This window comes from Amaranthus tricolor, chromosome 3 (genome assembly GCF_026212465.1).
Source record: "Amaranthus tricolor cultivar Red isolate AtriRed21 chromosome 3, ASM2621246v1, whole genome shotgun sequence".
Lineage (NCBI taxonomy): Eukaryota > Viridiplantae > Streptophyta > Magnoliopsida > Caryophyllales > Amaranthaceae > Amaranthus > Amaranthus tricolor.
In genome coordinates, this window is record NC_080049.1 from 9,333,373 (window position 1) to 9,405,461 (window position 72,089).

At 34.8% G+C, this 72,089-nt stretch overlaps 6 protein-coding genes across 7 annotated transcripts in view; 4 read left to right on the forward strand and 2 right to left on the reverse strand.

Annotated features, from left to right (window-relative positions):
* Positions 1–2,872, reverse strand: part of LOC130809477 (uncharacterized) — a 9,480-nt gene extending 6,608 nt beyond the window's left edge. For both annotated transcript variants that reach the window (XM_057675270.1, XM_057675269.1), the window contains exon 1: positions 2,495–2,872. The gene's annotated coding sequence lies outside the window, so the exon portion shown is untranslated. The remainder of the gene's footprint in view (positions 1–2,494) is intronic.
* Positions 2,873–20,658: 17,786 nt separating this feature from the next.
* On the forward strand, positions 20,659–29,204 carry LOC130809480 (E3 SUMO-protein ligase MMS21). The gene is made up of 7 exons (XM_057675272.1): positions 20,659–20,877; positions 20,955–21,026; positions 22,124–22,240; positions 22,318–22,428; positions 22,765–22,904; positions 27,380–27,456; positions 27,542–29,204. Exons 1-7 carry the CDS (start codon positions 20,782–20,784, stop codon positions 27,682–27,684), a joined length of 756 nt encoding a protein of 251 aa, XP_057531255.1. The 5' UTR covers positions 20,659–20,781; the 3' UTR covers positions 27,685–29,204.
* Positions 27,684–28,741, forward strand: LOC130808322 (protein MIZU-KUSSEI 1-like). The gene is made up of 2 exons (XM_057673800.1): positions 27,684–27,696; positions 28,416–28,741. Exons 1-2 carry the CDS (start codon positions 27,684–27,686, stop codon positions 28,739–28,741), a joined length of 339 nt encoding a protein of 112 aa, XP_057529783.1.
* A 195-nt stretch (positions 29,205–29,399) lies between the features above and the next one.
* LOC130809479 (serine/threonine-protein phosphatase 7 long form homolog) lies at positions 29,400–31,317 on the forward strand. Its single transcript, XM_057675271.1, has 4 exons — positions 29,400–29,906; positions 29,994–30,081; positions 30,157–30,576; positions 30,655–31,317. The coding sequence occupies exons 1-4, from the start codon at positions 29,407–29,409 to the stop codon at positions 31,174–31,176; spliced, it is 1,530 nt and encodes a 509-aa protein (XP_057531254.1). The 5' UTR covers positions 29,400–29,406; the 3' UTR covers positions 31,177–31,317.
* Positions 31,318–33,630: 2,313 nt separating this feature from the next.
* LOC130809481 (disease resistance protein At4g27190-like) lies at positions 33,631–38,603 on the reverse strand. The gene is made up of 2 exons (XM_057675273.1): positions 38,357–38,603; positions 33,631–36,979 (listed from the first exon to the last, which is right to left on the reverse strand). The coding sequence occupies exon 2, from the start codon at positions 36,965–36,967 to the stop codon at positions 34,148–34,150; it is 2,820 nt and encodes a 939-aa protein (XP_057531256.1). The 5' UTR covers positions 36,968–36,979; positions 38,357–38,603; the 3' UTR covers positions 33,631–34,147.
* Positions 38,604–62,229: 23,626 nt separating this feature from the next.
* Positions 62,230–72,089, forward strand: part of LOC130809482 (uncharacterized) — a 13,932-nt gene continuing 4,072 nt past the window's right edge. Inside the window, exons 1-4 of the mRNA XM_057675275.1 lie at positions 62,230–62,570; positions 62,686–64,070; positions 69,837–69,977; positions 70,512–72,089. The exon at positions 70,512–72,089 is cut by the window's right edge and continues 169 nt beyond it. Coding sequence (XP_057531258.1) covers positions 62,718–64,070; positions 69,837–69,977; positions 70,512–72,089 — 3,072 coding nt within the window. The 5' untranslated portion in view covers positions 62,230–62,570; positions 62,686–62,717. The remainder of the gene's footprint in view (positions 62,571–62,685; positions 64,071–69,836; positions 69,978–70,511) is intronic.

A 72,089-nucleotide genomic window follows, 5' to 3' on the forward strand; every position in this document is an offset into this window, starting at 1 on the left:
TGGATGGAAGGAAATGGAGGGAAAGGAAGGGGATGAATTTGGAGAATCTCTTATTTGAATAGCAAACTGAAAAGAAAGGGATTTGGAGGGAAGGGGAGGGAATTGGAAGGATTTAATGGATACTTGTTGTTAAGGTTTCAATCTCTCCAGAGTTTAAAAGATTTGAAAGGAAAACTCTCATCTTCCTTTTTTCTCTTCCATTCTCCTATACAAACAAGAGCTATTTCCCTTCCATTTCTCTTCCCTTCCATTCCCTTCTATTCCTTCCTCTTCCCTCCCTTTCTTTTCTCTCAAAAACTTTCTTCCCTTCCTTTTCCTTCCCTCCCTTTCTTTTCTCTCCAAAACTGTTATCCAAATACAATGAAAGTCTCCATGAGATCAATTAATACAATTGCACATATCCTAAGTCAATCGTCCACAACCATGGAGCATATATCCTTTTGGAAATTAGTTAAGATGCCAAGTAATCATCATATTTCAAAGACATATAGGACTATACACCCTAGGCTATAACTAAACATCAATTCAAAGCGAACTTTTAAAACACAAAATAATTTCAATTGGTTGACAACTCCCAAAGAAAATTTGAACAAACTTTTTGACTAAGAAAGCAGCGAAACATTGGCTATAACCAAGGTTATTAGGATCGAGATTCTACCTAGGATCGTTGAGGGGGTAGGATTTAAATCGGTAGAATCAGATCGTATGATCGTGTGATCCTACAAATATGCATTAATGAGCTTTGGATTACTGATTATCAATTATATTTGTTATCTATTTAAGTTTTAAGGTGCAAATAAAACGACTTCATCCCTTAAGTTTATTTTAAAAAAATAATTTTAATAATCAATTTTAAACAGCAAATCAAAAAAAACTTGAATTCTATAATGTTATATTTGGGAACGATGATTTCATTTGGAAATTTGAAATTGGCTCAAATCAATTGTTTGGCAAATCAAAAATTGTCAAATTTGGATTTGGATTAAATTCCACCATTGTAAAAGTAGTTAAAGTTGAGAATTTGAGAATGACTGTCCAAACCTTGTCATTCTCAAATTTTTCATTAATGATTTCATAATTGAAATTTATAATTTGAAATGAAATATTTGTTTCCAAACACTACATAAAAGTATTTATATAATTATTTTAAGTTTTTATTTACACATAGTGAAATTTGTATTATATGAAAATATTTTGCGATTGAAACTACCCATGTAGAATCGAATCATTAGATCGTGGAATCGTAGAATCGTGTTATGATCCTACCACCTAAATTCTTAAGCTAAGTAGGATCGCACGATTCTACCACATTAAGATCCTACCTACAATTCGGATGGGTCGCCCATTTTTGGATCGTAAGATCGTAGAATCGTAAATCAGAATCAGAATTCTGATAACTATGGCTATAACAACAACCAACACAAAGCTAACTACTAACCATCAAATGAGTTGAACGTAACGATGAAATTGCCAATGTTGATCCCATGTTCCCAACACTAAACAAGCCACTCCCATTAAGGCAAATGAGTTAAACAATGAAAGAAAATAAGGATATCAATTAAGGATAGTATAAAACTATCATCAAGTACAAATTCACAACTAACAAGCACTGCACAATGACTCACAGTAAGCAACAAAGACAGAAGTATGTTTCCTCTATGTTCTACAACTAATCTAGCATTCTAGCTAGAAATCACCTCAAAAAAGCTCAGGTAAGCAAATGAGGAGGCACAGGAGGCACCAAAAACACAACTAAGCTGTTTATTTCCAAAAGCTTATTTTTTGCTTTGAAGTTTGGACCTCTGATGATGGAGGTACACCACTGCATTTTATAACTAAGCAGACTTGTGGGTAGTGGGTACGAATTAGTACCTAATTAGACCCCATATGAGTCAATTGTAAAGCCTAGATGCAGCTATTCTACATCAAAAAACTACATCCTGGAAAAATGCATCCAGAATTATCTGACAATTTATATAACGTAGACAGAATACCAGAGAAACGAAAACCAAAAGTGTGAATCGTTACGTGATATAAATATTTCAAAGCAACAGATTTCCCATCAGTTTCAATGCGAGAAAGTCCACAATAAATTTAATAGAAATGGGTACTCTACAAGTATCAATGACTGTTCAAAAAAATAATGTCTAGAATTTCAATAACACTAAATATACAATTGCAAACATTTAAAATCATCCAAATATCACAAACATTGTTCAAAAAGAATAACCTCATGAAATTCAATCACAGAAAAAATTTACGATTGGAAACACTTGAAATCATCCCAAATCTCCCCAGATATTGTTCAAAAAGAATATTTTCATCAAATTCAATCACACAAGTAAAAAGAATACACAAATGCAAGCTAAATAGAAAGAAACTAGGTTTTCTACTAATCAAACCAGAAAACAAATTAAAACTCAACACACTTAAAAGAAAAAACAAGGACTAGAAAAAATTAACATATCAAAACCCTAATTGTCAAAAAAAATACCTTGATCATTGCGAGCAGTGAAGATGATAATACCAGTTTCATCACCAACAACGCACTCGGCAATTTGAGTATGACGACGGTTATGAGAAACGGATCTTCCTTTCTTCAAAACAATGTTGGAACTTAAACAGAGTGAGATTATGGCCACTAGAGCCAGGTTTCAGTTGATCGACCTTAACGAAAGTGGGTTTTCCTTAATGGCGGTCTAGATGAAACATTTCCTTGTTGTGAAGAATTGGATTCCTTTGATGATAACATTGTAGAAATACAAATTCTTCCGAGATACTGTCTAGAAATCCTCTTTAATTGGTCTGGTGTATTAAATATTTTTTAAAATATTATAAATAGATGCTAAAAATGATTTAAATTGACACTTAAAATATTGATAGTAGGCATTAAGGATATGGTAAGTTAGCATTAAAAAGACTAGGCATGATAAGTAAACATTAATCTTTAATAAGTTGGACTTAATATATGTTTCTAAAAAAGACGATCTATTAAAAGACTAATTATTATTAGTTGAAAATGGTTACATATGAGGCAAATTCTAAAATCCCTAACCTAAAATTATCAAAAATACCAAAGAATGACCCAAAATCTATCTACTTTTTTCTCTAGAGTACTCTTTGAAAACGAGTCTCGTGGTTTATATACGCGGCGTCATTTTTTCGGACGAAATTCTTTTTTTTTTTTTTTAAGTTAATTTTCTGAAGGAAGTTGTATTGTTTTTTGTTAAATCGTAATCAACGAAATTATAAATGGCGTGACCGCATGAAGGAATTTAAGGAGATTTGACTTAATTTTGTTGCATGGTAGAGCATTCTTACCAATGCTTTTTATTTAAAGTTCATTTTCTTACTAAATAGTGCATGTGCGATACATAATTTTATTAAATTTTCTGACATATTTGTATAAATTAAGAAGCTAAAATCTTAAGAAATAAATTTTACATTATAGTTATAATTCATTTCACTCTGAATAGTTGTATACATTATATATATTGTATGATTTGTATCATATTTTACATTGTGCGCACAAATAATTATGGTTGGGTGAAGGGTGGGCATATAGGAGTTATTCTCGATCGTCGAGGGGAAGGGTGGTTAGGATTATCAGTAGTAAGGCCAAGAAATAGGAGGTAATTGTTTTTTCAGCTTTTAATTTATTTTTATTTTTTTAATAAGAAGATGACTTGATTAACAGGTTATGAGTTATTTAAGTGCATTCCAAGCAACACACCAAATAAAGTTGGAATTAATCAGAATTAATCAAAAGTTGAGATTATTATAGAAAAATGAGTGAAATGTTGGATTATTAGGGTAATTTTTCCTATATATAAAGTATTGCAACTATTAAAACACATTTCAAAATCAAATTTAACATAAAATATATGTAAAATTATTTTATAAAGTTTAAACAAAAAAAATTAATTTTTGTCATAAAAATATAATTGACTTACATAAAGATAGTCACAACTTGAATCATATTAAAATTAAGCATTGCATTTAAGTAACCAATTGTATAAATAAAAAAATACTAATAAAAGTATATTATTATCTCAAAATATCCAATACACTAAATAATACTCACTTAATAAATAAAATTAAAAAGATTTTATAAACAATTGAAAAAAAAGAAATAATATATATAGTTTTCTAATACATTAAATGATGTGATATAAAGTACATAAAATTTACCAATATGGATAATATTATCGTCATAATTAGACAGTAATAAAGTCAAAGATATAAATAATTGTCATAAAAATAAGACATCATCATTGAGTGTTGGATGGAAAATTTTTATGAAGGGTGTAATACATAAGCAATGTTAAATAGTGATTATGTAAGCAATGTTTTGTTTTAGTAATAGTTATAGATTATAGATAGATAGATAGATTATAAATTATAGATAGATTTATTATTTTTCTCTCTTTTAGAAATTTATTTTTCAACTAACTCTTATAATGATTTTTTTAAAATTTCTTCATCTACTCTATTTGTCTTTACTCTATCATACTCTCTCTGTTATTTTTTGTTCTTCTCTTGAATTTTATGTATTATATCAATTCACTTAGAAATTATGGAGTAGAAATAATTATATTTTTATATATGTTAATATTAAAATTTTGTGCATTAATGTGTTTTTATACTAGTATATCATTATAAATATCAAATAGGTTGTTATCAATTGTATGATTAACTTTTTTTTGGGGGGGAAAGGTAAAAAAAAATTTTTAACAAGCAAAGAAAACAAAACAATACAACCAAAGGTTACAAACATCCATGGAAACCTATGAGGTTTCATCAGCATCATTGTCAAAACCTCATCAACCTTCTAAGAAGGGTTCAGGGGCTAGACCAATCATCTGCAGCAAACTCATTACAAAACTGCTCAAAGTCTAAGAAGACCAACAAAACAAAGAAGCAAAACACTAGCACGGCTAAGACCCTAAGGCACAGACGTGTGTCAAGCAAGCAACCATCCAACCCTCCAAACACCTCATCCTTGTTCAGAGAGTACTTCAGAAAACTATTGCCTATTGTTAATACTAGTCTTCACAGGTAAAATATTAGAGATTCTCCCATAGCATTGATCTCTAACCCTTCTAACAATCACCTTAGGAAGGTGAATTTTTCCTTCCCAAACCACTTGATTCCTTTGCCCCCAAATTTGATATAGGAGACAAAAAAGCAACTTCTAATAACTTTTGCCTTAAATCTGTCCTTAATTGGATCCCTGAGCCAGTTATCCAACTCCTCAAAGTACTCACACTTGCATTGAATATGCATTAGATTGCAAAGACCTTCAATACATTTTTGAGTATAAGTACACCTCACAAACACATGATCTACATTTTCTTCAGCTTGTTGACACAGGGGACACTAATCATCTCTTACATTTACATACCTCTTCAGCCTGTCAAAAGTCTGAATTCTTCTCCATGCAATTAGCTAGCTAATAAAGCTAGCCTTAGGAATATTGAGTCTGTTCCATACCCAATTAGACCACCCTACATCATTACACTCCCCCTTAAGCCACATGTACCCTGTGGAAGTAGTATACCCCTGTGACCTGAACACCCATTTATTCTGCTCATAGCCAGTTCTAAACTTGTCTTTGACATTGCACAATGTTTTCCAATACCAGCTAGCCTTTGCATTAGGAGTGTAATTCTTCCACTCCTAATTCTTTAAATACACATGGTCAATTCATCTAACCCATAAGTTATCAACTTTGTTTGCAATGCACCAAACATATTTTCCTATCATAGCTAAATTCCAGGTATGAGTCTCCTTAAATCCTAGACCCCCTTCACTCTTTGGCCTGCATACCAGGTCCTAAGCAATCAATGCATTCTTAGAGTTCAGAGACTTACCGGTCCAGAGATAATTTCTGCATATTGAAATGACTTGATCAATCACTCTCTTAGGGATGACAAAGATAGATGCCCAATAGCTATGAAGATTCAGAAGCACTGCATTCACTAACTGGGCTCTGCCTGCATAAGAAAGAGTTCGTACACCCCATGTTCTGAACTTGGACACAATCTTATCAGCTAGGAACTCACAATCTGAAGCTGAGAGCTTCCTAGCTGAAATTTTCACACCCAAGTAATGAAAAGGGAGGTCTTCTTCCACAAATCCAGTTTGATTCAATACCTTTGTTTTGATATTTTCCTCTATATTACAAGCATAAAGAGCAGATTTACCTGTATTAGCAACAAGGCCTGAGACTCTAGCAAAAGTGGCTAAAGCTTGCATATTAGCATAATGGATTTCTCATCTCCTCTACAAAACTGAATAAGGTCATCTGCAAACACCAAATGATTCAGCTTCAGTGATTTGCATCTATAATGAAACTTGTAATCAGCATTATTGCTCACATGTTGCAGAAGCCTAGACAAATACTCCATACAAATCACAAAAAGCAAGGGAGACATAGGATCATCCTGTCTTAGACCTTATTTTCCTTGAAAGAAACCTTGGGTAGAGCCATTGACACAAATTGAGTAAGAGGGGGTGGTCACACAGCTCATAACCCATTCTATAAACCTTTTGGGGAACTACATACAAGTCAACATCTCCTGAAGAAAGTCCCAGTTCACTGAGTCATAAGCTTTTCTTATGTCTACTTTCAGTAAGCAACTAGGGGGAGTGGATTTCCTGTTATAAAGACCCACCAGATCTTGGATGATACTAACATTCTGCACAATCTGCCTTCCTTCAATAAACCCAGACTGATTAGGAGAGATCAAATTAGGCATGATGACCTTTAACCTCTTACAAGTAAGCTTTGTGATGCATTTATACAAAGTGTTGCAACATGCTATAGGTCTGAACTCTGTGACTTTTGTAGGATGGGAAACCTTAGGAATCAAAGTCAACTTTGTGCAATTCAGCTCCTTAAGCATTTTGCATGTATTAAAGAAATCCCGAATAGCAGCACACACATCTCCTCCAATTTCACTCCATGCAGCCTTGAAAAAAGTTGAATTGTACCCATCTGGACCAGGAGCCTTCGAATTAGGAATGGAAAACATGGCTTTCCTGATCCTTTCATCTGTGAAGTCTTGCAGCATCCACTCTACTTAAGCCTCATCTACCACCGGACCTAGGCTTACAATCTCCTGTTGAACATGATTCCTATCCTTGTTGGAAGAGCCCAATAGTTGTTTATAAAATTGTTCAAAGGCTTGGAAAATAGTATCTGGAGAATCTCTAATACTACCATCAATCCCAGTGATCTGCAAAATCCTCTGTTGATGATTCCTCACTTTAATAGTCTGATGGAAAAACTTAGTGTTTTCATCCCCTGCAGTCAATCACTTTATCTTTTCTTTCTGAGATAAAAAAACTCAAATACGCCTTCTTAGCTGTTCTAAAAGTTGTTGCCATGTAGTTTTCATACTCAAAAATGATGGGATCAGTTGGAAACTGGTAAAGAAGTTGCTGACTCATTTCAAAACCCTCCTTAGCTGCAACATACTGCTCCTCTATGTTATCAAAGTGTCGTTTGTTCAATTCCTTCAACTTGTATTTGCAATTTTTGAGCTTCTTGACAATCTGATACATAGGTACTCCAGTAATTGGAATTTTTCATCCTTCCTTAACAGTGTCCATAAACTCAGGGTGATGGGTCCACATGTCAAGAATTTGAAAGCATGTTTCCTAACCACCTGTGCCCTATTGAAATGAACAATCGCCAGACAATGATCATATAGCCCCTCATGGTGAAACTGAGTGAAGGATTCTGGAAACCCATTGATCCACTCCTCATTAACCAAGCATTTATCGAGCTTACTCATCACTCTCTTAGAACCAGCTTACTTATTATTCCAAGTGTGTACCTGGGGCCAGCACACACTAAATCCACTATATTACAGCAATTTGCAGTGTATTGAAAGTCTCTTAATTCAGCATGAGACACCTGACTCCCAATTCTATCATCATATTAAAGAGGGCAATTAAAATCCCCAGCAATCATCCAAGGGGTGTCAATGTGATCCCCTAATGTATGCAAGTCCTTCCAAAGGGATTGTCTCCGCTCATTATCATTAAAAGCATAGACCACCGTAAGTCAGAAAGACATATTATAAGTCATCTGCTTACATTAAGATGCAAACATTGATCAAATGCATACTTAACTTCAACACAAAAATTCTGACTCAACCATGCTACTAGAATTCTTCCACTTTTATGCTTATTAAAGTTAGTAGAAACACACCAATTTTGAAACATATTTGCATACACACTACTAAAATTATCATTTATTTTAGTTTCAAGAAGATAAGTCATACCAGCTTTCTGATGCAAAAGGAAATTACTCACCTCCTTTTGCTTATGAGGCTTATTCAAGCCTCTCACATTCCAGATGAGAATATTATCCATTGGACATGAGAGAATCATGATCCAATGCATGGTGCTCCGCCCCATCTTCCTCCAATTGGATTGGCTCAAAAATGTTTGCAGTGTGCAACTGCACTTGCTTCACGTTCCTCTTCGATCCTGAACTCTTCTTCTTGACTGGAATAAACTCTTCTTCCTCACTTGAGCCCTGCACTTCTGTAGTGATGATAGCATTGTGTTTATCAGGAGTGGCCCTTTCTACCACTGGTTACTGAGGCTTTGGTCTCCATATCTTCCGCACAGGTTCGTTATTCTTTTGCTTTGGCACCTCTTTTAAAGGGGGATGCCATTCATATTCAACACTGTATGAAACTCTTACTCCCTGTTCATTCTCAAATTGAATGTCACCTGGAAACTGCTTTGTGATATCCATCTCAATCAAGACCCTCGTAAATGTAATCTTCTCCCTCTTTTGAGTGGCATTATCTAACCTCACTGGTTTCACCAATCTTCCAACTAATGTCATGATACATCTCCAATACTAATGTCATTATTTGTTGCGGTTTTGGCCCCAAGCAATAGTGATAGCAGCAAATAGCCTATTTTAAATGTTGCGGTTAAAAACCGCAGCAAAAAAGGGTATTATTTGCTGCGGTCAGTCTCCAAAACCGCAGCAAATAAGTGGTATTATTTGCTGCGGTCAACCCCCATAACCGCAGCAAATAATGGCACTTATTTGCTACGGTTTTGGGGGCTGACCGCAGCAAATAGATATTTTTTTTTTTGTTTTTTCGTTTTATTCTAATAATAATCCAATAATAATGTAAAATAACAATGATTAATCCAATAATAATCCAATGATAATCACCAATAATCTCTTTGCAATAAAAAACTCTCGATAATATAATATGATATGTACGTACATATATATATATAATAAAGTCCTAAAAATAATCTATATTATTTACACTTTATCAAGGACAAAAATTAGCAAGATACACGGCAATCTTGTCTTTTAATTCGCGCATCTCTCCACTTCTCAAAGGGCGTGTTTCCCTCGAAATGTCGTTTTAAACCTATAATATAATATAAAATCAAAAGACGATTAATATAAATTAAACATTAGACGATTACCAATAAGAATTATTTAACAACGTACTAACAAATACTTACGGCATCTATATTTTCGACTCCAAACTCCTTCACGGATTTTATAATATCGTTCATGTACTTCAGCGCGTAGTAGCCGCATTCAACGAAAGAAGAAGGTTGTTGAAACCACTAAGAGAAAATTGATGTTAGTGTCAAAAACGGTTAAAAACGCATAAAATCGCAACTTAACACGTAAATTCTAGAATATGACTATGATTTTCAATTCTAACAACTTCTATACAATAATATATACCAAATAGTGTTGTGTGCCAAGTTTCGTGCAAAACAAACCAAGTTTGAGCTACTTTACGCGCGAAATTGACAAAAACGCTTAAAAACCCTTAAAATCGCAACTTAACACCTAATTTCTAGCATATGAATATTATTTTCAATTCTAACCATTTCAACACAATAATATATGCCAAATAGTGTTGTGTGCCAAGTTTCGTGCATAACAAACCAAGTTTGAGCTACTTTACGCGCGAAATTGACAAAAACGCTTAAAAACTCTTAAAATCGCAACTTAACACGTAATTTCTAGCATATGACTATTATTTTCAATTCTAACCATTTCAACACAATAATATATGCCAAATAGTGTTGTGTGCCAAGTTTCGTGCGTAACAAACCAAGTTTGAGCTACTTTACGCCATCAATAAATTCTAATACGCCATCAATAAATTCCGACGATTCAATGCTTCCATACATCCAAGAATGATCGTTTGTCATCCTAATTAGTGTGATTAATTGATTCAAAACAAAATTAATACACAACTTTTAAACATATATACTTATTTATAACAAACATATTTAACCCTAAAAAAATATACTCTTATTTATACCAAATCTATTTAACCCTAAATATACATACTTCATATACATACCAAGTCCAATAATCTCTTCCTTATTGTCAAACTATTCACTTAAATAAAACAATGATTTTCGTGAGACTCTCCTAATCCATTCAAGAAACAATAATTATTCAATACATTCACCAATATCAACAATTCTCAAAGACATCTACCCTATCTCTTGAATTTGTATCCACCACAATCATCATGATAACTTTACGCATACTAGCTCTATTCAATTCCTCCTTGGCCATCAAATTAACAAGATAAACTATTAAACTAAACAAAAAGATTACTGCCAATTAACTCATAAACTATTAAACTAAAATAAACCAATTTTTTTCCTATTAGCAATATTCAAAAAGACTACTGCCACATCCAAGAATACTAAACTAAACAAAACCAAATCATTAGAATAATCTACTACTAAAATTGTAATCCACACTTAAATCCTCATTATCACATAACTCACTAGTAACACATTTTTCATAAGTTTATCAATTAAGAACTCGTCAAATTAACTCATAAATTTTCATGATTCATCAACATTTAGGATTTAGCACATGATAATAAGAATATGCAAATAGATATATGTCAATGAAATTAATTTTATATAAACAAGAGCATAAAGAGTAAGGAAAAGCAAAAGGCAAAATTAATTTAGCACATGACAGCAGCAAGAAACGAACACAGTACAAGCAAAAGCAAAACAGTACATATCATTTGCAAATAACAATTCAAACAAAAATTCACTACATTACTAAATCACATGTTAAACAATAAAGATATGAACTTGCAAATTAGTAAAATAAATATAATTACCTGATTTTGTGGGTTATGTTATCTACAACGAAAAACAGAGAAACAAAATTAGTATATATACAAATGGTTGCCATAATGTTCGAGTTTTTTCATGAATATCTTGCAAAACATAAATGCTTAACAAATTAAAAGGAGAAAAAATACCTTAATGTCGTGGGTTTTGAAGATGAACAAGACCGAAGTATTAAATTTCGTGGGTTTATGAACCAAGAAGATGAAGAACTGTTTAAGAACTAACAAGATGATGAAGAACTGCTGTACGTAACTTTTGTGAAGCGTTTTTTCAATGGAGAAGATGATGAAGTTTGATGATGAACTATAATAAGAACAGTAAAAGTTTAAAGTTTGAGTATGGAGAAGATAAACTGTTGTGTTCGTCGTGCGTGTGTTCGTTTTTGGTAATGAAACAGAAGCTTAAGGGTTTTATGAAAATATAAACCTTAAAAAGTAGGGCGCCATTTTTATGCTATTTGTTGCGGTCAAAAGGATAAACCGCAGCAATTAATGTTGTTGATACAATTATTAAACTGCTTTAAACGTATTTGCTGCGGGCCCCACATTAACATCAGCAATTCATGTTACAATGGAGCATTTACTGCGGTTAAACCTTAAAACCGCAGCAATTAACGGTTATTTTTTTTTTCTTATTCTTTTTCCTATATATTGCTGCCTATATACACAAACCGCAGCAAATGATAAGCAGCAAATACGTTTTTTTCCACTAGTGTTTGTGGTTGACCCATGTACAATCTCCTCACAAGCCTCCTCCATGGACAGCAATACCTTCGACGTTCTCTTGGTTCCTAGGGCATCAGTCGTCGTTGCACAATTCTCCACCATTGATGGAGATCGAGACACCAATGGAGTGCTCGGAGATTGTGCTTCCTCTTGTTGATCTTTCTGAACACCGTCCTTCACGTTCTCTTGCTTACTCGACAAGGAATTAACCTTGGGCCTTCCTCTCTTTCCCTTCGCCATACGCAGAAGAGGAGAGCGAGAAACCTAATTTCAAATATGCTAATGATAATTTTAAGCACTTTTTGGTCTATATTGTATGATTAACTTAGAATCTTGGAAATCAAAATTCAAATAAAAAAAATATCATACTTATAAAAATCATCCCTTATAAGATTTAAAATATCAATACAAATAATTATGATACCACGAGTTGAGCTTTCAAAAGGTTTGATAGACTATATCAACAAGGTACATCTTCTTTCGATGGACCTATTTGCTAAGAACTTCGCAGTTCAGTGTGCTTGGTAGGAAGAAATTTTAGGATGAGTGAGTTCATCAAAAGTTTTCTCAATTACGCACGAGTGAGACCAAAGTGTGCTGGAAGTAGGGATGTGCAAAATGAGATCGGATCAGCGGTCTGATCGGGAACCAGTTGAGACCGAACCTAAACTGAACCGAACAGATTGCTTTTAATTCCAAAATTTGTGCTTATCATTAGAAAAAATCTCATTGTTCTATTAAAATGTTTTTTAAAAAAATGCATCTATAAGATAATAATGTTAAGGTAAACAATGATAGATAAACAAATTAATAATTTTTCAAAAATTATCTATAAAAATTGATTTTTATCATCAACTATCTTGAATAAAGTTTTGTCAAAAATACTTACAAATATAAGTTTTTGTTAGAAAGTATTTTAACAATTTTTTTTCAAAAACTACTTGAAAACTATTTTCTTTGTGAGCACTACCTACTAATCATGAAAAAGATTCAACTTTTTGTTAGTATGAATATGCCACATGTTTTTGTTTGTTTTCAATACACCAATTAATGTTTTTAACCACATCCAAATAATAAAAATACTTACAATTAATTTTATTAACCACATCCAAATAATCTTTTAACCACATCCAAATAATACACCAATTATTTTTTTAACCACATTCAATTGGTTTCAAAACAAGGGGTGATAGCACAAGTATGCGGGAACTATAGAGGGATCAAACTTCTAATCCACACTGTGAAACTGTGGGAAAGAGTGATCGAGAAAAGAATAAGAGGGAAGACGGTAATTAGAGAGAACCAATTCGGATTCATGCCCAGAAGATCAACCACCGAGGCGATCTATATTTTGAGGAGATTGATGGAAAAGTACAGGGAGCGAAAGAAAGATTGGCATCTGGTGTTCATTGATCTGGAGAAAGCGTACGATAGCATACCACGAAGCATCGTTTGGGATAGCCTTAAAAGTAGAGGTATTTCACGAAGATACATTGAGGTAATATAAGACATGTATGACAGAGTGGCGACTAACATACATACACCGGTGGGTAAGACAAAGTCTTTCCCAATTAAAGTAGGACTACATCAGGGATCAGCACTAAGTTTTTTCATTTTTACGGTCATTATGGAAGAAATCTCTAAATCCATCTGAAAAACCGTAACATGGTGCATGCTTTTCGCTGATGATATGGTTTTGGCCGCCGAAACCAAAGAGGAGGCTAATAGTAAATTGGAAGAGTGGAGGGAAGCCTTGAAAGGAAAGGGGTTACGCATAAGCCGTACGAAGACCGAATACTTGCGATGTAATTTCAGGGGGACAACATCGATAGGGGAGCCAAATGTGACCATAGGGGGAGAAGTGGTTGCACGTACGTCCAAGTTTAACTATTTGGGATCGGTGATTCAGAGTATATAAACTTGATTATGGATGATCTTTGAATGGAGGATTAAATGAGTGACAGTTTGATGAGGGTGAGGCGCCAACAAACCACATTCAAATAATAAACATATAAGAGTATATAAACTAAATAAAAAAACTTTGAAAAGAAATAGAACTTTTTGATGGAGATTATTAATTTTTTTAAATAAAAAAGTATTCCGACATCATTTCTATATATAATTAATTACAATATATTTAATAGTAATTAAGAAATAATTTGTAAAATGTCAAAAATAAAAGAACTAAAGTGGTCTTAGTAGGATTTGTTCCCAACCCTCATAAAATCATATGGCATGCATTACTATTTGCCATTAAGACACAATAATTGATGATGCATTACTATTTTTAACTAAATATTTATTAACATAATATGGAGGCCCCTATTTTCGGCACTTCTCTGCTTGGGGTCCTATGCAAAGGCACAGGTTGCACAGCCTAATAGCTGGCCATGCGTGTATACAAACTGTCATGGGCGGAGCTAGGGGCAATAATGTCAATTGACATCCGTTAAAGTTCGGGAAACCAAAAAAAAGCAATATGGGCTAACTTGGAAGAGTCATAGACTTTCATCTTAAAGGTTGCAACTCTCATTTATTTTATTTTTACAACTTTATTCCATATTGTATTTCCCCATTTTTCCTATTCTTGCTTTCTTGACCTAATAGCTAGCTCCTTTCTCTTCTGCTGCTGCTCTTCAATCTTCACGCAGACGGCAGACGCACGGAAGTCTGTCAATCCCCACTCCCCAGTCGGTGTTTTTCTTGGAAGTTCCACCAAGTCCAAGGGTACTGTAGACATTAATAACTATTATGAGGATAATACTGTATCTAAACTTTTAAAATTGTTTCAGTTCTTAATTTTGGTTTCATTTGATTCAATGGTTATGTAGATTTAGGGTTTAGGGTTCATATTTTGATAGCTTTATTGTTGTATTTTTGTAAAGGTTTTCAGTTAATTTATAGCGATATTTTGGTGAGGCTTCGCATTGTTTCACTATTCTTATGAAAAAAATGCATCTTACAAAATTTTAGGTCATGTTGAAAATTAGATAAGAAGCTTATAGCGAGGGTAATAGTCTTATTTTTTATATGAAGTTTATTTGTTAATTTCAAATTTGGACGAAATTCTTGGGGTCTGTTGCTTTGATAGCTTGAGGATAATGTTATTGTTGATAATGGGATTCCATTGGTGGAACTCTTTTTTTAATCTGGTACGCTGTACGTGATTAAGAGAATAATCGAGTTTTGGGTTTTAAGCTGTATTCTTATTCATCTTCTTTCAATATACATTGCTATCTATATATACAAGAGATGTTCCTAAATAAGAGAATATACAGAAAAATTATGTTCCCTAAATATATCCTAAATATATAGCAAAATATATGAAGAATAATATGTTGCCTTAATTATAATATTCTAACACTCCCCCTCAAGTTGGGTCGTAGGGTCACCAACACCTAACTTGCATAGAACACTTTCAAAAAACTGGGCTGCTACTGCTTTAGTGAGGATATCTGCTAACTGATCTTCTGAGCGAACATAGGGTAATCTAATGGTCTCATCTTCCAACTTTTCCTTTATGAAATGTCTGTCAATCTCGACATGTTTCGTGCGATCATGTTGAACTGGATTCTCTGAGATGTTGATGGCAGCCTGATTATCACAATACAACACACAACTTTTCATTGGCATAAAACCAAGCTCAGTAAGAAGTTTCCTCAACCATAAGACTTCAGTAACTCCTTTGGTAATTCCCCGAAATTCAGCTTCAGCACTTGATAGGGCAACAACCTTTTGTTTCTTACTCCTCCATGTCACAAGATTTCCACCTACTAAAGTGAAATAACCTGATGTTGATTTCCTATCATCTCTATCACCTGCCCAATCTGCATCAGTATAGGCAACTAAATCAAGGTGACCATTTTTCTGGTATAGAACTCCTCTTCCTGGAGTTCCTTTCAAATATCTCAAGATCCTGATAACCGCCTCCATATGCTGTATCTGAGGTCGATGCATAAATCAACTTACAACTCCAACTGCGTAAGCAATGTCAGGCCTTGTATGAGCTAGGTATATCAACTTCCCCACCAGTTTCTGGTACTGCGCACAGTTTGTTGGTTCCCCATCTTCAAGAATTTGTAACCCATGGTTGATCATTATCGGTGTCTCACTCGGCTTACAATCTAACATACCGGCTTCCGATAGTAGATCCAGCACATACTTTCTTTGAGATATAAAGATGCCTCTGTTAGACCTTAGGACTTCAATCCCCAAAAAGTATTCGAGCCTTCCTAGATCTTTCATTTCGAATTCCTGGAACAACTTGTCTTTTAGGGCTTTGATCTCTTCACTGTCGTCCCCTGTAATGATCATGTCATCTACATAGATGATAAGGCAAGTTATCTTACTTCCGTTCTTCTTCAGAAAAAGTGTATGATCGGAATTACTCTATCGATACCCAAACTTCTTCATTTGCTGAAGTAAATCTGCCAAACCACGCTCGGGGGGATTGTTTTAACCCATATAAAGCTTTCCGTAATCTGCACCCTTCATTTCTACCAAACTCTCCTGAGAAACCTGGAGGAGCCTGCATATAAACTTCTTCTTTTAATTCCCCATGAAGGAAAGCATTTTTGACATCAAATTGATGAAGAGGCCAGTCAAGATTTGCTGCTATGGAGAATAGAACTCTTATAGTATCCAACTTAGCAACTGGAGAGAATGTCTCTGAATAATCAACTCCATATGTCTATGTATACCCTTTCGCCACAAGTCTAGCTTTGTATCGTTCGACGGATCCGTCTACTTTATACTTCACTGTATACACCCATTTACATCCCACTATTTTCTTCTCCTTTGGTAAGATGCATTTCTCCCACGTTTCATTTTTCCGTAGAGCGTCAATATCCTCTTCCGTAGCCTTCCTCCATTTAACATCTTGCATAGCTTTATCAACATTTTGTGGAAGTTCGGTTGCATAAAGAGCGGCTTTGAATGCTAGAGCACTCTGTGACATGTTTCCCTCCACGGTCGGCTCAATCGGATATTTCGATCTCTTAGCCTCATAATCTGGATCATACCTTCTAGGAGGTATACCTCGAGTTGAGCGAGGTGGAAGTATGTACCCCTGAGGTTCACCTGTTTGCTCTTTCCCTGTCTCCATAGTTTCACTAGTAATATCAACAATATTAGCATCACATATCTTATCTTGCTCAAGTAAAGGACTAACCTGATGTTCAGACATAACTGGATGTGGTATGGGGTGCACAACTTGGGGAGACAGTTCGGTAGCATTGCCTAATTGCTCTTGTGGGTCTGGGTTTAGCATCCATGAACCGGTTAACCATCTGAGATCGTCACTTTGCATCTCCCCTTGACATCGAGGATGGTTGTAGTAGTACTCGGATTCAGAGAAATCACAATCCATCGTAGTGTACATGTGTCAATCATTGGGATCATAACACTTATACCCTTTCTGGTTTCTTCCATAGCCCAAAAAAAACACACTTAATAGCCCTTGGTTCCAATTTACTTCGTATTCGTTTCAGACAATGAACATAGACAGTGCACCCAAAGATTCGGGGAGGTAAGGAATGTGAGGAAGGTATGGGTAGGTATGTTTGAAGGGTTTCTAAAGGTGTTTTGTAGTTTAGGGCTTTTGTGGGAAGACGGTTGGTGAGGTAGGTAGCGGTGGAAATAGCGTCAGGCCAATGGGTGGCAGGAACCTGAGATTCAAGCATTATGGCACGGGTTATCTCTAGTAAGGTTCTGTTTTTTCGTTCAGCGACACCATTTTGTTGGGGTGTATCTGGACATGAAGTTTGGTGAATGATGCCTTTACTAGCAAGGAATTTGTGCATCTCAGTGTTAACATATTCACGGCCATTATCAGTTCTCAAGATACTGAGTGGGGTTTGGAATTGGGTGCAAATCATGTGATAAAAATCGAAAAACACCTTAAACACCTCAGATTTGTGTTTAAGAAAATAAATCCAGCTCATTCGAGTACAGTCATCGATAAACACAATATAATAAAGAAAATCATGCATTCCGCAAACAGGTGCGGGTCCCCAAACATCAGAATGAACAATCATAAATGGTAAACTGGATTTATTCAAATTACTAGGATATGAATGTTTATGACTTTTTGCTAGAATACATGTCTCACACTTGAAATCCAAATTTAATCTAGCTAAAGTGGGAAAAAGTTTCTCAAGATACCCTAAAGATGGATGTCCAAGTCGACGATGCCAAGTCCACAGTTGTTTCTCCCGTGACCCGTGAGCAAGAACTGCGTTGCCTTGTTGAACCGTCTCTTCCAAGTAGTACAGACCACCTTTTTCAATACCACGCCCAATAATTTTGCCTGTCTGAACATCCTGCACAACACAACAACCAGATTTTATAAGCACAGTGCAATTGAGTTCCCTCGTGAGATGACTGACGGATAGCAATTTATATGAGAGATTAGGAACAAATAGACAATTATTCAAGGTTAAATTTCCTGACACAGTAATAGTTCCAGCACCCACGACTTTAATTTCTTCCCCATTGGCGGTTTTAATGAGATTTTTTTTCGGTCGGACACGGTTTAAAAAATCATTTTGATCATAAGACATCGTATCCGTAGCTCCGCAATCAAGAATCCACCCGTTAGTACAATTAGGCAGGATATTTTTATTTTCACAAAAAAAAGAAAAAGTATGTGAAGGAGAGGAGGCCACGTCGCCCCTCAAAGTCCATTTTAAAACCGTGTACCCTTCATTTGAAGGGTCACTTTCACCTTCACTCTTTCTCTGGCTTTGCTTTCCCTTATTACCTCCATCTTCCTTTGAGTGTTTAACCATGGCTGCCACGGAATTTTGTTCATCCGATTTTCCATCAGTGCTTGAGACTATCGCTGCTCTTCCAGGCCTTGGTTGATCGGAGAGTTGGCCGGTCATTTTTGCCCCTTTTTTCCTCGTGTCTGGCCACCAATCTGGGTATCCCACAAGTTTAAAGCACTCGTTTTTCGTGTGCCTCATCCCACCACAGTGGGTACATTGAAGATGGCTTCTTTTGTCGTTTTTCCGGTAAGATCTTTCCAATCTCCCTCTGATAGCAAACACGCCCCCTGAGCCCGATGAATCTAACTCTGATGAGGGCTCCTTTTTCATGATTCCCCTCCTCATTATCTCCCTCCTTATGAATGCATATGCTTCCTCTGCCGTGGGTAATGGATCTTGAAGAAGAAGGTCCCTTATCTCTTTGTCAAAGGTTTCATTTACCCCTGCAAGGAATTGATACAATCGATTTTTTTGGGTTAATTGATTGTAAATGATTTTATCTTCTGGGTCCTTCATCGGGTTTGGTTGCCTCCTATCGATTTCCTTCCACAAAGTTATTAAGTTGCTGTATTATTTCTCCAAGGTGTCGGTCCTTTGCTCGATTTTGTTAGCCTTGACAGTGAGATCAAAAATTTGGAGACCATCACTGCCACTACTGTAAACTGTTTCGATCCCCTTCCAAAGAGTCTTTGCGGTAGGGAAATCAATGAACTGGTTGACTAGATCCGGATGAATGCTTTCAATTATCCATGAGATAACCACTGAATCTCACCTGGTTCATTGGCTGTACTCTTAGTCCGTTTGTGATGGTGGATCGGCGATGATATGGTTGAGCCGATCACGACCACTTAGGGCTAATTGCATCAACCTGGACCACATGGTGTAGTTTTGGTGAGTTAACTTTTCTGATATTGAGAATGTGGGAATCGAAATTGTGGTGGTGTTTGTGGTTGTTTCAGGTGGTGGCTTATTGGTGTTTAACTGTGAGAACAGTTGCAAAAGCTGCCCCATTGTGACAGGCTGGTCTGGCATGATTATGGTGTCCTTTGATTCCATTTTTTCTGTTCAGGTAAGGTTTAATTTCCCGGTATATGATGAAGCCGCTTAGAAGATTTCTCCTCAGAAACGTCTTGCTCTGATACCATGATTAAGAGAATAATCGAGTTTTGGGTTTTAAGCTGCATTCTTATTCATCTTCTTTCAATATACATTGCTATCTATATATACAAGAGATGTTCCTAAATAAGAGAATATACAGAAAAATTTTGTTCCCTAAATATATCCTAAGTATATAGCAAAATATATAAAGAATAATATGTTGCCTTAATTATAATATTCTAACAGTACGCTCATAAAAGATGTGAATTACAATTTGATCAAATGAGATGGTTGTAACTTGTTCATAATTGATACTCCCTCCTGTTCACCTTAGGAGTTTCATTTGACTTTTCACGGATTTTAAGGAGAGTCAAAAGTGGGACCCTAAGGGTAGGAAAGAGAGTAGTATTATGGGTTTTTAATATAAGGAAGGAAAATTAGTATGAGTAATGAATGATATAATTGAAAATAGGATAAAGTTACTAAGAGCATAAAAGTCAAAAACCCATACCAAAAATAAAAATGGGACAATTAAGGTGACTTGACCATAAAAGAAAATGAAACACATAAGCTGAATAGGAACGAGTATTTAAAAACCTGTGACTTTTAATTTGAATAGAAATGTTCTGTTTGTAGAAATTGATTTCAAAGGATTTGATTTTTTTTAAATTATCAACATTAATTATTTTTTTATGACGTTGTTCCAACAAACTGTTTTAAAATAATCATTTATAACTACTTAATATTTTAAAGTAATCACTTTTTATAATTTAGGTGATCACTTATCTTAAAATAATTTTTTAAATTTTAAAATAATCAATTAAAAAATAAATTAATTATATAAATATTTTTTTTCCCTTTATTTTAATGAGCACCGGGCTTTACCGGACCAACTCAGCAACTCCAATAATACTTCGTACTCGCTCAATAGTCAATAGTCGATCGCAATATTTTCCCTCCAAAACGCAAACGGCAAACCCCAGTGGCAGAGAAAAGTGAGGGAAGAGAAAATGGCGTCCACTTCTGCTCGTGCGCAAATGGATACTGCCGGCCGAATCAGAAATGCTGCTGACACTTTATCCTCTGATAATCAATCGCTTATTGCTGTAATTTTTATTCACTTTAATCTTTTATTTTCTTTCTTTTTTCTTCCTTTGATTCCTTTTTTCTATCCCATCTTCAGGATATTCGAAAAACTATTAATTGTATGAAGGAAATTGCGGTGGAAATGGAGAAAGTTCATCGATCTCAGGAGGTAATGTTCAATTTTAAATTAATATAATTTAACCTAATTAGGTCCATTTTATGGAGTATCTTTATCTTCATTTCTCACCATTAAACTTTTTTTTTTTTCGTTTTGAAGATTATATTTTTTTAGTTAGCTGCCTTACTTTCTAAATTTCCCGTTGGATTTGAATTACTTGTTGGTGGATATCATGATTGATTATGGGATACTTTCTATGGGACTAGGGTATTATCATCCGTATCATACTCGGTATATCTCTCATAGACCATGAGACCAGGGTCTTGGGTAATGCGTAGGTATGTAGATTACGAACTGTACCCTTGTCGAAAAAGGTTGTTGCAAGTGAAATCCTCACATAGAGAAAGAACTAAAAATAAAAAACATAGCAAGACAAGATTTATTCTTGTCTCTGGGTTTCGTAGGTTTATTCAAAACAATTATAATTACAAGGTACTAGCAAAAATATTTTTGGGATATATGTTCTGTGTCTGTAAAGTAAAGGGTCGTCTTACACAATCTATATTTACCACAGTGTAGTGCACTTTATTGTAGACTGAAATGTTTATTTGCTAAAAAAATTTAGCAAATTAAATATTGCTCCGTCTTGGTGAGATTGCTATATTTTGTGTAGTCCGCACAAAAATTTTGTGGTTTGATCTGGGGATGGTAAGATAGAATAGTGAAATGTTTGGATGGTATGAAAAGAGAGATGAAATGTGAGAGGAGGATTGATATTAGAGGTGGGATCGTTTCATTGGAATGGAGCAAAATCATTGGAATGGACCAATTAAGAATGTAACAATTTCAGTGGGATGGAAAAAGTATGTAATAACCACCCTTGGGTGAGTGCAAATGAGCGAAAAGAATCCTGGGGTAGACAATGCACCACTTGCAATATATTTGTATTTATTTTTTTGAGTTCGAGAAATAACCCTTTGAAGTTATAAGGCATCGTTAAGGATTGGTCTAAAAAAGCATGTTGATGAAATTCATATGTATCTGTGAATAGTTGTTCAATTCTTAAAGTTCTGTTTTTAATTGATGCAATGATGTTGTTCATCAACTGTTAAGCTTCATACTATGACATTGATAGCAACTCATTACAGGTGCAAAATCTTGAACAATCAGTTGTAAAATTATTGGAAAATTATGAAGACACTATGAATTTTTCCAATGTGATGCAATCTGTTGGGAGCAATTATAAGTCTCGCCCTGGTCCAGAGGTTTTTCTGACCTTTCTCTTTGTGATTGTTCTCGTTGAATTTTAATGTCTAATTAAGTTTTCTTTCCTCCCTTGTAGTTAACTGATTTTAAAGACGTGCTTGGGCTTGAAGCTTCTAGGCTGAAGAGTTCTTACTCTACAAATCCTCAGACTAGTGCTATTTTGAGGAATTTTAGAGAAGCAGTTTGGGTATTGAATCATTGCATCTTTTAAACATTAGATATTTAGTACCTCTATTAGATGGATGGAAGATATAATTATATTTGCCCTTGATTTGTATCTATAAAAATTTATGATCTTTTGATTATTTTTCGTTGTTCTTTCCTGATTTCATGAACCGAGTTTTAATTACTGCAAGAGTTTGATGACTGAAAATTCATTCTGACTAGTCTACATTATGCTTAAAGATGTCTGATGTGGTAGCATCTTTTAGTTTACATTATACATAGATATTTTCAGGATGCTGCCTCTCGAACTAGATATTTTCTTATCTAAGTCATGAATGCCCTGTTTTTTTTCTTGCAGAATGTCCATCATGCAGGTCAGCTTATGCCTGGTGAAGAGCAGGAAGACATTGTGATGACTAGTACACCATTTGGCCTATCAAATACAGTTTGCCCAATAACTGGAAAGTTTGTCACTGAATTGGCAGAGCCAGTTCGCAGGTTAGATTTGTATTTATTTCAAAATTTTGAATCCTGCTTTACTAACCTTTGACAGTTGTTTTCTATTTGTGAAGTCTGTAATGTTAAAATGTATACTGAAATCGTTAACCAATTATATATTCATAAAGGAGAACAGAAATATAGGAACAATCAAATTTATTCTGTTGTATGTTGAGTACATTAGGACGGCGCTTTGGATATTGTGTTTGTTAATGACATTCTTAAATGGTTTAATTTGCACAAGGAAGGCATTTTGGTGTCAGTTAGAAACTGAAGTTTGACAAGACTAACATTTATGAAGTATTTAGAAAAGGTTTTGAGGCTAGGTGAAGCTGTCCTCAGAACTGCCTTCCTATTCCATTCCATTCCTTGTTTTCTGAATATCGGTTGCTCTAGGAGAGGCTTTTGTTATATGGTGGTTTGAGGTGAGGTTGCTCTTGTCGTCTTTTTTCTGTATACTTTGGTTAAGTTTCTTGGTGTCAGAAGGTAGGAGAATGGCTATTGTAGTTTTTATGTGGTAGGTAGGAGTTTGTGTACTCACTTGTAAGTAGTGTAGTAATTCGAAAATTTTTGACTTTTTTCAGTACTTTTTGGAGTTAGTCGTAGGACATAAAATTAACTTACCTAAGTCTAGTATTAGCATCAATAATTTTCTTGTGGATTACGGTAATCTTGATAAGTTATGATGCTTGTCCAATTGCATTCTATATTGTTTAATTTTGACATATTGCACGTTATGTTGCTACCTTTAGAGCTTAATTTTAAGATGATTCGGATTTTTTTGTTTATGGAGTAACTTAGATGATATAGCGTTAGAAGATGCTTATTTTCTTGAAGAATATTATATATGCTTCATTTTTTTTGTGTCTATAAAATCCTTTGTATCTCGGTATGGTTTTGTCCGTTTAAGCTTTACTTTATCCTTTTTTAAGCTTTCGATTGACATAGATTTTTTAGTTGGTGATTGATGAGGTGTTTGATCTTTAGTGGGAGAGCAGAGTTAGATCATCTACTTAGTCGACATTGGGTTTGTATTTTGTAAGCCCAAAGGAGTCCTAGTTTATAAGTAAGAACACTTCTCTTTAATAGGCAAATGATCACATTGATATGACCGACTTACTCACGTTGCAACCGACAATAGCGTCAAAGCCTTAATCCCAAAAATATAGGCCCCTTTGATGCAATATTTTAAAGAAATATGAAAGTATAATCTTGAAATGAATGGAATAGATGCAATTGTAGGGGTTTATGCTACTCGACTAACGTTTGAAGTTTAGTATAATTACATAGAAATGCAATAAGTTTGATCATGCTCACGAATCTTGAGGATCGAGCTTAGCATCATTAAACTAATTACGTATGAGCTAAATTTGAGTATTTGATCCTAATTAGGACTCTAGTACCCATATTGATATAGCTGAGTTGGTCATGTCCTTTGGATCTTTTTGATCATTTTTGAACCTCACAAAATCACAAATGATTATTCTGCAGGAATAAGGTGTATTTTTCTCTTTTGCTGACATGAAGACACAATCTTCCCAATCACATGTCTTTGAGTAATTTGTTGTGGTAGACTTGTTTACACAGTTTCTCCTACATTCTTGCTTACAGTGCGCTACAAGTTTTATGATAGAATTCACTTTACAAATGGACTAAAGAATGAGCTATTAGGTTATGATGGACATTTTAGGATCATTGTTCTATTATCTTGCTCGACTTAATGATTTAAAAGTTCCAAGGAATGCTTCTTTTGACATATACACAACAAAAAGCTTATTGAATGCTTATTTGAGAAGGAGATTATTAAAAACCCTCCAGTGCCTTTGAAGTTAAATTTTTTTTCTCATTCTTAACTCTCAAGGTAAGATGTTAACTTATAATTTAATGTTTAAGAGTTGATATGGAGTGAAAACTCAAATTACTAGAGCAAAATAGATCCTATGGAAATTTTTGTCAGGTCCTATTGTTAGAAAATGTGTAGTACTTAGGTAATAATAAAATACCCAAATTAGTTTACCATATTATATAATCTTGTAAAAGGAGATAATATCTTTTAAGTTTATTGATGAAAAACACCAGTGTGATGGTTTCTTCACTTTTTCACGGTTACCTTTGGTTTTATTGAAAGCCTTTTAATATCTTCTCTTATTGTAGGACAATATTAGTTAGATTTGTTATTGCGCTCAAGTTATTAGAGGTCATGCTTGTCAACAAACAAATTTGTAATTTAATGGACCTTACATCTGATATAGACATGCTAAGTGCACTTTTTTTAATTATCTGACTTGTGCACTTGACAAATTTTTAAAATTTTTTTGACTAAAGACTATTTGACATCTATTCAATGCCTGTTTTGTATGTCCATTTAATGACTGTTATGTATGTCAGCGAATGGACTACTTGTTTTTTTTTTTTTTTACTTCACTTGCTGATTTGGTTTCTACACATGAATCCCCATTTATTGGTTTAGCATTAACATAAGCATTAAATGACAAGGTCACTCACGTTAACCTGAAAGGCTGTAGGTTTGAGCTTTTGTGGACTTATATTCATGCCTTTCCATCTTTTTTTTCCTACGTTGGAGATATCCTAGCCAAGTCACTAGCCTCTCTGTTTTTTTTTTTTTTTTTTTTTTTTTTTTTTTTTTTTTTTTTTTTTAATATTCATACTGTCAAGGACTGATTTTTTTTTTTTTTTTTGGGGAAATGTTTTGTTGGCGTTCTTGTGTAGGATTAGACACAATTAGGATTAGTGCGTAGCTTGGTTTATACTACGGTTTAAAGACGAGTATAGTTTTAATGTTGGTTGTGGGGTTTGTCTTTCGTCTTTGCTATTAGGCCCGTTTTCGGTTAAGACCACCTTCAAAGACTGAAGAGTAGCAAAAATGGGTTGCTTCTAGGGAACACCTCTGATGATCAAGTAAATAAATATACAAGAAAGAATACCTAATTCACTCAACACCAAGTGCACAATAGTGATCTTGAATGAGTAATTGGAGTTTGTTTATGGCATGAGACCTTTTGTGAGTAAATGTTTGAGTAAATGCAAAATAAAATAAATGCGAAATTATCCCAATGACTGAAAGTAAATAGCAGCAAAGTTGAGACGTAAAATGCAAGGTACCTTATAAATAAGGTGTCAGAATATTTATTTTATAGATGGTTGATCATCTGGGATAACTGAAATTCGTAACACTAGGAAAGTCTATCTTGACTTTGGTAAAACCATTACTTCGAACAGTCCTTCCTCACTTTGTTTCCTTGGCTCAGAGCCTCAGACACTAAAGCCAGCCTTTGTTGACATGCCTTTCCAATGGAGGTGTACTAGGGCATCAAATGTTTAAAATGTATTATTCCCTAAAACAAGGAAACTAGTTACTTTATCAATTAAAGTAGCTCTACACTAGATCGTGCATGACACTCTAGTTCCACTACTTATTCATGCTCATGCATTAAATGCAACATACTTTATGAGATTTTGGAAAATCTCCTTCATCGCTAGACTGGACACTCAGCTTAGGGTATCCCAGCTCTAGACACATACACTAGGAATGTTGTATCTTTTTTTTCCATTGTTTGGTTGGGATTATTAAAAATGAAAATGTGAGGAAAAAAGAGTTTTTCATCCGTGTAAATCATATTCCGCCCAAACCAAAAGAAACCAATTTTCTTTTGCTCTCATGCTCTCAGCATCTATCTGTCTCTAGTGTGCTTTTCCTCTCCCTCTCCTGTGATTTGTGAATGGCTATCACTTTCCACTCTAGGATTTCTAAGAGCAATTTCAACGTTCTCCGTTTCTTACATTAAACAAAGGAAAAATTATTTTCGATTGTGTTTTCCACTTAAGATGTTATCTTATATTTTTGATAAGTGATGACTATCACGTGTAAGTGTGATGTACTTCCATGGCTAAGCTAATTAATTGAAGTATGAAGACAAGTGATGTAGAAGAAGATTGATATTAATAGTTTGATTGGATTTACATAATATTCAAGCTCTTCAAGTGGCTTTGGACATAGAAATGTAACTTGAAATAATAAACATTTCACAATAACCAGCTGCTTTTGTTCCTTACCCTCTTTCTCCTGTAGGCTGTAGCTAACTTAAGATCTTCCGCCTCCTATTCAAACACATTAAAATCATATTTCCCTGAATTTTTTGTGGAGCACCACTATAATTTATTTGCTACAGTGTGCTGCAAAGTCGTACTAAAGCTTGCCCAGCTAAAGTGAATAATAAGATAAAGCCTCGAGAGATTTAAAACAATGGTCTCTTACCACAATCTCTGTTTGTTTGATGACTCTTCACTTCTGTATCATGTAATCTATTCTTGTTTCAACTATCATTGTCATTGACGTAAATGTTATGCAAATATGTCAGGTAAGGAAAAGGAATTAAACAGTTGATTATTTTCAATGTACTTTTGTTCCCTGTAGCTATCTGACCTGATATCCTGGACCCTTCTATCTATGACAGCATGGACTGCAAGCATATCTTTGACAAGCAATCAATTATGCACTATATAAAGAAAACAAAGAAGTGCCCAGTAGCAGGTTTTTTAATCATTAAATTTATGATTTAGCTTTCTAATTATCTTGAACAGTAACTCATACTCCCAACTAATTAATCCTTTTTCAGGTTGTCCAAAACCTTTGCTGGCTAATAGAGTGGTGTGTGATCCTCTTTTACCTGTGGAAATTGAGGAACTGCGTTTACAGAATAAACACACAGCTGAGCCTGAGCACATAGAAGACTTCACTGAACTTGATGAAGAAGATTAATGAGCATTGAAGGTTGTATAATATTTTCACCAGTGGTTCTCAGCATTCCTTAGCATGTTTGAAGTACAGTAGAGGTACTTTTTACAATGTATTGTCTTTAGATAAATGTGCTAAATGTTTTTTGTTAAAATGTGTCTGATATGCTCTGCACTCGTCACTCTAGAATTATTTCTAATAGATCTTGTTGTATTATGTGTTCATTAAACATAAAGATTGCTTAGAGAGAATCTTAGGTCAACCTAGTAGTTGTAGGATTTACCTTACACTCTTGTGACACGGGTTCAAAGATAGGTGATAATCGAATCTAGGATCTTAGTAAAAAGTACTTGCTCCAATTAAGACAACACAGATTCTTCCCGAAAGATTGAAAAAAATGAGATTATTTATCTACTTAATTCCAAATATAAGATTGGGGAAAACTTATGTCCCAAAATAAGCTTCCGTACATCCAATCCTAGCTTCGGGTAGAGTTGCTGTTAGTAACAGCGAAAGTGAAAAAAAAAAAAAAATTAAAAGCCCAAAGTCGCTGTTAGTAACAGCGACCTAAAAAAAAATAAAAAATTAAAAGCCCAAAGTCGCTGTTACTAACAGCGACTAAAAAAAAAAAATTTTTTTTTTTTTAATTTAAGTCGCTGTTAGTAGTAATAAAAAAAAGTATGGGTCTAAAACAAAAACTAAAAAGAAACTCTCAGTTTCAAAATTCTCATCATTTTTTACAAAATCCAAATCAGGAGATCTTGGGTCTAAACTTGTGGGTACTCTATTTGGGTATAGACGTGGGCATGTTCATATTGCATTTCAACAAAACCCTAAAACTACACCTGCTTTTTTGATTGAGCTTTCTACTCCTACTAGTGTTCTTGTTAGAGAAATGGCTTCTGGGTTAGTAAGGGTTGCATTGGAATGTGATAAAAAGTGGGATAAAAAGGGGATGAAATTGTTGGAAGAGCCTCTTTGGAGGGCTTATTGTAATGGGAAAAAGTGTGGGTATGCTTTGCGCCGGGATTGTGGGCGCCATGAGTGGCGGGTGTTACAATCTTTGGGGCCCATTACGTAGAGGAGGATGGTAATGGTGTTCAGTTTGAGGAGGATGGGAGTCTATTCCATTATATTGCGTTAAAAAAAAAAATTCCCACTTTACATAATTTGGGAAAGTATTTCCCACAATACCGTCCATGTGGAAAAATGTTTTTTTTTTTATTTTTTCAGACAAAACTGCCACTTGAGATGGCGGTTTCCCTTAAGCAGAAAAACGCCACATGAAGTGGCGGTTTGGTCAAGGCAAACCGCCATCTCATGTGGCGGTTTGGTCCCTGGTAAACCGCCACTTCATGTGGCGGTTTGCTTATGGCATTTTATTTTTTTATTTTTTTTTCTTTCATTTTAAAATAGTGAACGCAACATGCATTAAAGTAGTTCAATACCATCTATTCCATAATAATCAATTACGAACCAGCTTGTTTTGGAAAAAATAATTATGAAAATAATACAAAGATATATTACAATTATGGAAACTCATACAAGAAGTTCAAGTCATATAAGAATATACAAAGTTTGTTAAACTACAACCCCCGGCCCCTTTTGTTTTGCGCACCGGTGGATGATGATGGTGTGAACTCGTCAACCTCCACAATGACATTAAGAGCAGGAGCTCGTCGTTGACTAGCACACTGATATGTGATAATCCTTTGCGGAGGCGATGGATGTGGCGGATGAGTGTTGATGGAAGACGGGGGAACGAACGGCGACATAGTAGCGGATGTCGATGGCGTTGGATCGTCATTGAAGCTGACTTGGCTTCGACAGCATTTTAGCGCGCTTGAGGATGATGCAGATGATGTGACGGTTGACAGACATGCCCGAGCTTACATCTTGTACCTGTTTGGATGCATCTTGTTTCCGGACAAGAGCGGCGACTCGGTACAGTTGATCTATCTCCCTCTACTGGGAGACTTGGAGCGCGTAGATGAGTACAGTTGGGGAAGTGCTACCCTAGCGTATCTGTATCGTAACTTATGTCGAGCATCTCGTAAGGGTGCCAAGGACATGGGTGGATGCTTGATGTTGTTACAGATATGGTTATGGGAGCACATTCATATAGGGAGGCCCATTATTCGGACGGTTCGACCGGATGGGCAACATGATCAGGAAGATGACGCGGATGATTTTGAACCGATATTAGGGTCACAGCATCGGCGCGGGATGGATCCTTTGGCAGTAAGGTAGCAACACTCAATTCACTATTCAAATTCATAATTTCACTATTTTATGATAGATGAAAATGTTAATCAATGTTTATTTGTTTGCAGCTGGCTTCGCGTATATCTTTCGAGATCCCACTCCCCACATACTCTCGTCTACTACAGGGACGCACTAGATCGACAACGGGACGAGCAGGTTAGTAACATTTACTATTTGTATTAGTTATGAATAAATTGTATACATTACTAAGCATATAGATTTCTATTACAGATGACATGGCAGCCTTACACAGCGGCTAAGATGGAAGCTCTACCGCACATATGTACATCGGGCCACGAGATTTGGAGATCGCGTTGTCCTCTTATTTGCTTTGACATTGTCGAGCTACATCTCCCGGATCGTGTCATGCGTCAATGCGGTTTGGAGCAGGTAATTCCGCAAGCCTGTGACACCCAACCTCAACTACATGCGATCGATCGGAGGACTGGGGACAAGAACTACCTCGTACGACATAGATCGCATGTAGATGCGTGGAACGACCGAGCATCTACATTGGTTGGAGGAGATAACTTCACAGGTCATAGCTCTGCTATGTACATGAGTTGGTACAGGCGCATCTCCATATTACGCCTAACGAACACCGCATTTGCGCAGCCAGGATCACATTATCATCCGACATCTACGTTACTGGTACGTTTTCTTTCAACACTCATAACAAATAGTAATAGTTTTAAGTAACTCTTTTAACAATATAATAATAACAAACAGGCTGAGCGCATCCGATCGGTACTCATACAATGTAATGACACGATTCAAGGGGCCGCTACATCGCCAGTTGACGTGGGGTATCGGCTATGTTCTCAGACCTTAGGCTCCATTAACGCGTCGTTGACCGATGCATTGAGTCAGGCGGGTTATGAGTACCTCATACCGACTCCACCCGTCATTGGCGAAGTAGATGACACATTCCACACTCCTTCTCCAAGGAGTTCAGCCCATAGAGGTAGCTCTTCCGGAGGATCCAGTTCTCGGTCCACAAGAGGCCGCCAGCGTTCATCTACTCGAGGTCGGTCTTCCAGATCGCCATCGACATCCGCTACTATGTTGCCGTTCGTTCCCCCGTCTTCCATCAACACTCATCCGCCACATCCATCGCCTCCGCAAAGGATTATCACATATCAGCGTGCTAGTCAACGACGAGCTCCTGCTCTTAATGTCATTGCGGAGGTTGACGAGTTCACACCATCACCATCCACCGGTGCGCAAAACAAAAGGGGTCGGGGGTTGTAGTTTAACAAACTTTGTATATTCTTATATGACTTGAACTTCTTGTATGAGTTTCCATAATTGTAATATATCTTTGTATTATTTTCATAATTATTTTTTCCAAAACAAGCTGGTTCGTAATTGATTATTATGGAATAGATGGTATTGAACTACTTTAATGCATGTTGCGTTCACTATTTTAAAATGAAAGAAAAAAAAATAAAAAAATAAAATGCCATAAGCAAACCGCCACATGAAGTGGCGGTTTACTAGGGACCAAACCGCCACATGAGATGGCGGTTTGCCTTGACCAAACCGCCACTTCATGTGGCATTTTTCTGCTTAAGGCAAACCGCCATCTCAAGTGGCGGTTTTGTCTGAAAAAATTAAAAAAAAAAAAAAACACTTTTCTACGTGGACGGTATTGTGGGAAATACTTTCCCAAATTATGTAAAGTGGGAATTTTTTTTTTTACGCAATATAATGGGAATAGATTCTCAGTTTGAGGGGTGTTCAGTTTGAGGGGAATTAAAAAAAATTTTTTTTTTTAGTCGCTGTTAGTAACAGCGACTTTGGGCTTTTAATTTTTTATTTTTTTTTAGGTCGCTGTTACTAACAGCGACTTTGGGCTTTTAATTTTTTTTTTCACTTTCGCTGTTACTAACAGCGACTCTACCCGAAGCTAGGATTGGATGTACGGAAGCTTATTTTGGGACATAAGTTTTCCCGAATCTTATATTTGAAATTAAGTAGATAAATAATCTCATTTTTTTTCAAATTTTCATTCTTCCCTCACCCCTTGTCTGTAGGGATTCTAAAACGTCTCCCCTAATAAAAAAATTATTCCCTCCGCTCCTTAAAGATGTTCCCATTTTCCATTTTGGATGTTTTACTTGTTGTTCCCACAAAGAATCTTTCTATTTTTGTCATAAAGTTTGGACAAAAAATAACCTTATTCATCCTTATTTTAATATCTTAATGATGCTTTTGGTCTCCACATATCTTCCACAAACTTTATTTTTAACATTTTTATATTCCTTATGATCCCTACATGTTTACCACTAACTTTATAAAAAAAAAATTTTTATTAGTTGTGGTCTTCATATTTTTTCTTCTAACCTTCTTTTAGTATTTTTATATTGTTTATGATTTCCACTTTTCTTCCATTAAATTTATTATTCAATAAAATAATACATTCATTATTTAAAAGATTTTATTTTTCTTAATTCTTGTGAATAATCCCTGTGGGAACTTCGTTAAGGAACTTAACTGAGGCAGTACTGTGTAGAAATTTGTCAGTTGATGTATTGTTACATAACAAGAGTAAATTTATCTTTGCATTTCTGTGATATTGCGCAATTATGAAAAAATGAACGGAAACAAAGCTGCAAACTCATCTCTGCTAGGGGTTAGAATTTAGGTAATGGGTCGGTGCAACCCAAACAAGGAGGAGAAGAGGTATTCCACATACAAATTTAAAGGATGTTCACTACTAAAATTAATTGGTAGTTGTTAATAAGTTTATAAAGTAACATATCCTCTTTTCTTTCTTCGATGTGGGACAACTCACACGTGGTAATATTGGGCTCTTTAACACTTGCCCTCGCATGTGAGTGTCATCAGAATTTTAGCCCACTACAAACCTATTAGGAATGAAAATCTAATTTAAGGCCTTTTAACCAGGGGTAAGATTAGATTTCTAGTCATAAAAGCCCAATAATAAACCGGACTTTGATATCATGTTAGAATTTAGAAAGTGGGTTTGGCAACCCAAATAAAGGAAGAGAGAGGTAACCCATATACAAGCCCAATGGAGGTTCACTACTAAGATCAATTAGTAATAGTAAGAGTTACTTTTTAAATTTATAAAGTGATATATCCTCTTTTTTTCTCCATTGTGAGACAACTTACATATGGGTAATAATGGAAACTTTAACACTAGGTTATACACTTATACTATATATTTGTAAATCCACTACTAAAGCTACTAAGCACCACCAAGTGACAGTATCCCTTCTGCAACGATGAAGGTAAGAGGTTTAACTTTTTCCTTTAATATCTAGTGAGGCCTTGACTAATAAAGTAAATAGGTCCATGATAGCTATTATGTAAATGGATCCATGGGTCTGAATCTAGGTCTAAAACTTTTTTTGTCTGAAAATTTTTAAAAATATATTATATAATTTTCGACCATTCGTATAAAAGTATTTAAACATTTTTGACTAATAAGGATATTCTAATACTTTATATTAATTAAGCGAATAAATATATGAAACTTTCCAACATTTAAGTTATAATGAAATATTTATCAAATCTTTTAATTTTTAAAGTATATATGCAATGACCACATTTCAAATTACATGCACCGAAAAAGTTGAAAATCACGTAATGTTCAGAAATATAAAAAAATTCCAAATTGAACAATTACATACACATGATAGCTAATATATATGAAGTACTCCCTCCGAACCAATTTAGTTGTCCCATTTCCTTATTTGGCAAAGTCTTTTTAGTTGTCTCATTTCTATTTTTGTCAATCTTGTTTTACCTAAATATCCTTAGTTCACACAAGTAATTACGAATATACCCCCATATACCTTACTTACCCAACTACCCTTCACTATTTACCCTTCACTATTTACCCTTTACTACTTATCCTTTTTAATGGACCCCACACCATCCTTAATAACCGAGTCCAAGCAAATGGGACATCTAAATTGGTTCGGAGGGAGTATTAAATAATAAAGTATGTGAATCGGTTCTTGTCTCAAATAGAGCAAGCATCCTTCTTCAGCCAAAGTCTTGAAATCGATTTTCACCTAGCCTTATCCTACCCATAGCCTACCTATAATCCAAAAAAAAAATAATATAGTACAATCAGAAGACTAGTCCTAGTAAGCAACAGTATTAATCAATTGATTAAAGCTCAGCAAGCTAGCTTTTATACGCCACAAGGCCTAACAAGCTTTTAAAAAAGATGGTCATACAAATGAACTTACAGAAGCTTGCGCTTATTCAAAAGACGTCTAATTTCAGTTACTACTTTAGGATAGTCTTTATCTAGTGAAGCCCACCATTGCATACTTAATCCAGCAACTTGTCGGAGAGTTCCCTCGGAAGAATCACAAATCACGGGCAAAGATATTGGGATCATGTTCAACATAGGACAATTCTCCTTATTTACCTTGACCAGAGAATTACACTGTAGTAATCCTCTGCAAATGCTTTCTAAATTCGGCATGTTAATTAACGTTATAGATTTCAAATGTGGGAGTGTAAGGAGGGCATCTTCATAATCCCTTGTACTTCCTTGGCCTTCATTGAGTGCTATAATTTCCGTCATGTGAGGACAGTTTACAAGTTCAATCTCGAGCAGGTTTGGGAGTAGTTTTTGTTGTATTAATGCTAGCGGAAAAAGTTTCTTGATATTTGAACAACTACGGATGTGAATCTTCTTGAAATGAGAAAAAGTAAATGGTGGCGTTATTACCGAGGATGCTGGTGGCGGTGACCATATGTACTCTATCCCTTCACATTTGTTGATCTCACATACCTTCAATTCTGTAGCATTATGAAAGTAGGGAAAAGCATCAATCAGGCCTTTTACTTGGAAATCACATTGATTGATTCCCAGGAATTGGATGTTTTTTGGGAACTTTAGATCATTTCTTCCATCAAAGATACTCTTAGACACCAACAAAACTCTTTTTGAGCCGTTGCAGAAGTTGTTCAGAAGTTGGTCGTACCTGTCGTTACATCCCCATCTCGTTCCCCTTAGAAAGAATTTATAGCAGTTTATTTTCCAGTGATGCCGAATTTCAATGAATTTTTTCCATTCATTCATATTGAATACTAACCAGCACTCTAATCTCTCTAAATACCTTAGATTAGTGATATCCTTCCCCATTATAGCTAGGCTAAGTCTGAGTTTCTGAAGGCGGGAAAATTTTGGAAGTATTTTACATAAGGGCATACGAAGATCTTTGATTTCAGACAAGTCAAGGCATCGAAGGTTAGAGAGGACATCGAATCCTTCTGGTGCTTCTTTGATTCTAGTGTGACGCATATCTAATTCTCTCAATTTGTGGAGTCGGGTCAGAGAGGGTACACAGCTTAAATTCCAACAACCTTGGAGTATAAGTGCAGAAAGATTCTCCAAGTCTGAGACACTGTCTGGTAGCTTCTTGATGTTTGTATGAGATACATTTAGAATCTTGAGCGCCTTCATCTGTTTAAAAAAAGGATCCGAAATCCTCTCTAAGGGATTGTATTGAAGAAACAAAGTCGAAAGATTGGGGCATCGAGGTGACATTTCTTGTGGAATCTCTATAATTCGATTATGAAAAAATGAAACCTTTTCAAGATCTTCCGGCCACAGTTTCTCATGAGGTAATTCAATCAGTTCTGCTCCGGGATTTACCATAAACCGAGGTGAAACTTTTGTTATATTTATTGCCATGTCCCTTATCAGATCATGCATCTTTACACCTGTTTTTTCATTATAATTCTTTGCTTCTAGTAAACATGAGTTTTCGAGTTTGTTTAGGATAGTGTGACCCTCGTGAAATTGCTCTTCTCGGCTTTCGGTCTCTTCCAATAATCCCTCTACAATCCATAGATTAATTAATTCATCTCGGTGTATCTTTGTATCTTCAGGATACAAAAGACAATTCAAGAAACACTTCTGTAACTTGAAATCATTCAAGCGAGAGTAACTGAACTGTAGAATAGGAAACACCTCATTTTTCATATCATCTTGCCCTCTAATAGGTCTTTTGAGCTCTTGCAGTGCATTTTTCCATTCGCTCACATAAAGCACACCATTCATGCTTCGAGCCATGGTCCTTATCGCAAGGGGTAAGCCACCGCATTCTTTTACAATAGACTTTGCAACTTCTATCAATCTATCAGGAAGATCCTGGTAATTCCCGAGATTTCCTGAAAACAATTTCCAGGCATCTCGTTCAGAAAGTGGTTCTATTTTGAGGATTTTCTGGCACTCCATTCTACGACAGACATCCAAACTGCGAGTTGTGATAACAATTTTGCAACCACTGCCTGCAACAGGAACACCAACTTCATCCAACGGAAAATGGTTCCACATGTCATCTAAGATGAGTAGCGTTTTTCTGATCCTGGATAGCATGTTAGACAGTGCAGCTGCCCGTCTCCTCCAATTTTCGTCATTTGGGAGATCTAGACCCACAGCTTTCGCAATCTTGTTTTGCAACTCGTTGGTACTACTTTGAGTTATAGTTACCCAACACACATCACGAAAAAAAATTTTCCCTTCTAATAGCCGATTGTGAATATGCATTATTAGGGTAGTTTTCCCTACCCCTCCCATACCATAAATTCCGATCCTACACACCTTGTCATCCTGTAGCCACTTCATAACGGTTTTAATGTTCCCTTCAAGCATATGATCCATCAGCTTTGGTGTCAGTAAGGGCAGTCTTGTGTTTCTGACGTCGTTCAACACTAGCCCTTTAGGAAATCTGCCCTGTTGCTCTAGTTCTTCAATTTCATCAAATATTCTTCCGATTCGATTCCTTAGTTGCATATTTGGTAAAAGAAGTCTTGTCGTTTTGACCTCTTCACCCAAGCTCACGATCTCAAATTTTTTCACTTTAACATATCTCAACCACTGATCAACTTCTCTTCTTCGTTTCTTTCCTAACTGCTGCTCTTCGATTTCTAACTCTGTACTGATATCAGATGCACGGGCAATCAGAATATCAAACTTTCTTTCGATTATTTGCATTTTATCTTCAAGGTTGAAGCTCTTGGTTATCAAGTTGCTTAAGACAGCCATGTGGTTCAGTTCCTGATATAATTATCACATTAGATTATTGTGTGATCAATATTCAATAGTATAAACGACTGTTATATAAGCACAAATTCCATACAAGGCAAGGGGATGCTTAAAATTAGGAATAAATCAATCCTAATTGCATTCTTTATTGGAAACAATTACCAGCATTGACTTCCATAAGTTGATCTGGTGGTTAAAGACTTTCCCTTCATTGTTATGACTGGTGTTTGACTTTCACCATCTACAAAAAGATTTATTCCCTTCTTGTTTTGGTTGTAGGGGATCAATCCCGAAAATATAGCAACTAAAGCTACATAAATTCTTTGAAGAAAAAAAAAAGGAAGAGTAGATCCATAAAAAGAATCCATTATCGAAATTAAACTAGTTATCTGGTCTGTCATCTAGGAATGAATTCGTATGTTGTATTAGTCATCTTTCTAACAAAGTTAGTTCTAAAAGTTTATTTTAAACATACTAATTCCCCCCTTGATTACCTGATCAGTGATTGATCCTATGATAAAACATGGTAATTTTTGTTGAGAATCTGGTCAGAAAGGGTTTGATCAGCTCATTTTACAAATTACACTAAGAGCATGAACAATGAAGAGGACAAATATATCCTCTTCACAATTCTATCTTTTTTTTTCTCTATTTGACACATTATTTTCTCTTTCCTTCACGTCATTTTTCACTATTTACATCATCTTCTTCGTTCTATTCCTTTAATTTGTCCAACATTCAAGAGGATATTCTTTCATCCTCTTTTCACTTTCTCTCTGTTACTCACATATAACCCACTACATATTCTTTTTCCTATCACCAAAAACAATAATTGTAATTTGTTTAATTATTGAAATAAATATTGTTTAGCCAATTAATTTGCATAATTAATTAATTAACGGATTACTAGTCGTAAAAATTCAGCTCACATAAAAAATTAAAGTGTGTGAAATATACGCAAAGTTAGGTTCATTTTATAGAAAAAAAGAGCCGTTGGTGAAATTATTTTAAAATTTTAATTTACCATTTTTTTAATAACCATTTTAAATAATACTGTTGTACAAAAATCAAAATTAAATACAACCAATGAGATTGTGACATGTCTACTACTCAATCCTCTTCCTCCCATCTTCATCCTCTTCACCGAGAGGATCAAGACCAATCCTCTTGGCCAAGAGGATTGTTATTTCTTCTACACGTTCAAGAGAATAGCAGGAGGAAAGAGAGTATTAAATCCTCTACAATGTTCGTGGTCTAATAGAGTTCATAGAATACTTGCAATGTAAGAGTACTTCATGGAAAATTAATGAACAGAGAAAACCAGGGTGAGAAGCTAAATGAGCCTTGACTGAGGAAAGTATGGGTAAAAAGTAAAAAGTAAAAACTGACCTCATGAAAGATGCTCCCTGCTCCCTGCTCTCTGCTCCCTGATACGATGTTACTTCTTTTACTCGACTTCCTTTATGATTCGATAGTGAAAGCTAAGAGGCGTAATGAAGCCACGAAAGATGAGGCGAAAAGCCAATGAGACGAGGCAAATAGTCGCCGCATAAGACGATGCAAATTGCTACCGCATAAGTGGGTCCTCCATTTATGCCTTCTCATGATCTCATCTTTTCTTTGTTCAATGTTCATGCCTTCTTTACCTTTTTTACGCTCTTTAAAAATTGACATATGCTTTGAAATAAAAATGTCGACTTTAAATGAATGGAGGCTTCATACCCATCTAAAATTAGTTAGGATTTAGTTGAGGTCTAACAAAAATATTAGTACACATATTTTGATATATTTATATTTCTTCAGATTTTTAAAATTTTTTAGTACTTTAAGTAAAAATAATATACACAAATTCTTATGAGAGACCATCTCTGATTGGGTCGACTCATAAAAGAAAATGTAGAGTAAGACTAGATTATAAGCTTTAATGAATAGGGCTTGAGAGACGATCTCTCAGAAGAACGACTGCAATACAATATGAAATTTCCAAAATAAAAATAACGTTATGGGTCAGCTAGTTATGCTATGTTATGGGCTAGATTTTGTGGAGGCTAGGCTAGGCAAAATGCGATATGATACAAGCGATCTCAAGCACAATTTGAATCGGCCCGACCAAACGGCATGTATGAGCTAACATGACCAGAGACTAAGCATAAGTCAATATGTGCCCAAATCTATATATTGTAAATTCAACCAAAAATTTATATTGATGTTTGCTTGCTTAAATTAGTTTTGTATTTATCATATCCTTTCACATGATAATCCACTATGCTTAAAATGTGGATATAATATACTTAAGATTGTAAATCACACTTAAGAGTCAGTAGTTAAAGCGGTATCTAATGTCGGTTGGAATTACTCTATCTTTCCTTTTGAGACTGCAACATATTCCCTTCTATTCACCATAAGTGTCTCATTTACTTTATACATTATATCTAATACACTTATTCAATTCTTAATATCTTTAATTGTGCATAATTAAAAATTATGAAAAATAGATATTAAAAAATCCTTGCATTGAGACGAATCAAATAAGATCTCACTTAACTATGTATTAACTTATAGATCAATAATAAAACACAAATTAAAAGTAAGAGATGAATAGTATTCAAAAAGTAAATGCGATACTGGTGGTGAATAGGAGGGAGTATAACTCAAAAAACGCATATATTAGTCATATGTAGCAAGCCTAAAGGGACAGACAGAGCAATCGCTACATCAGCATAGTAACCACAATTCATCAATAGCTATAGATTTTTTTCTTCATGTATAAGAAAATATATAATCTAATGAATATTGTTTGATTCATGTATAAGACAGAGCAATCGCTACATTAACAGAATTGAGGTGTTTTATAATAAAAAAAATTAATTTTTGGTAACAAATTAAGAGAGATAATGAATTGTGTGTTAATGCAAATAAGCAAGTGAGACGAATCAAAATAGCAAATGCAAATGACTGAGACAGATATAGTATGTATTTTTTTCGCCATATAAGTAATTTTTTCATGCTCATGTAGTCACATGGAAAAAGTCTTGTATGAATTTGGTTTATACTATTTTAGTGTGCACTAATCTTAAACGATAATGTAATAATAAATATTTTTTTACTTGACAAATACAATAATTGAAAAATGCTTAATATTATTAAGTTGGTCCATGCTAATTAAATTAAAGTGAGTTAATTCTACACAAGACTTTTATGACGTTTGGAAAGATGACTTTTTGTTTTTTCTTATTTACATCAACTTGCATGATAGAAATTAGATACTAAAAAAAAATGAATTTTGCTCATCTTGCCTACATCAACAGGCGTAAAATGACTTTTCTTCTCTTGTTTACATCAGCTTGCGTATTTAAAATTATATATATTATTACCATCAACCAAACGGTCGTTAATGTCAATTTTGATATATTTGATTTACAAATATAATTCCGACACTTATTTAAAGCAGAGCTTGGGATGCCTGAATTGGCCACATATTCTATAATTATTGAAATTTTCTTTTTATAATGACTATAATAAGAAAATTTTTATAAATTTTGATCTTTTGAACAACTATAATTCAATCGTTTGGCCCATATTCACCTCAAGTTATGATTTTGCCGAAAATATTTAAGATAAATATAACACCCAACTATTTCTAATAAATTTTGTATAGTTTATTTATTTAATTAAAAAAGATTTTATGCGGTCAAACCTTAATTTTGTTAAATATTCAATTCAATGGTTGAATTAGATAATAATTTATCGTGAATATTTTTTAAAAAATATTTTAAAGACTTTTATGGCCGGCCGGTTATTTCAATTGGAGAAAGAGGAAATGATTTACTTGGCTTTTCAATCCAATTTTTAGATACTAACTAAGCTTTTGACTGGTTACAAATAGTAACCTATTTTTAAAGAAACAAATTTTTCAAAATAAATAAATTTTTTTAACAAACTAAATTTACTTTCTCATTTCCGTCTTTTCCCATGACCAGTTTTCTTGATTTTCCTGTCAACTTCTATCTAAAATTGTGTAATTTTTGCAATCTTTTATTTTAATTTAGAACAATTTAATAAAAGATCTCAACTATGATTGGTTCACTTAAAATAATCCCTATCATAATTAATTTAAAATATTTCATACTATTAGAAAAATTTGTCATAATGATCTAATTTAATCTTCTCACTTTACACCTAATTATAAGTAAAAATCATTCTTTGGATTATAATTAGAAAAATACTAATTGGGTATATTTTAAATTATTCATTATTAAGGTTTATTTTGAACTAACAGACAATAGTTGAGATTATTTTTGTTAATTTTTCTTTTAATTTATGTTTTTAATCATTAGAAAACATGTTTAGGATCTTCATAATTCATAAAAAATACATATTTATAATATAAAAGTTATTATATTATAATTTATTAGAGATTATACATAATTTATGGAGTTTCAATGTTAGTATAATATTCTCTACATATAAATTGTTTTGCTTTAAGCATTAACATTAAGCATATGATTTAGGATCTTAGAAATTAATGAAATTTGGTATGATCATCCAAAATATTGAAGATGAAGAATATCAGAGTATAATAATTTGGTGTTAATTTTGAGGTTGGTCGAAACGTTGGCAGATTATATTTTAAAGTTGCAATCTTTTCATTAGTTGTTTGTTGAGCGTAAAAATGATTAAAAATACATAGGAATATGATGTAGTGCTAAAATTAAGTATTTCAGGGTTTTGAATATTAAGTTGCTGAAACATAAGAATTCATTTTGCCCCATCATTAATTTTGAGGAAATTAAAGGTTTAAAAATATATTAAATGCTTAAAATTAGGGAAATTTCATGTGGTGGTTTTGAGTTTTTGATTTTTCTACATTATAGACAATTTTTTTTTTAATCCACGTGGTAATCTGAATTTTACACTATCAAATCTATGTAAATGTCCTTGCAATTTTTCCATTTTACTTCGTTAATATCTAAATCTCCCACCAAAATTAACTCTGACTCTCATCCCATAATAACCCAACATGACATAACTTTTTCACCCAATTGAAAAACCGTGCCAAAATAAGTATGAATTAACAACATATCAATAAATTAAAAAAACACCAAAAGACAAAGCAACTGCAACCTCTTTCAAAATTCAATTTGTAAGAACATAATTAATTTGTTTCATTCTTCAGCATTATTTGGAAAACTTATGAACACTAATTTTTAATTTGCAAATTAAGAAAAAATTAAACTTTTCTTCCCTAGTAAATAGAAGAGTTGAAGATATAACACAAAATAAAGGAAAAGCCCTAAAGTTTTAATTAGAAATAGTGAAAAGCCAAAAATAAACTAATAACCTTAAAAATTTAAATAAAATAAGCAAAAACTAAAGAAATTCTTCAAAAGAATTACATATACCTAAGAAATTTGAAGACACTCAAAGTACTAATTTTGTTTTTAAAGCTTAAAATTCGGAGAAAAGGAAAGCAATATATGAAGGATGATTGAAATGGAAAGCTTAAAATTAAATTGGGAGAAAAGAAAAGCAATATATGAAGGATGATTGAAATGGAGGGAGAAGGTACACTAAGGTGTTATGAAGAGGATGATTGTAGTGTTGAGGATTTTTTGCAAGTTTTAGAGGAAGGATGATAATGTAAATTTATCATTTAACAGATGATCTAATGTTTGTCTACCTATAGGGTCACGAAGGATTGAACGTGTCAAACTCAGGGTTAGGTAGGATTGAACGTGTAAAACTCAGGATTAGGTATGATTAGGGTTGGGTCAGGGTCAGGTCCAATTGAACTCAGATACTAGCCCATTAATTTTTAGTGAACCCATACTCGAACATAGACCAGTTGGTCTGATGGGTATAGGGTCCTAAATGTATCTTAATTTAATTATTCATACTTAAATTTTTTACAATTAAAGTGAATCCATAGAATCAGGCTTAGAACGAACTTAAAATTGATTATGAATTGTATAATATGTCAATTATAGAGTTAACTAGCGGTTTTGGGTCTTAATTGGTTTAGAGAGAGGTTTTAGGTCGGGTTTGAATCTGAAGACCCTAAACCCAGACCTAAACCCATTTATTTTTTTTTGGACTCTACTGGGTCTCAAAAAATTTGACCCATACCTTAAAAATGGGGGCTTGTCTAGGGCGAGTTTTAGATCATTCTGCTGAAGACACAAAGATACGTGTTGTGAGACAGCGGAAGCAACGATCGCGAAACAATAATGAAAAAATAAAGAAATTCAATACAAACAGTAAGAATAACACCAGTGATTTAACACGGTTCACTATCAATACGATAACTACGTTCACCGGCACCGAGATCAAATAATTTCACTATGATCGCAATGAATTACAAGAAGAATCAAGAATTTCTCTCACAAATTATAAGGGCTCAATTTGCGTTCTCTCTATTTTGTGACATAAAACCCTAACCCTAAATTATGGGTTTATATATACTAAATCCCTATAAGAAGAGGCTTGGGCTCCAAGTAACAAATAAAACCGTCAAAAGTAGTAAAAACTACCAAACCGCAAAATCAGCGAAGCAAGTCGCGGCTCGCGACTTACCTGTTTTCAAACACTAGCTTTTCCTTCAGAAACTCGTGACCCGCGAACAAATGTACGGCTCCCCACCTGGGCGTCTTCCAATCTAGTAGCTTTTGCTCAACTTCTCATGAGACTACCAAATTTGCGACCCGAGAATTTAACCAAACTCTTGATTTAACGATTTCCATGACCAAACTCAATTCGAGTCATTGATCATCAACAATCTCCACCTTGATGAGAACTCGTAGTCAGCAAACGGTCTCATCAATACATAGTTAACACATCTCAAGCCAAACCCCGATGCAAAACTCATGCATAAGCCGTACATCCCGATAAGTCTTCAACCAAGACCCATCCCGACAAGTCTTTAACCAAGACCCATCACATACTCGTCACCAAATATAACAACTCATAATGCTCTACCTGCATCACAAGCCCCGGGCAACTTCCACCTTATGGCCAATCATGCCTACAACAAGAGCTCCCCAACATCGCCCCTAAGGGCCTATTACATCACATAGTAATCAATATTTAGCAAGTCTAAACAATGTTAAAACTTACTAAATGGAACAAACTTAGTAAGAAATCAGTTGGGTTGTCAGCGGTCCCGATCTTCTCTACCTTTACCCTCTTATTAGTACACAAGAAATGATGCCTAACATCAATGTGCCTGGTCTGATCATGGTGCATTTGATCTCTAGCTAAGCAAATGGCACTTAGACTATCACAATACACCGTAGCAAAGTCCTGTGCATACCTAGTTCACTTATAAGGCCTTTGAGCCAAATAGACTCCTTAGCTGCAGAAGTTAAAGCCACGTACTCAGCTTTAGTAGTAGACAACGTAACCGAAGATTATAATGAAGACTTCCAACTAACCACAGAACCACCCAAAGTGAACACATACCCGGTCACCGACCTCCTGCAATGTAGACTTCCAAAAGAACTCCTGAAAGTGAGTATGCAGACACTAATATGTATAGGATCAGGGTTTCTCCTTAAACAGGGGAAACTAAATTGGGCAAGGAAGCCAAGTATTATTTCAGCTTATTGAAGGATTCTTCTGCGTCCTCTGTCCACTCAAACTTTGCTTGTTTGAGGGTTCTAAAGAATGGGGAGCATTTGTCTGCGGATTTGGACATGAATCTTCCCAAGGCTGCTACACACCCCGTCAACTTTTACACTTCTTTCACTGATTTAGGGGATTTCATAGCGAGTATGGCTTTTATTTTATTAGAATTTGCTTCAATCCCCCTTTCATCCACTAGGAAACCTAGACACTTTACTCCCGTTACCCCAAATACGCACTTATCAGGATTTAGGCATATTCGGTGGTTACGAAGAATCATAAATGTCTCTCGTAAATCTACGGCATGATGAATGGCTTGTTTACTTTTTGTTATCATGTCATCCACATATACCTCCAAGTTTATGCCTATCTGAGAGTTAAAGACTTTGTTTACCATGCGCTGATACGTGGCTTCTGCATTCTTTAACCCAAATGGCATGACCTTATAACAATATACTCCGACACTTGTGATGAAAGTCGTGTGAGGCTGATCTTCGAGAGCTAAAGTAATTTGCTAATAACTCGCGTTAGCATCCATGAAGCTTAATAAAGCATGTTCCACCGTTGAATCTACAGGACAATCAATCTTTGGAAGAGGATAATCATCTTTTAGGTAGGCTTTGTTCAGATCTGAGAAATCAAGACACATTCACCATTTTTTATTGGGTTTCTTAACAACACGACGTTGGAGAGCCATTCGAAATATTAGCATTCCCGGATGAAACCAGCTTTAAGAAACTTGTTAACTTCTTCTTTAGCTGCCTCTATTATTTCTCTCCTTTGGTGTCGTAATTTTTGCTTGACGAGTTTGTATCCGGGTTTGATGTCCAGCTTGTGGCACATGATGTTAGGTGAAATTTTGAACATTTCCTCGATAGAGAAAGCAAAGATATCATGGAATTCAACTATGATAGCCAAAATACCGTGTCTCACTGCTTCTGTGAGGTTCTTACCCACTTTGATCTTCTTTCCTTCAAAAACTTCCACTTCTTCATGTTGTTCCGTGGGTTGTGGTCTTTCTCGCACATTCAAGGTGTCACACTCATAATGGATTGATTCTTCTCTTCTTCTTCCCTCTTCCTCTTGGAAGATTCTCCAGGAGTACCGTCATGCTTCAAAGTATTGATGAGGCATTGACGGGCTGCCTTATGATCTCCTTTGAGGATTCCGACCTTACCATCATCTTACTCGAACTGCAGTAAAATTGACGTGGTGAAATGACAACTTTAAGCTTGTTGATGAGAGGAAGTCCCATGATGGCATTGTTTTGCAATTGTTCCTCTCCCCAACACGTACTGGAAGTAAGATAGTCCTAAGGGGTAAGACTTGATTACCTCCAAAGCCAATGAGGGGTTTATCTACAGGTTGCAAGTGCTTTTCTTCGAACTTCCTCTGTTTGAGGCAGTCCCTCGTGATCAAATCCGTTGTACTTCCAGTATCTATTAGTACTCGCTTCACCTTCATTTGGCCAATCGTGATTGTGACTACCAAAGGATCTGTGTGGGGTTGCTGTAGCGGTTGTGAGATAGTTGCATCAAATTTCATCACAGAGCCTCCCGTGACTGCTTTAGGAGGTTTTTTCAGTAGAGTGTGAACACTATCTTTTGTAGCTCTAAGGGTTGGGTAGTATTCAGAGAAACCACCTACAATCATGTTGATGACTCCCTAATTTCCCTTCTTCGACCATTTGATGCAAAATACGTTTAAGCTCTCTGCATTCCCAATGATAATCACACCATAAGTTATAGTTACGACGATCTGATGGCGTAGTTTAGGTGGAGGTGCTGGGAGTTCCTCTTGGATGGCATAGAAGATGTCTCTTATATATCTATTAAAACGGGGATTCTCTCCCCCGTCCCTCAGGTTCTTCGCTCGGGGTTCTTCTTCCATGACATAGATGTGTCTAGATCTAGGGGGCCCCACCTCAAAAGGAGAACCTTGGTGACGAGGGGGGTAACCTTTATCTCTTCTTGATTGGGGTTTATCTTTGTGAACCCTTTGTGGATGGCTTTGTTCTTGCTCCCTTTTAAAGTGCTTCTGCTTCTTGGAATCATGTGCATGACATATTTCGAAAGCAATGACATAACTTTGATATTGTCTCATGGCTTCCGCATATGTCTTCACTTGATTCTATATGAGTAGGAATTTTAGTTACGGAGTCCACATTTCATTTATTAGGGCGTTAAGGGCGATAGAATCTTCTAAACCTGCGACTTCCAAAACGGCCTCTTGCAACTTCTTCAGGTAGGTAGCTACAGATTCTCCCTCTTGTTGTATGATGCTTAGAAATGGAAGTTAGACTTTTCTTGTCTTTTGGAAGCCACAAAATGAGTTACAAACTTGGCTTCTAGTTCGGCAAAGGTATAGATGCTTCTAACTGGTAGCAATGTGTACCAAATTAAAGCGACACAACTCAGAGTGGTATGGCAAAATTTGCAATATAGGGCCTGGTTTGTGGTGTATAGCAGCATTAAATTCTTGTACGCCACGATATGTTCTTCGGGACATTTCGTTCTGTCAAATGGATTCATGTTAGGGATTTTGATCTTGGCAGGGTTAGGAGTCGCTAGAATTTCGGCGGAAAATGGGGAATTTCTGACTAGGGATAGGGGCAGTTGGCGGCGCCTTATCCACGTCTTAGATTACTAAGCCCGTCCCTTTTACCCATCGTTTGCTATTGTTTATGGCCTTGAATTATCGCTCTTCACATCTTTCGTTACTTTTATCTTTATTTTTAGTTATTTGTACGTATTTTATTTATTCTATTTGTAAGTTGCAGGTTTCTCTTTCTTTGAAGACCTTTCTCAAGCCGAGGGACTCTTTGACTGCACTCTCCTCTATGGGTATGAGTTGTCGTCTTTCTTCCCTCCTCAGACCTTGACCATTGTTTTCTATGAGCGGGATAAACTGGGTAAGATGATGATATGATGATGAAGATGATGAGGGGAGTTCAGCAACATAGGGGCCTCTTGCGGCCCTCCTTGGCTGAAATCATCTTGTAGAGGCCTAATAGGGCTGATTGGGCAGCTAGACCTAGAAAGTCACAACATCTTCCTCTCTTTCCGCTTCTTATCCACGAATCATTGGATACTATACGACTGTCGAGCCCTCTTTTCGTTTGGATAGCTTCTAGTATTTTGAGTTTCAGACTTAGATTCCCCTTCTTCCTTTCCCTTGCTAAAACTGTTTTGGAGTTTGGATCTTTCGCTTTTTTTACTGCTCCTTTTGCTTGACAACGATATCTGTGTGTCCCTATCATCTGAATTTTGGGAACTTGAGTTGCTGGGTTCAATCCTCTTCTTAAGGTTCTTGATCTGATCCGACATGTCAGCCAACACCTGCTGATGGGGATAGCGGCATTGGTGCTGACAATAGCGTGAAGTTGCTCAGTGAAAGCAGTAATGAGATTCTGCGCCAGCATGTCCAGATCACGGCGAGTCACAACTTGATTGTTAGCCTAACCCACTGAAGTATCTGTATCTGTGCTGTGCACGGTAGCAGTTTGCGTAGATTCTTCTTGGGAGCCATGGATTTTTGTTCCAAGTGTTTATAACACGATCCCCACAGACGGCGCCAAACTGTTTCCGTGATGAAACGAGGAAGTGCAAGAGACACTTGAAATACCTGGAGTAGAAGCGTTATCAAAATAAACGGGCAACGAACTGGAAGTGAGATATTATTCTTCCACGGAAGTGACCTGAAGTTCTGCAACACAACACGTTAGCGTTGCCCGGGGGGTGATCTCCCAGAAAACTCCTCTGACGCTCAAGTCAGATAGGAGATGAGAGATCAATGAATGAACGATAATAGATTGAATGCAAGACTGTACATATCAGGATGTTGGTTGATTATGCTTTGGTATATTGATAAACATAATAATGAGTAGAGATTTGGGCAAAGTTTCGGTATCTATGAGCTTATGAGACCAATAGTGCTGGGAGCCTCTATTTATAATGGTAGAGAAGGAGTTATCTCAGAAAAAAGTAAGACATCATGAGTATCATGGAAGGTGATGGGAAAACATGGTTAGTTAATATGATGAGTGGGTAATTATTTTAGGGTTGAGGGAGTCGGTTACTTGGTGATCAAGCAAGGCAGGTAAAAGATTGTAGAAGTCAAGGTCAACTAGGAAGTTAACGGGGTATTTTAGGTAGTTTTACAATGATAATTATTAAATAGATAAACAATTAAATGTTACCATAACAATCTCCATCATCATAATTCTTATAAATCAAAACTTGTTCTCATATCAACTTTAATACTCCCTCATATTCGCTTTACTTGTCCCATTTGGTTTTTCAACACTATTCATCAATCACTCTTATTATGTGATTTGTTCTTAATCTATAATTTACAATATAGTCATGTAAAATCTTGTTTAATTTATCTTATTGTAAATCTTATTAATATCAACTTTTATAATTTTCACTCAAGCACCTAAATATTTAAGACTGAAAAAGAGTATTGGCAAATGTGCCAAAACCAAATGGGACAAGTAAAGAGAATAGGAGGGAGTATATAACTTTCATATTAAGAAGAATCCTTCACTCACTGTTTTGACTTCAATACAAACCTTCGATCAATAAGATGCTCCCTAAATAATAAATATAATCTAAGATTATAAACAACAACTCTTCATATAGCAATCTCATATTATAAAACCTTGAAACATATATATAACACAAAAATTGACGTTAAATTAATTCTTAGGTAATCATGTGATCACTCCCATTCTTGGAACAACATAACAGTCATAATTATAACTACCATTGTTCTATAAACTTAAAAATCCCATTAAACAGATGACCCCATTTTAGCAATTCTCTCTGAATAGCCTTTGTTTTCAAACTCTTCCTCAATGTAGAACAGTTAGAGATAACAAGAGGCAATTCGTTACAATTACATAAAACAAACAAAACTAGGCCAACAATTCTCTTTCACTTCCTCTTTTTCTTTCTCTTTCTCTTTCTCTCGCTTCCTACGAAGCTCTCTTTTTCCCCGAGACTTCCCCAAGTCTAGTTACAACAAATCTCTAAAAAAACCTTTTACAAAGGCCAAAAACCTAAGGATAAAATTAATGAGTTGCACAAGAAATATTTCTAAGTAAATTGGCAATTTATGAGCAAATAATGTTTCTCGTTATTTTTCTACACGCCCAAAAATGACCGGTAAAAACAACTCTCTTTTATATAGGAGATTCACGTAGCTTAGTAAGGAAAATTACTACCCACTTCACTCCTTAATCCTTTAGGATTAAGGAGGAATAAGTAAAAATTGGTTTCCAAGTAATAAAAGCTACGATTTTTATTTTCTAAATAAGGCAAGTTAATTTTTCTTAAATAAAACCTAATAATTCAAGCCTACAAACGCAGAGAAAAGTTAGGAGAAGTTTTCTCTACCACTTTAGAAAATGTGACGATTATTTTAAAAATAGTTATAATTAAAAATCCTTCGCCAACTTACTCAATAATATAATTGTGCGACAAATTAATCTTACCCATACATCAACTAAGAAAAACCAGAAAATACTTTCTTTAGAACATTGCCATTGACGCTGATTCTTCCAGACTTGAATCTTGAGAACAAGGCACTGTCTCCACTTATCAACAAGTATCGTCAGATTATCAACTTAGGAACAGTAGACCACCTATCTACATTTAACATCCTACAACGATTTTCCTATCTAACTTCTTTGGATATTTTAGACACATACAAAGTCTTTAGACCAAGTCTTAGGTACTATCAGCGATCCTTATCAAGATCATATATCGCCTTGCACACAATCTTTAAGTTTAGTCATCATCAAAACCTAAAAGGGCCAACAAATTCCCTCTTTTTGATGATGACAAACTTATCAACAAACTTAAGCAAAATAGAGTAAAACTAAGGTCATAGAGCAAACCAGAGATTAAAGCTACTCTATATATAACTTAGCAAATTATATCATTACAATATAGAAATTACTAAGCACTTATAATAAAACAGATTACTCTAATAAACATAAATACACAAACATGAAAAAAATAAATAATACTTAATATTTTTGAATAAATATAATCATAAATAAACATAAGTTACTAGGTTATACATTAAAGTGTTCATAAATGCAAAGTGTGCACAAGTGCTACTAGCAGGAACAATAACGTTAACCAATAGCATTAACCAGAGCATATAATTAACTAAAATAACCTATAATCTTATCAGAGCAATTAGAGCAACCATAGCAGAGTGATTATTTAGCTAACTACTTTACCTAGTAAAAACAATCAAGAAGAATATAGAATAAAGAAATAAACCAAGCCTACCTCTTAAGTTTGTGTCAATTATTCCCCCTTTTGACATCATTTAAAAAGGATGGGAGCAGTTAAACCACAACACTATCAATATATGAATAGCAAAAGAAGGTAAGCAAGGAATAGAAGCTATTAAAACGTAATACCAAAACAGATGCAGTCATAAAATGCAATGATTAAATATTACAGACCAAATGTTTAATAAGAGCGGCATTGTTCAAAAACCAACATACAGTACCTAGCATGGTACATAAAAACCAAAATAAATTTGTTTTTTTGGTAGACAAGCACAAGAAAAAGATTATAAGTAAGCGAATCAGGCAGTAGGATTGTCTTCTTTGTCCACATATTCGATCTGGACCTCAACTGTATCCAGCTTTGCACCCAAACGTGCTTTCATTTTTGTGAGATGGTTAGTAATGGAGGCCAAAGTGACCCGAACTTCATCTTGGATTGAGTAAAACTGGGACTGAATATGCTTGAGTTTGGTGAGGATAGGATCCAAAGCAGCTGTAAGAACTGAGGAAGGATTAGAGAAAGCTGGAAAACCAAGGCCTAGTGAGGTGTGTGGGTGTGGTGAAGCTGGTGTTGCAGTTGTTGGTGGAGGTGTGAAAGGAATAGGTGAAGGTTCCCCTTCACTCATAGCTTCCTGCTGTTCCCCCATTCCCTGAACCTCTTCCTGTTCACTTTTTGAACCATCTTCTGCCTTCTCATGAACGGCAGCGGGAACAGCCTCCTTGTCCTGCTCATCTTCTCTCTGACCCTCTTTTTCTTTTTCTTCTTCTTTCTCTTGGTCTCCTCCTACAGAACCCTCTTCTTCTACATCCTTAGTGGAAGTTGACTCTAATATCCCTTTGTTAGTTAATTTAAGGTGCAAGTTTGTGAGACACTTAACACCTATCTTATTGTTGGAGCTCATTGAGAAATGCAAGCATTCCAAAGGTACGCCAAACTTCTTAAAAATCCATGTTAATAGACCACCATATCCAACCATATACTTCTTTTCAATGCAATCAGATAAATGTGAAATCATAACTGAAGGGAAATTGATTTTAATGTGATTAGTCAAATAGTAAATCAAGTGGCATCCCTCAAATTCACTTCACTATGCTTGGAATTACGTGGTAAAATGAATCTTTGGGGAATGAGTGTTTCCCAATTTTGATTTTTCAAAATAGCATGAAGTTGTGGAAAAGGGTTAGAGTCATACCAATATCTTTCAAGCCCAAAACCAACAGACATCTCCTTCACAATTTCATCCGGACTGTCAGGATCAACGTGCTTGCTCTTCTTTGAAGGCCTGAATGTTGAACCTCCTCCCTTAGGGGTAGTGTTTGGTCTTTTGGAACCGGCTTGCATGGTGAAAAAGAAGATGATGGTGGTGTAGTGATTAAAGGAGATGGATGAATGATTTTAAGAGGTTTGGGTTCGCTAGGTTTAGGGTTCTTTTTTGTAGATTTCTTGGTTGATTTTAATATGGTTGAAGCTTTTGGAGTTTTCATGGTTGGGTTAAGGAGGGAGATGAAGGAGTGTTTATGGAGGGTAAATGTGAGTGACGATTTGTAGAGTGGAAGTAATGAGTAGTTTAGGGACTAGTAAAGTGATGGGAAGTGTTGGTGTGTGATTCAGTGACGGTGACGTGAGGTAGTGGGAGTGAGAGGTCATTTTATAAGGGTGTATGGATGGTTTGAGGATAGTTACTAAATGTGATTAATTTGGTCACTTATTTATTAGGGAGTTTGAACAAAAATGGAAAATGAAAAGTTAGTATGTAGGTTCATGGAATAAGAAATGTTTAACGGTTTACTTAATACGGAATGTGACGATGATCCGACTGCTACCATTAATTATTTTACGTTTACTGACTTAAGTACATAAATATTTGTGCTTGCAATTTTTCGACATATAGTGATGCTGGGATTTTTGAAAATAAAAATCAAAATAAGAATAAAAATGTGTCCTCTTTTTTTTTTTTTTTAATATGAGGACTATAACAAATGAAACAAACAAATGCTGCTTTGGTCTGATAAATTTAAACATGCATCCAAGAAAGCATCCATAGCATATACTTTAAATAATTGCATACTTGAATCTTTCAATGATTAATTTCTCAATCAGGATTTTTGTGGATGAATCAACCCTTCTAATTCTTATTTTGCTTTAAGGGGAATGCCCGTCATAAACTTTAGTGGAGCTTGATCATTCCAAGTTCCAGCCTCATCTTTTCATGTTGTTCCCTTGGAAAGGGTTTAGTCATGCTATCAACTATTTGCTCATTAGTGTTAACATGTTTAACTGATATATTTTTATTTTTCACATTATCCTTAAGAATACGATGTCTTATGTGAATATGTTCTACTCTAGAATGATGCACGGGATCTTTAGATATGCATATGGCACTAGTATTATCACAATAATAGGAACATAATCAAATTAATACCAAAGTCTCTTAGCTGTTGTTTGATCTAAAGCATTTGGGAACAACAAGCTACTGCTGCCACATATTTTGCTTCAGCAGTGGATAATGCAACGGTGTTTTGCTTCTTGGAACACTAAGACACTAAGAAAGAACCAAGGAATTGTACCACACCTGAGGTGCTTTTTCTGTTTACAAGATCTCCTACATAGTCTGCATTACTATAACAATTCAAACCATAGACATCGCTTTTTGGATAAAATAGGGACAAGTCATCTGTTCACTTCAAATATCTCAGAATTCTTTTTACTACTGTATGATGTGATTCTTTGGGATTTGATTGAAATCTGGCACATTTACCAACACTAAATGCAATATCGGGTCTACTAGGAGTTAATTATAATAAAGATCCAATCATCTTCTATACATGGTTTGATCAACATTAATACCATTTGTATCTTCATCTAATCTAACATTCGTAGCCATCGGAGGGTGATTTGTTTTAGAATTATCTAAATCACATTTCTTAAGAAGTTCTTTTACATATTTTTGTTGATGTATAAAAATTCCATCAGCCGTTTGTTTAATTCGCAAACCAAGGAAGAAGTTCAATTCTCCCATCATACTCATTTCAAACTCAGTACTCATAAGATTAGCATATTCTTTACACAACAGTTCATTGGTGGCACAAAAAATAATGGCATCAACATAAATTTGCACAACCAAAATATCAGAACCTCTATTTTTGAATAATAAGGTGTTATCGATTTTTCCTCTAACAAAATCATTTTCAATCAAGAACTTTGATAATCTTTCATACCATTGCCTAGGAGCTTGTTTTAGCCAATAAAGAGATTTATCAAGCTTATAGACATGATCAGAAAAAGAAGGATTTTCAAAGTCAAAGGGTTGTTCCACAAAGACTTCTTCATCAAGAAAACCATTTAAGAAAGTACATTTAACATCCATTTGATATAACTTGAAATTCATAAAAGCAACAAAAGAAATTAGAATTTTGATAGCCTCTAACCTGGCTACCGGAGCAAATGTTTCTGTATGATCGATCCCTTCTTGTTGATTGTACTCTTTAACCATGAGCCTAGCTTTGTTTCTTACTATGATTCCATGTTCATCCAATCTGTTTCTAAATACCCATTTTATCCCAATTACCTTTTTGTGTTTTGGTTTCGATTCTAGATGTCATACTTGATTCCTTTCAAATTCATTTAACTCATCTTGCATGGCAACAACCCATTCGGAATCTTTTAAGGCTTCTTCGTGATTTTTGGATTCCAATGTTAAGAGAAAAGCGAAGTGTGCACAGAAATTTCTCATTTGGGATCTGGTTTGTATGCCCTTATTTAAATCAATGATGATCAAGTCATGTGGATGTGATTTTTGATGTTTCCAAGGTTTGTGCACAAATTCTCTTGTAGGAACAGGTGTGGAAACAGGGTGATGTAAAATCCATCATGACCATTTTTTCATTTAATATGGAAAGACTTTTCAAGAACTTGGTTTTGAGGGGAATGACTAAAAATGGTCCAACTAGACTCATTTACGTTTAGATTATTCGAAGTCAATGTCAAGAAGGTCAAAATTGTGGTCAAAGTCTTGGTCTTCTCAAAGTCATATTATTGAAGACACTTTTGAAGATACTTACATGGTCCATTCGAATTGCATGGAAATGGGATTACTCAAATATTTGTAAGGAATGGTAGCATAATAATTTATCCTTGGTGATGTATAAAAAGCCACGGTTTGCTTAAGGACGCCATAAGTTTGAGGTGTTATTCTAGCCACAAAAGTTACCTAAATTAGCATGCATGTAAAAGACAATTAGATGATTAATTTGCTAATTAAGTTGATGATTTATGGGTGAATAAATCTGAATTGAATGGGGTAATTTTCAGGCTTGAATATAGAAAGTTTACAAAAGAGAATAATTCCATTTAAAGTTGTCCATCAAAGGGTTGAATAGAGTAATTACTGCTGGTTTGACTATTCTGTCAAAGGTTTAAAGCGCTAAATAAGGCAACTGTGAGTTTTGTCTTAAATCACACGGTTATTGCTCTCATTATTCATTTCAATGACTGTAGTAATATTTTCCATTCATTTCATTGTGATAATCATTGAGAAAAGCATCCAAAATGGCAACGTTATATTCTTTTATGGGATTAATTGCTCACGGTTTTAATGAGGGTTTATTGTTGATTTCCGCTTAAATTTCCACCATTCATTTAGTTATTCAATATGGTCGGTTCAAGAGTGATTATATTTCATCAAAGTTATTTTATGGGTAAGAGCATCTAAGGTAAGCATTCAAAATCGTTCTATTGCTTATTCATATGGCTGCTGGAAAGGTCATTGAAGGCTTTTAAACTGAGTCAGAGAAGAATCCAAAAGTCACAGCTTTTGAGCTACGTTTTCCATCATCAACAAGGGACAAATGAAGCCATTCAATGGTAGATGATAAAGGTCTTTTGTTTTTGATTTTATTAGCAATAATAAAGAGCCGTTTTTGGCCATGTAAGGGTCGTTTGATTTAGCATGCTAAATGTTTCATATTCTTGTAAGTTTACAAAGGAATTTAGTGTCTTTTCGTAATTACATGAACAGTTTGTATTCAAGTAAATGTTTAGATTAATTTTTGATTTTTCGTATGTTTTGTAAACCTATATAAAGGCATAGCTGATGAATGGAAATACATAGAATACGATGACATGAACAAAAATCGAAATTCCAATAAAAGTTGTAAAACTTTTCTTATTCATATACTTGTGTTTAAGTATTGATTGTTTATCCATATTTTGAGTTTTTCTTACATTTGATGAGATTAAAGTGTTTGTGAGAGTTCCATACATTTTAATTCGTAATATTCTAATTTGAGTTGAGTATTCCTTAAAATGGTATTACAACCTAGTAAGTTTAAGTGAGTGTTCCTTAATTACATATCTTTTAGTTTGATTTAAGTGAGTGTTCCTTATCAAACACAATTGTTCGTTTATTTGTTTTTCCATATATTTAAATATCCGAATTTGAACTAGAAAATCTTGGAATCATTTTCAAACTCTTGAAAGCTATTTCAAACACAAAAAAAATTGTTGTTTTTCGTAACTTCATAAAATGGCCATGCACATATACCACTCTCTTACCATCTTTCTTTCTAAACCAAACATATTTCTTTTCTTTCTAAGTATTCCATTTGGGTTCCCCCCATTTTTGTTAAACTAGTCCCACTAGTTTACACATCACAGGATCACTGACTTAATTGTCATTCTGCTCAGTTTCAACCTGTTCATTTTGTTCATTTCCGGGAACAACTGGATTGTGAACAGCTTGCTGATCCTCGTTTATCGGTTGTTCGACTCACTGGTCAGGCACTTTAGTTTTTTCTTAAATCTGTTGTTCTCCAATTGTTATTTGATCCTACTCTTTAAGTGCATCTTCATCATCTTCCAAATTCGCAAAACCTATTTTAAAATTACTTGTTTCCTGTTCACTTATCACAAAATTAGTTTCATCACAAATAATGTGAACAGACTCTTCTACACACATAGTTCTTTTATTGTAAACTCTATAAGCTTTACTATGAGATGAATAGCCTAGAAATAATGCTTCATCACTTCTTTCATCAAACTTTCCTATGTTTCTTTTTCCATTAACATGAACAAAGCATCTACATCCAAACACACGAAAATAGGTAATATTCGGTTTCACCTTTTAACAATGCATAAGGTGTCTTAGAAATGATAGGTCTAATTAATACACAATTTAAAATGTAACATGTAGTATTAATAGCCTCGGCCCAAAAATTTCTCGAAAGACCACTAGCAATTAACATGGTTATAGCCATTTCCTCTAATGTTTTATTTTTTCTTTTTACCACACCGTTTTGTTGTGGTGTTCTTGGTCAGAAAAATGACTTATGCCATGCTCATTGCAATAATCCATAAAGCTTGAATTTTCAAATTCTTACCATGATCTGACCTAATATGGATTAGTTGATTATTACGAGATTTTTATATTTTACTAGCAAAAGAACCAAATTCATTAAAAGCCTCATCTTTGGTTACTAAAAATATAGTCCAAGTAAATTTACTATAATCATGAACAATAAGAAATACATATCTCTTACTACTGCGGCTTTGAATTCTCATAGACATAGGTCCACAAAGATCCATTTGAATTAATTCAAGCGGTTTTGAGGTTGTCACTAAATTCTTAGGTTTAAAGGACAAAATCACATGTTTTCCTTTGGCACAAGAATCACAAATTTCATCCTTTTGATATTTAAGGGACGACAAACCTCTCATTAAGTCTTTTGATCTTAAAGTATTAATTAATGAAAAGCTTGCATGATCAAGATGTTTATACCAAAGAAGAGGGTCTTCTTCTATGACATCGAGGCAAGTCAGATTAGATTTGAGAACAGTGTTGATATCCACTATGTAAGTATTCCCCTTACGAATTCCTTTCAGAACAGTTTCTCCTGTGTCACTCCTAAAAATAATATATTTTTCAGAAGTGAAGTTTACAGATTTACCTTTGTCACAGAACTGTCAAATATTTAATAAATTATGCTTTAAATTCTCGACCAAAAATACATTATCAATTGCATGGGAACTTGACCTTCCTACTTTTCCTTTGGCTATGATTTCGCCTTTCATGTTGTCACCGAAAGTCACAGTTCTTCCATCATAGGTCTCTACTGAGAGAAATTTTGATTTATCACCCGTCATGTGCTTGGAACACCCACTGTCGAGATACCATGAGTTGTTCCCCCTCATTAGATACTGCAAAACAGATTAGTTGTTAGAATCAGGAACCCAGTCTTCCTTGGGTTCCTTGTCGATTAGACATGAATCAAATTTTTTTACCCAGATGCGTTCAACATAAATTTTGTTAGAATTATCATGTTGTTCCCTTTTGACACATTGATATTTTAGGTGCCCAGTTTTTCCACAAAAAGTACAGACTTTAGCACTGGGTAAATCGACCTAGACCTTTTTCTTTTTATAATTCTTATTGTAACCTAGGTATTCAGTACTTTTTGTTCAAGCATTTAGAATCCATTTAGGTACATCTTTGATTTTCCCTTTTCCTCTTGAATTTAATTCAAGTTCCAATTTTTCATTTTGGGCTTTACTGTTTCTAAATCAACTTTTAATTTATAAAAACCAATATTGAAATCATAAATGGATATATCATTTAAGTCCTTGTTTAAGCCTAGTAATTTATATTAAATTAACTCAACATTAAGAATAATATTCTCTTGGTTTACTTTTTCCAATGTTTCCTTTAACGTAATGTTTTGATTTAGCAAATTAAAGAATTTATTTTTCCAATATGTGTAGAATTTACCATCGAACATCGGCGACCTTTGAGTAGAGTACCCCTCTTCCACTCGTTCATTCATATTCATCATCTCTAAAATACCAAGATTTCTCTCTAGGGTTTTCTGATCGAATGAGGAACATGACTTTGATACCAATTGTAGAAACGATTAGAGATAACAAGAGGGAGGGTGAATTATTGTTTGATAAGTTTAAGCGTTTTTGCCCTATTTTTACAGAATTAAAAACTTGAACTTGATGCGCAAACTTAGAAAGAGACAACACAATTTTTACGTAGAAACCTTCTAGGTCTAAGTAGAAAGCCACGACCACCAGGAATTTGAAATTCTCTACTATGTTTTAGGCAATTCGTTACAATTACATAAAACAAACAAAACTAGGCCAACAATTCTCTTTCTCTCGCTTCCCACGAAGCTCTCTTTCTCCCCTAGATTTTCCCAAGTCTAGTTACAACAATTCTCTTAAAAACCTTTTTACAAAGGCTAAAAAACCAAAGGATAAAATTAATGAGTTGCACACGAAATATTTCTAAGCTAATTGGCAATTTATGAGCAAAGAATATTTCTCGTTATTTCTCTATGCGCCCAAAAATAACCGGTAAAACAACTCCCTTTTATATAGGAGATTCACGTAGCTTAGTAAGGAAAATAACTACCCACTTCACTCTTTAATCCTAAAATTAAGGAGGAATAAGTAAAACTTGTTTTCCAAGTAATAAAAGCTACGTTTTTTTTCTAAATAAGGCAAGTTAATTTTTCTTAAATAAAACCTAATAATTCAAGCATATAAACGTGGAGAAAAATTAGAAGTTTTCTCCACCAATTTAGAAAATGTGACGGTTATTTTAAAAATAGTTATAATTAAAAGTCCTTTGCCAACTAACTCAATAATATAGTTGTGCTACAAATTAATCTTACCCATACATTAACTAAGAGAAATTAGAAAATACTTTTTTTAGAACTTTTTCTTTGACGTTGATTCTTTTAAACTTGAATTTTGGGAACAGGGCACTGTCTCCACTCATCAACAAGTATTGTCAGATTATCAACTTAAGAACAGTAGATCTCCTGTCTACATTTGACATTCTACAACGATCTTTCTATCTAACTTCCTTGGATACTTTAGACAAGTACAAAGTCCATAGACCAAGTCTTAGATACTATCAACGATCCTTATTAAAATTGGATATCGACTTGAACACAATCTCTAAAAAAAAATTGTTTATATTTAAGTTTAGTCATCATCAAAACCTAAAAGGGCGAACACGAAAGATTCAACATTGGCAAAAATAGTAGAATTATTAGTCTATCACAGTGGACAGAAAAAGTCACACATCAAGGGAGATTCGAAAATTGAAGAACTTTCACAAAAATAACAATGAAGAAAAGCAAATTTTATATCCCTTCCACGATAATCTCTTCTGCACATTTTCAACAGCAATTGGTTTATTACATTAAAAAATGCAAGAAACTTAATTAGTTCTAACCCATATAAATATATACTTCAAACAAAGAAATCTAATAAACTAAACTAATCACTTTATACCCAACAAAATCGTAGAGTTTTCTGATCTCACCACTAATTGATGGTGGAGGTGTTACATTTTGAGTTTACATAGTCATAACATACCTGTAACTGTAAGTAGTGATAATGAATGATACAATTTTCACTTAATTAATAATCACTATATTAATCTAATAAACTAAATCCATTCTTAGAATGAACAAAAGATGACACCGTTTGTTGTTCCTTCTTCGACGCCATTTAGGGAAAAGGTTTAACAAATCAAAATATCAGATAAACTAAACCCTAACAAAACGAAGAAAATCGAAATCTAAACTTGGTTTAAGAAATCCATATGCCATATACCATTACCAACCTTAAACCGTTGAAGACGTCCGTCCAAACTGAATGGTTGATGAAATCTCTGGATCCGCGACCGTCAAATTTGTCTTTATGAAAACTATCTTCGCATTTGCTTCCTTCAAATCGGTGAAGTAATCATACAAAATGAAACCCAAAAAAACAGCTACAAATACATACAAACCCAAAAAAAAAATACAAAACCATTCATGAACAATAGGTTTTGAGGTAGAAGATAAGGTTGGAGAACAGCTATTTTCGATTGTACAACAACAGAAGATCAAAATGAGGAGGTTTAAGGAAAATGAGGGTAAGAAATGGGGGTAGAAATAGATATAGATTGAAAATGAGATGATAAATTAATTAGTTGAAAGCAGCATCGTGGAACAATTTGAGAGCTTGACATACCGTGAACCTCTATTCGACATACCCTATACACCTATTTTATATACCTTAAACCTTACTTGACATGCACTAAATGTCTACTTGATATACTATAAACCCTAGTTGATATACGATAAACTTCTACTTGACATACCATAAGGCTTTGCTTGGCATACCCTAAACTCTTTTTTGACGTATCTTAAACACCTACTTCACATACTATAAAGCCTTACTTAATACACATAAACATCTACTTGACATACTCTAAACTCCTACTTAACATACCATAAACCTCATCTTGACATTTTAAAAGAAATATTATACATGTGATTTCATTTATATTGTTTTTTTTATTGATTTTAAGATGTAAAATTATCAAATTCAAACATTAGATCTTCCATTTCTATTGTAAATGTCGAAAATAGTTTGAGAGCAGTTTTAGAGAGTATTTTTGTGTAAGAGAAGAAAGAAATTATTTTAATAAACCTGACAAATTATAGAAGGAAACTATTTATTGCCATTTTCTTTTTTCAAAAACATTTTAATAATTGGCTGAGCCTCCTTGGAGGCGTCTCATAGAGAGTCGCCTCTCAAAAGAGTGCTTGTTTAATCAATTCAACAGCATCAAGTGATAAATTTTTGTTTTTGCTAGGAAATATTCAACAATTTCCCAGCAGAAACAGTTTTGACCTTAAATTGATCGATTTTAACTTAAAGTATATAATCTTAAATAGACCGATCATGACCTTTTTATAATGATCAATTATGATATTAAAATAATCAATTTAAAGTTTATAGTGCTAAATTATAAGTCACCACTGTATAGTGATCAATTCTAAATAATGATCTTAAATGAATTTATTATAATTTTAAAGGGATTAGTTATAATCTTAAAGTGGTTAATACTGAACTTCAAATAATAAAATATAAATAATTAGTTATAACTTTTTAAAGGCATAAATTTAACCGTAAATATATCATTTATAACTTTAAACTAATTAATTTAATAATGGCGAATTGAAAAAATTGAAATTGAGCTGATGTCTCAGAAATTTTATTATTAATAAGAAAACAATTATATTCAACTTGCAATTTGGAAGCAAGGCTCCAATGTGTAAATAAAAGCAGAATCCCAATAATTGGCGGTAAAGAATTTGGTGGGAAAACAACATATTTTCAATAAAATATAAAACCACATCTCACATTATTATTGTTTCCCAAAATCCTTGAAATATAAAAAAATATGCCCACTCTCATATATCACGTGTTTTTTTAAGACTTTCCTTGAAAAGTATAAATAATAATGAGCCTACCAAATTACCCGAATTCCGAACATGAAATTTGGAACCCTTAAAACCACGTAAATAAACGCGACTACAAAGCGCGTGATTCTTTTAAATAAAACAATATGAACACTCGCCGTTCCTGCTATGCCCTAATTTGTTCTTCACTACGCCAATGAATTTCTCAAAGACAGCGAACAAAAACAGAGGAAAATGAAAGCCTGTAGATTTTAAAATCTTTTGAAAAATCATTGTATTTTGCAAGATTTTGTATGGATTATTTAAACTTATCATCGTTAGCTGAAGATTTAAACCCTAAGGATTTTTAGGGTTTTAGTTTAGTTGCATTGTTATTGGGACGATCAATTGGGATTTATCAGCAATGAGGTGAGTTTCATCTGAGTTTGTGTTTTTTAAAGGTTTATTTCATGGTTAATTTTACTGTGAATGTTATAATCGGGAGATATTTATTTGTAGTTTATCATAAAATTTGCGAAAATAGGTGGGTTTGCTCTGTTTTGTAAGTTTATTGTGATGCGAAAGTCTCAATCAGCATCTGTTTCCTCTTCTAAACGAAAGAATGTAAACCTATTGGGAGTAAGAACTCGAAAAAAGCATAAAAGGCTTGATGCTATTTGTGAGGATGATTACAAGCGGAATCATCGGGTTAAATTGGAGGCTAATAAGGGTAGTAGTAGAGGAGGTCATCTTGAGAACGATTCTGAGGTTCGTAGAAGTTCTAGAGTTAGGCGGGCTCCAGTAATTCTTGATTCTTCGCCGGTACCTACTAGGAAGAGGAGGAAAATTGATGAGACAAGGAAGAAATTTGGGGATTCAGGGAAGAAGTTGAAGGGAAAGGATAAAGTTGAGACTGAAGGTTGTCCGTCCTCTTCTGGAAATTCGGATGAGGAACTGGGTGCGTGGAGATTGAGACTGAGGTCTAGGGGTAAGAGTGGGAGTCTTAAATTGATTGGAAGTCAGAATCAGACATCTGGGAAACGAAAGCTTGTGTGGGATGATGAGGGAGAAATGGATTTAGCCAAGGATGAGCCTGAAAATGAATTGCAGTGCTTTGATAGTGATAAATCAAGGGTATTGAAGTATGTTGATGATAAGAGTGGTAGGGCTTTAGCTGATAGTGAGGATGAGTTGCATGATGGTTGTTTAGTAGATGGTGAGTTGGAAAATGGGGTTCATAATTCAGGAAATGAAGGTGAAAATGAATGTCGTGAAAATGAAGATCAAGGTGGAGTTGAAGGTGATGGTGATTCTACCTCCTCAACAAGTGAAAGAAATGGAAATGAGGAGACTGTGGATGGTGATTCTGATAGTTCTGCAGAACACAAGAGTAAAGGACCTAATTATATTGGACCAGATGAAAACTGTGAAAATGTGGAAGATAGTGAGCAGAACTATGAACCATTGAATTGTTCAAAAACTGCTGAGGATGCAGAAAATCAAAGACAAGCAGAAGAGGGTACTACTGTTCCTACTGGTTTCGCTGAAAATTTCGAACATGATGACATGAAAGAGGATGTTGCAGAAGCTGAGGAAAAACAAGCAGCGGTTGAGAGTGATCTTAATCTGGGGAACTGTAATGTCATTGAGGCTGGGACTCCTAGATCACGTGTAAAGAAGGGTAGACGATGCGGTTTATGTGGAGGAGGGATTGATGGAAAACCTCCAAAGATAATGGCTAATGATTCAGCTGGGAGTGACAATGAGGCATACAGTGGTTCATCTGCTTCTGAAGAAGGCAGTTATGATCCCTGGGATGGTTTTGGTGACGAACCTGGCTGGCTTGGAAGACTCTTGGGTCCTGTAAATGATCGATATGGAATTGCTGGAATTTGGGTGCATCAGCATTGTGCTGTATGGAGTCCAGAGGTGTGTTCATACTTCATTTGTTTTTACTTAACAAGCTCTTGGTGCCATATTATAATGCTGTAATGTGTGATAAAGTACATAGCCAGGCAATGATATTTCTAATTATGTTGTTTTAGAGTATTGCAATTGATAGTGATTGACTGTCTCAGCTTTTTTGGTATTTTTTGGTGCTGTTTTCTGTATTCAGGCAATCTTTTGACTATTTTGATTTGCGATATATCTATATATTTGCTTTCTTTCATGTTTAATTTTAAGCAATCAAGCATTTGACATTGTTTAATGTGAAAATTCTTATGCTTGCATGCATGATCCAAAAGTTTTCTGTGTATCCTTGGAACTATCAAACTGTTGGATTGTGTGTGAGGTCTCTATTATAACTTATGAAAACTAGAAAATCTGTATGATAAAGATTCTGATTCGTTTTTATGATGGTGGTTGTTTTCGATGTAAAGTGAGGGAAGAATAAAGGTGTTTATCCCTGTCATGATTTTAATGTTTTAAGAGCTTTTAGTTGTTTGATTCTTTGAGTAAGATGAGTTGGTGACGCTTCTTAGAGATGAGAGTAAAAAGAATGATCTCGTTGGAAGAGTAGCTTAAGCAAAAATTTTTAACTAAAAAGTGCAATGTACTAAGCTAGCAATGGAGATGTGGCTAGACCACATGACTGTTTGAGTGAAGGTATTGGGTTTCTATTATTTAAGATATATCCTCAGTCCCCTTGAGATTGTTGCTTAGGTAGATGGCACAAAGATCAAGAAAAATGGAAAATCAAGTAATTTAGTGGTGTGTTGTAGCTGGAGCCATGTCCTTTAGGGGGTAAATATAGGTTTTAATGTAGTAAAGAAAATAATTGTAGATTTAATATGATATTATAGGTGGGGTTATATCCAACTTAGTGAGATGAACTAAAAAAAAATATATGGGTTGGGGACCTAGGGAGTATAATAAATGAAAAAGAGGGAGAGAAAGAGGGAGGGAGGGAGTGAGGTAGGGAAGGCGAGAGGTGAAAAAGTGGAGTTTAGAGGGTATGAGGGTTAGAGACAAGGGAAAGTAAATTTTGTGTGGGAGGGAGAGAAGCGATGGTTGTTGAAGAGAGAGAAAAAATAAGTTGGTGGAATGGTTGTTGAAGAGGGAGGAAGAAGACCAGAGGAGGTTCTATGGTTTTAGTGAATGGTTATACTTTTTCTATGTATTGACAATGGTAAGTTTATTTTGGATAGGCTTGTGCTACTATAGGTATTCCATCAAAATTTCCGAAATATTAGTAATAATAATAATGCCTAAACCTTCTTCTCAACTATTTAAACAAAAACAGATTAACATGAGAGATTGTTAGTGACAAATATTTTACTTATTTCATGCTATTTTATATTATTCTAGAACTAAGAAAATCAATTCCAATTATTATCCAGATGTATTCTTCACTCGTTCATAACTATTGTCATATATATATATATATATATATATATATATATATATATATATATATATATATATAAAATCTTGCATATTTAAATTTCATGTCATTTTAACCTTTCTCTTCCTCTTTTAAGCTCCCTTAAATTTCCAACCAGACTACCGTAGTAAATGATTTTCTCTCTTAATATCTTCAATATCTATGATTCCAAGACTGTTTCCTTCATTTTGAAATTTGAATTCTATTCGTTAAGGTTTGTCTACTTATCCACTTTAATATATGCATTTTAGCTATAAAGTGTTGGTCTAATTTGATCTAATGGAACTGTGTGAAGTGTTTTTATTTGACCTTAGTGGCACACCTCAATTGTATTGTGGTATGGACTCATATCTCCATTTGAGCCACTCGTAATGAATCTCATGGTTTACATCTAGATCAATATCTTAGTTGTGAAAAATTGATTCAATGAATTTGTAAGTTATTTTGAGGGATATTCTTCTTACTCAACTATACAACTCCGTTAATATTATTATACACGCCAAAAGAATTGTTTAGTTGATAAAACTTTTGATTGGGACATCTACCTCTACATTTCAAATTCCACATTGACCCATCTTTAGTTTTGTTCACTAGTACAATGTCATTAATGAACAACACACACTTCGATGTACACAACTACACCGTACATGATTGGAAATTTCCCACGAAATGTCCTAACTTTAGTTTTTACTTCTTTATACTTATGTTGGATAGTGATATATTTACATGGTATACCTTACTTTGGCATACCTCGCCTAAGAACTGTCCTTCAACAAATCAATAAATGCATCTACAATTCTTTGGCTCCGTAGTTTCATAGTGTGATTCATAAGCTTAGTCCTTGTTAGATTTGTCCTATTCCCCGATCTTGGACACCCTTTTGTTTTTATAAATAGGTGCACTAATTCTTATCCTCCAATCTTTTGCATCTACTTTACTCTCTAATCTACATATCTTGGTAAAGAGACTAGTTAACCAATTTTATTTCAATTCTAAAATATTAGTTAACGGTTAGCTTTTTGATTATACCCACTGTTTTTTTTTTTCAAAGTTTATGTAATTACCTATTCCACTATTTACATTACTCGATACTCCCTTCATCCGTTGAAGTTTACCCATTTTCACTTAAGGACTCTTAACAAGGAAGGTAAATGGGGAATTCCAAGGGATGGGGGGAGTATCTTTGTAAGATACTATGTAGGTGGTCATAGATTGATAGAGAAATATGTGCATCACTAATTACATTTTGTATAAGCTTTGAGCTAGCTTCAAAATATGGTTCACGTGCTTTTCATTTGTCAAAAGTTTCAGTAAAAACATATCTAAAACAATTTTACTTGGCAATCTTTTGAGTATTTTGATTTGCGATATATCTATATATCTGCTTTCTTTCATGTTAAATTTTAAGCAATCAAGCATGTGACATTGATAAATGTGAAAATTCTTATGCTTGCATGCATGATTCAAAAGTTTTCTGTATATCTGAAAAAAGCTTGGAACTATTAAACTGTTGGGTTGTGTGAGGTTTTTATTATAACTTGTAAAACTAGAAAATCTTCTGATTCGTTTTTATGATGGTGGTTGTTTTCGATGTAAAGTGAGGGAAGAATAAAGGTGTTTATTCCTGTCATGATTTTAATGATTTAAGAGCTTTTAGTTGTTTGATCACCTTCTTTGAGTTAGATGAGTTGGTGACGCTTCTTAGAGATGAGAGTAAAATGAATGATCTTGTTGGAAGAGTAGCTTAAGAAAAATTTTTTTTTGCTCAAAATTGCAATGTACTAAGCTAGCTATGGGGATGTGGCTAGACCACATGACTGTTTGAGTGAAGTATTGGGTTTCTATCATGTAAGATATACCCCTCGGTCCCCTTGAGATTGTTGCTTAGGTAGATGGCACAAAGATCAAGAAAAATGGAGAATCAGGTAATTTAGTGGTGTATTGTATGTCCTTTAGGGGGTAAATATAGGCTTTAATGTAGGAAAGAAAATAATTGTAGATTTAATGCGATATTATAGGTAGGGTTATATCCATAAATAATAATAGAGCAAACTTAGTGGGATGAACTAAAAATAAATATATGGGGCAAAATCAAGAGGACCTAGGGAGTATGATATATGAAAAAGAGGGAGAGAAAGAGGGAGGGAGGTAAAGAGACTAGTTAACCAATTTTATTTGAATTCTAAAATATTAGTTAACGATTTAATTTTTGATTATCCCCACTTATTTTTTTTTCAAAATTTATGTAATTACCTATTCCACTATTTGCATTACTCATTACTCCCTTCATCCGTTGAAGATTACCCATTTTCACTTAAAGACTCCTAACAAGGAAGGTAAATGGGGAATTTCGAGGGATGGTGTGAGTATCTTTGTAAGATACTATGAAGGTGGTCATAATTGATAGAGAAATATGTGCATCACTAAATACATTTGGTATAAGCTTTGGGCTAGCTTCAAAATATGGTTCTTGTGCTTTTCATTTGTCAAAAGTTTCATTAAAAAAAATATCTAAAACAATTTTAATTGGCTAGGCTAGACAATGCATGTTTTGAAATATTAATATTTTTTTAGAGGAGATGTGGTTTGATTTCTCAATAACGAGTTTCCCCTCATTTTTGTAGTAATTTCTTAAAACCCCTTGTGTTCCTTTCTAAAAGTTTTGATTTTATTCTTATTATATATTTATGGTGTAGCTGCACATAAAATTTGAGTTTGTTATGCACATATCGAATATTTGTTTTCTATGGTTTGGTCGTATCCAAATATAGTTTCTTCGGTGATATTTATTCTCGTGATCTGACTTTTCACATCGAAGCACTACACATTTCTAGTGAAGTTTGCACTTCCTTGAATATGTCGTGCATCTTTCCCTCTTCGTATTAGGTCTGAAACAAAAAAAATAAAGGCATTTTACATGCTCTACTGTGTTATTCCCTACATTTGATCTCAAATTGAAACTATGTGATAGGACTTTGTCGTAGTTGGTCTTCCTAACTTTTTACTGGTGGTGTATTGCTTGCTTACTAGAGTTTTTCTTAATTAGATCGAGTTGAACGCTGGAGTGGGGTGAAATGTAAAATTTTATCGGTTAAGACCTTAAAGTGATTGCTCGATGCTCTAGGCATGCAATGTTTTTGTGTTTTTATTGTTACTTGATGTATACAAATTCTGTGTTTTTTTCAAGACTTTCGATGCATTATTATAAAATCATAAGTGATGGGATTACTAATTTAGCATTCCTATTACGTAGCATGGGAACAAACTGACATGGGTGATTGATGATTCCAATTAAGTCGAAGATACAACATTAACTACGTTGCTATAGTCTTAATTCCAAAAGTTTGGGGTCGTCCACCAATCTTGATTTTTAAGTCCAGATCCTTATATCCTTTTCACTCCTATCCTCTAAGTCATCTTCGTTCTTTCTCACCCTCTATTTTTGTCTTCCGTGCTTCTACTTTATATTTTCCTTATCGCTTTGCTAATACCCCATTTTTGGACATTTACAAATCATCTTAAACGATTCTATTTTATCGTTTCCTCAATATTTGCAACTCCTTCTATCTTCATTTTGAATTCTATCTCTTAATGTATGCTCACTTATCCATTGAAACAATGAAGTAGAACATCAGACTTACACATTTCATTACCCCAACATCATTAAGTGGCTTTCATTCGCACAAACTAAGGGGTCTGCAACTCAAACCTTGCCACCTTTTTCTTTTCAACCAGCGTGCCACTTTGATCTTTTGTTACTTTTAATGCCCTTCTATCCCCCGTTTATGTCTGAAATCTGCTTGATGTCTCTTTCTCTTTCTCTTTATCTTTAGCCAAAGTGGCACTGAAATTTCTGGACAGATAGGGAGAAATTACCTGTTTACATGACATATTCTTTGGATTAGTTGAAGGATGCCTTGAGCAAATGCATTTTTCTTCAGTTCTTTCTAGTATATGCTTTAAAGGTTTTCTTAAATTTTTTTGTTGAAGAGATTCATGCTTGAAATTTGTTTTCATTTTAACTCTATGTATTCAATTCATAATTATGCATGTTACTGCATTTTTTGGTTCAGAAACCTTTTAAAAAATTTCTGGGGCATGTTAGGTTTTATCCTGGTGGTCTAACTATGAATATGTTGACAATGACCACATTGCAGTGTAGTTTACGCTTCATAGCTGTTACTATTAGTCAATATACGCTCTTGACAGCCTGTTACATGTTTTGGAGTATCTGATATAGTTTTTGAAGTAATGGCTGTTTACGTAGCTTTTTGTTATTTAAACTCGTCTTTGTTGATTAATGATGATAGGTTTATTTTGCTGGGCTAGGGTGCTTAAAGAATATCAAAGCAGCACTTTGCAGAGGAAGGTCCTTGAAGTGCACCCGCTGTGGGAGGCCTGGGGCAACTCTAGGGTGTCGTGTGGACCGGTGTCCTAGAACTTATCATTTGGTAAGTATCCTATGTATGTTTTTGCTCAGACATTGGTGGACAGATGATTCATGTAACCATAGTCTTTTCACTTGCTTACCTCTTTGATATTGATGCGAGTTTTCCGCTTTACTCATTGATTAGGACTTCAACTGAATGCCTACTGCTTGACTCCACCCATCTCTCTATTATCTTTACATGTTCTATGTGTGCTCTAATGTTCATTCTCAATCGAGCCGAAGAATTGTAATTCTTTGGTTACGGATTATAATGGACTATAGTAAAATTGTTCATAGAATTATGTGCACTTCTTATCTAAATGAAGTTGCGGATTGTGTTGGATATCAAGGGTCAATCGAATATAACCTGTTTCTTATTACTAGGGTAAGGGTGCCTAGGTAGCAGCTTTATAACGTTGGGGTTAATAAAATGTTGTATTCCATGCTTGCTTTACATGTCCCTTGTTTCAATAGTCAAATACTTTTGTATTCAGAAGGTTTAGACCCTATGTACTCTGTTTGTGTTGATTTCTTTATCTTGATTTTCTTTCTACAGCCCTGTGCACGAGCTAGTGGATGCATTTTTGATCATCGTAAATTTCTTATAGCCTGTTCCGATCATCGGTATCTTTTCCAACCTCATGGATATCAATATGCGCAGCATATAAAGAAACAGAAGGCCAAGAAGATGAAGATGGAAATAAGAAAGCTGGCAAATGAGGCTTCACGTAAAGATTTTGAGGCAGAGGAAAAGTGGTTGGAGAAATGTGGTGAGGATGAAGAATTTTTGAGACGTGAAACAAAAAGGCTTCAGCGGGATTTGTTAAGAATCGCTCCTGTCTATATTGGAGGTCCGAATTCTGGAGAGAACCCTTATGAAGGTTGGGAATCTGTTGCAGGACTTCAGGATGTCATCCAATGCATGAAAGAGGTTGTCATCATGCCTCTTCTCTACCCAGAGTTTTTTGAAAACATGGGTATTACACCACCCAGAGGTGTCCTATTGCATGGTTATCCTGGAACGGGCAAGACTCTAGTTGTGCGGTCATTGATTGGTTCTTGTGCTCGTGGGGAGAAGCGCATAGCTTATTTTGCCCGCAAAGGTGCAGATTGTTTGGGAAAATATGTTGGAGATGCTGAACGTCAGCTGAGGCTTCTCTTTCAGGTTGCAGAAAAATCTCAGCCTTCAATAATTTTTTTTGATGAAATCGATGGGTTGGCCCCTGTTCGTACAAGGCAGCAAGACCAGACTCATAGTTCTGTGGTATCCACCTTGTTGGCTTTAATGGATGGTTTAAAGTCTCGAGGCTCTGTGATAGTTATAGGTGCCACAAATCGTCCTGATTCTGTCGATCCAGCTCTGAGACGGCCTGGCAGGTTTGACAGAGAGATTTATTTTCCACTACCTTCAATGAAGGACAGAGCTGCTATTTTGGCTCTTCACACGAGAAAGTGGCCTAAGCCAGTATCTGGTACTTTATTAGAGTGGGTTGCTGCTAGAACTGTGGGCTTTGCTGGTGCAGATCTACAGGCTCTTTGTGCTCAGGCAGCTGTTATTGCCTTGAAAAGGAATTGCTGTTGGCACCAGATACTATCATATGCTGGAGACAGCTCTGAGCCTGGAAGACTTCCGAAGCTTCCTTCTTTTCTAGTGGAAGAGAGGGATTGGTTGGAGGCTCTTTCTGCTGCTCCTCCTCCATGTTCACGTAGAGAGGCAGGGGTGGCTGCAAATGAAGTTCTTGGCTTTCCTCTTCACATTCATCTATTTCCTTTCTTGATGCAGCCACTTTCAAGCTTGATATTATCTCTTATTCATGATGATCGTCTCTGGTTGCCTCATCGTCTCTTTAACGCCGGAGCAGCAATGAAAAAGGTTCTTGTTTCTTTTATGGAGAGAAAGGGCCTGCAGAGTGATCAATGGTGGTTCCATGTACAGGATATGATGCGAGATTCAGATTCTAGAAATGAAATTGTGAAAAAGCTTTTTGTTGCTGGAGTCCTAAGTGTCGATACTTCCACTGGATGCGATCTGTCGAATGATACCTCCTCTGGACATGGTGGATTTCGTCCTTTTGGCCTCAATTTCAAATCTTCTAGTTCGCTCAGAAATTCATGTTATGCACCATCAAAGAAA

What these genes read in the sequence shown, in the direction of transcription:
- LOC130809480 (XM_057675272.1), top strand. Translation starts at nt 20,782, where the DNA reads ATGGCGTCCACTTCTGCTCGTGCGCAAATGGATACTGCCGGCCGAATC. An exon ending in ATAATCAATCGCTTATTGCT is followed by an intron (nt 20,878 to 20,954) that starts GTAATTTTTATT and finishes TCCCATCTTCAG; the next exon opens with GATATTCGAAAAACTATTAA. An exon ending in AGTCTCGCCCTGGTCCAGAG is followed by an intron (nt 22,241 to 22,317) that starts GTTTTTCTGACC and finishes CCTCCCTTGTAG; the next exon opens with TTAACTGATTTTAAAGACGT.
- LOC130809479 (XM_057675271.1), top strand. Translation starts at nt 29,407, where the DNA reads ATGGAAGACGGGGGAACGAACGGCGACATAGTAGCGGATGTCGATGGC. An exon ending in ATCGACAACGGGACGAGCAG is followed by an intron (nt 30,082 to 30,156) that starts GTTAGTAACATT and finishes TTTCTATTACAG; the next exon opens with ATGACATGGCAGCCTTACAC. An exon ending in ATCCGACATCTACGTTACTG is followed by an intron (nt 30,577 to 30,654) that starts GTACGTTTTCTT and finishes AATAACAAACAG; the next exon opens with GCTGAGCGCATCCGATCGGT.
- LOC130809481 (XM_057675273.1), bottom strand. Translation starts at nt 36,967, where the DNA reads ATGGCTGTCTTAAGCAACTTGATAACCAAGAGCTTCAACCTTGAAGAT.